Genomic DNA, 72,089 nt, shown 5'->3' with positions numbered 1-72,089 from the left:
AAACGCCCCTTTAAACTGTGCTAGTCTCCTCTGGTATGTCTTCCTGCTTCTGCCTAACTGACTGCTTTTAAACGCCCCTTTAAACTGTGCTAGACTCCTCTGGTAACCATTTTCTCTGTCTCCATTTTGTCTACCTGTAATCATTTTATCTTATATTATCTAAACTTATTCAGCCTTTAACCCCACCCCCTCTCTAATTTGCAAGTGTGTAATTCCTGCTAGCTAAAACTGCCTGTAACAGCTGCCTAGGATCATTTCATCACTTCTCATTCCTACATATGGAGAAGGCTTAAGGCTCATTTTGGGCCGATGGCTCTCTGTTCTAAGTAGCTCTATGTTACAAGTAGCAAGAGTTAGCACACTGGACCAATATCCATGATTCTAATCCTATTTCATCTCATCTCTCTACAGGTATGTCTTCCTGCTTCTGCCTAACTGACTGCTTTTAAACGCCCCTTTAAACTGTGCTAGTCTCCTCTGGTATGTCTTCCTGCTTCTGCCTAACTGACTGCTTTTAAACGCCCCTTTAAACTGTGCTAGACTCCTCTGGTAACCATTTTCTCTGTCTCCATTTTGTCTACCTGTAATCATTTTATCTTATATTATCTAAACTTATTCAGCCTTTAACCCCACCCCCTCTCTAATTTGCAAGTGTGTAATTCCTGCTAGCTAAAACTGCCTGTAACAGCTGCCTAGGATCATTTCATCACTTCTCATTCCTACATATGGAGAAGGCTTAAGGCTCATTTTGGGCCGATGGCTCTCTGTTCTAAGTAGCTCTATGTTACAAGTAGCAAGAGTTAGCACACTGGACCAATATCCATGATTCTAATCCTATTTCATCTCATCTCTCTACAGGTATGTCTTCCTGCTTCTGCCTAACTGACTGCTTTTAAACGCCCCTTTAAACTGTGCTAGTCTCCTCTGGTATGTCTTCCTGCTTCTGCCTAACTGACTGCTTTTAAACGCCCCTTTAAACTGTGCTAGACTCCTCTGGTAACCATTTTCTCTGTCTCCATTTTGTCTACCTGTAATCATTTTATCTTATATTATCTAAACTTATTCAGCCTTTAACCCCACCCCCTCTCTAATTTGCAAGTGTGTAATTCCTGCTAGCTAAAACTGCCTGTAACAGCTGCCTAGGATCATTTCATCACTTCTCATTCCTACATATGGAGAAGGCTTAAGGCTCATTTTGGGCCGATGGCTCTCTGTTCTAAGTAGCTCTATGTTACAAGTAGCAAGAGTTAGCACACTGGACCAATATCCATGATTCTAATCCTATTTCATCTCATCTCTCTACAGGTATGTCTTCCTGCTTCTGCCTAACTGACTGCTTTTAAACGCCCCTTTAAACTGTGCTAGTCTCCTCTGGTATGTCTTCCTGCTTCTGCCTAACTGACTGCTTTTAAACGCCCCTTTAAACTGTGCTAGACTCCTCTGGTAACCATTTTCTCTGTCTCCATTTTGTCTACCTGTAATCATTTTATCTTATATTATCTAAACTTATTCAGCCTTTAACCCCACCCCCTCTCTAATTTGCAAGTGTGTAATTCCTGCTAGCTAAAACTGCCTGTAACAGCTGCCTAGGATCATTTCATCACTTCTCATTCCTACATATGGAGAAGGCTTAAGGCTCATTTTGGGCCGATGGCTCTCTGTTCTAAGTAGCTCTATGTTACAAGTAGCAAGAGTTAGCACACTGGACCAATATCCATGATTCTAATCCTATTTCATCTCATCTCTCTACAGGTATGTCTTCCTGCTTCTGCCTAACTGACTGCTTTTAAACGCCCCTTTAAACTGTGCTAGTCTCCTCTGGTATGTCTTCCTGCTTCTGCCTAACTGACTGCTTTTAAACGCCCCTTTAAACTGTGCTAGACTCCTCTGGTAACCATTTTCTCTGTCTCCATTTTGTCTACCTGTAATCATTTTATCTTATATTATCTAAACTTATTCAGCCTTTAACCCCACCCCCTCTCTAATTTGCAAGTGTGTAATTCCTGCTAGCTAAAACTGCCTGTAACAGCTGCCTAGGATCATTTCATCACTTCTCATTCCTACATATGGAGAAGGCTTAAGGCTCATTTTGGGCCGATGGCTCTCTGTTCTAAGTAGCTCTATGTTACAAGTAGCAAGAGTTAGCACACTGGACCAATATCCATGATTCTAATCCTATTTCATCTCATCTCTCTACAGGTATGTCTTCCTGCTTCTGCCTAACTGACTGCTTTTAAACGCCCCTTTAAACTGTGCTAGTCTCCTCTGGTATGTCTTCCTGCTTCTGCCTAACTGACTGCTTTTAAACGCCCCTTTAAACTGTGCTAGACTCCTCTGGTAACCATTTTCTCTGTCTCCATTTTGTCTACCTGTAATCATTTTATCTTATATTATCTAAACTTATTCAGCCTTTAACCCCACCCCCTCTCTAATTTGCAAGTGTGTAATTCCTGCTAGCTAAAACTGCCTGTAACAGCTGCCTAGGATCATTTCATCACTTCTCATTCCTACATATGGAGAAGGCTTAAGGCTCATTTTGGGCCGATGGCTCTCTGTTCTAAGTAGCTCTATGTTACAAGTAGCAAGAGTTAGCACACTGGACCAATATCCATGATTCTAATCCTATTTCATCTCATCTCTCTACAGGTATGTCTTCCTGCTTCTGCCTAACTGACTGCTTTTAAACGCCCCTTTAAACTGTGCTAGTCTCCTCTGGTATGTCTTCCTGCTTCTGCCTAACTGACTGCTTTTAAACGCCCCTTTAAACTGTGCTAGACTCCTCTGGTAACCATTTTCTCTGTCTCCATTTTGTCTACCTGTAATCATTTTATCTTATATTATCTAAACTTATTCAGCCTTTAACCCCACCCCCTCTCTAATTTGCAAGTGTGTAATTCCTGCTAGCTAAAACTGCCTGTAACAGCTGCCTAGGATCATTTCATCACTTCTCATTCCTACATATGGAGAAGGCTTAAGGCTCATTTTGGGCCGATGGCTCTCTGTTCTAAGTAGCTCTATGTTACAAGTAGCAAGAGTTAGCACACTGGACCAATATCCATGATTCTAATCCTATTTCATCTCATCTCTCTACAGGTATGTCTTCCTGCTTCTGCCTAACTGACTGCTTTTAAACGCCCCTTTAAACTGTGCTAGTCTCCTCTGGTATGTCTTCCTGCTTCTGCCTAACTGACTGCTTTTAAACGCCCCTTTAAACTGTGCTAGACTCCTCTGGTAACCATTTTCTCTGTCTCCATTTTGTCTACCTGTAATCATTTTATCTTATATTATCTAAACTTATTCAGCCTTTAACCCCACCCCCTCTCTAATTTGCAAGTGTGTAATTCCTGCTAGCTAAAACTGCCTGTAACAGCTGCCTAGGATCATTTCATCACTTCTCATTCCTACATATGGAGAAGGCTTAAGGCTCATTTTGGGCCGATGGCTCTCTGTTCTAAGTAGCTCTATGTTACAAGTAGCAAGAGTTAGCACACTGGACCAATATCCATGATTCTAATCCTATTTCATCTCATCTCTCTACAGGTATGTCTTCCTGCTTCTGCCTAACTGACTGCTTTTAAACGCCCCTTTAAACTGTGCTAGTCTCCTCTGGTATGTCTTCCTGCTTCTGCCTAACTGACTGCTTTTAAACGCCCCTTTAAACTGTGCTAGACTCCTCTGGTAACCATTTTCTCTGTCTCCATTTTGTCTACCTGTAATCATTTTATCTTATATTATCTAAACTTATTCAGCCTTTAACCCCACCCCCTCTCTAATTTGCAAGTGTGTAATTCCTGCTAGCTAAAACTGCCTGTAACAGCTGCCTAGGATCATTTCATCACTTCTCATTCCTACATATGGAGAAGGCTTAAGGCTCATTTTGGGCCGATGGCTCTCTGTTCTAAGTAGCTCTATGTTACAAGTAGCAAGAGTTAGCACACTGGACCAATATCCATGATTCTAATCCTATTTCATCTCATCTCTCTACAGGTATGTCTTCCTGCTTCTGCCTAACTGACTGCTTTTAAACGCCCCTTTAAACTGTGCTAGTCTCCTCTGGTATGTCTTCCTGCTTCTGCCTAACTGACTGCTTTTAAACGCCCCTTTAAACTGTGCTAGACTCCTCTGGTAACCATTTTCTCTGTCTCCATTTTGTCTACCTGTAATCATTTTATCTTATATTATCTAAACTTATTCAGCCTTTAACCCCACCCCCTCTCTAATTTGCAAGTGTGTAATTCCTGCTAGCTAAAACTGCCTGTAACAGCTGCCTAGGATCATTTCATCACTTCTCATTCCTACATATGGAGAAGGCTTAAGGCTCATTTTGGGCCGATGGCTCTCTGTTCTAAGTAGCTCTATGTTACAAGTAGCAAGAGTTAGCACACTGGACCAATATCCATGATTCTAATCCTATTTCATCTCATCTCTCTACAGGTATGTCTTCCTGCTTCTGCCTAACTGACTGCTTTTAAACGCCCCTTTAAACTGTGCTAGTCTCCTCTGGTATGTCTTCCTGCTTCTGCCTAACTGACTGCTTTTAAACGCCCCTTTAAACTGTGCTAGACTCCTCTGGTAACCATTTTCTCTGTCTCCATTTTGTCTACCTGTAATCATTTTATCTTATATTATCTAAACTTATTCAGCCTTTAACCCCACCCCCTCTCTAATTTGCAAGTGTGTAATTCCTGCTAGCTAAAACTGCCTGTAACAGCTGCCTAGGATCATTTCATCACTTCTCATTCCTACATATGGAGAAGGCTTAAGGCTCATTTTGGGCCGATGGCTCTCTGTTCTAAGTAGCTCTATGTTACAAGTAGCAAGAGTTAGCACACTGGACCAATATCCATGATTCTAATCCTATTTCATCTCATCTCTCTACAGGTATGTCTTCCTGCTTCTGCCTAACTGACTGCTTTTAAACGCCCCTTTAAACTGTGCTAGTCTCCTCTGGTATGTCTTCCTGCTTCTGCCTAACTGACTGCTTTTAAACGCCCCTTTAAACTGTGCTAGACTCCTCTGGTAACCATTTTCTCTGTCTCCATTTTGTCTACCTGTAATCATTTTATCTTATATTATCTAAACTTATTCAGCCTTTAACCCCACCCCCTCTCTAATTTGCAAGTGTGTAATTCCTGCTAGCTAAAACTGCCTGTAACAGCTGCCTAGGATCATTTCATCACTTCTCATTCCTACATATGGAGAAGGCTTAAGGCTCATTTTGGGCCGATGGCTCTCTGTTCTAAGTAGCTCTATGTTACAAGTAGCAAGAGTTAGCACACTGGACCAATATCCATGATTCTAATCCTATTTCATCTCATCTCTCTACAGGTATGTCTTCCTGCTTCTGCCTAACTGACTGCTTTTAAACGCCCCTTTAAACTGTGCTAGTCTCCTCTGGTATGTCTTCCTGCTTCTGCCTAACTGACTGCTTTTAAACGCCCCTTTAAACTGTGCTAGACTCCTCTGGTAACCATTTTCTCTGTCTCCATTTTGTCTACCTGTAATCATTTTATCTTATATTATCTAAACTTATTCAGCCTTTAACCCCACCCCCTCTCTAATTTGCAAGTGTGTAATTCCTGCTAGCTAAAACTGCCTGTAACAGCTGCCTAGGATCATTTCATCACTTCTCATTCCTACATATGGAGAAGGCTTAAGGCTCATTTTGGGCCGATGGCTCTCTGTTCTAAGTAGCTCTATGTTACAAGTAGCAAGAGTTAGCACACTGGACCAATATCCATGATTCTAATCCTATTTCATCTCATCTCTCTACAGGTATGTCTTCCTGCTTCTGCCTAACTGACTGCTTTTAAACGCCCCTTTAAACTGTGCTAGTCTCCTCTGGTATGTCTTCCTGCTTCTGCCTAACTGACTGCTTTTAAACGCCCCTTTAAACTGTGCTAGACTCCTCTGGTAACCATTTTCTCTGTCTCCATTTTGTCTACCTGTAATCATTTTATCTTATATTATCTAAACTTATTCAGCCTTTAACCCCACCCCCTCTCTAATTTGCAAGTGTGTAATTCCTGCTAGCTAAAACTGCCTGTAACAGCTGCCTAGGATCATTTCATCACTTCTCATTCCTACATATGGAGAAGGCTTAAGGCTCATTTTGGGCCGATGGCTCTCTGTTCTAAGTAGCTCTATGTTACAAGTAGCAAGAGTTAGCACACTGGACCAATATCCATGATTCTAATCCTATTTCATCTCATCTCTCTACAGGTATGTCTTCCTGCTTCTGCCTAACTGACTGCTTTTAAACGCCCCTTTAAACTGTGCTAGTCTCCTCTGGTATGTCTTCCTGCTTCTGCCTAACTGACTGCTTTTAAACGCCCCTTTAAACTGTGCTAGACTCCTCTGGTAACCATTTTCTCTGTCTCCATTTTGTCTACCTGTAATCATTTTATCTTATATTATCTAAACTTATTCAGCCTTTAACCCCACCCCCTCTCTAATTTGCAAGTGTGTAATTCCTGCTAGCTAAAACTGCCTGTAACAGCTGCCTAGGATCATTTCATCACTTCTCATTCCTACATATGGAGAAGGCTTAAGGCTCATTTTGGGCCGATGGCTCTCTGTTCTAAGTAGCTCTATGTTACAAGTAGCAAGAGTTAGCACACTGGACCAATATCCATGATTCTAATCCTATTTCATCTCATCTCTCTACAGGTATGTCTTCCTGCTTCTGCCTAACTGACTGCTTTTAAACGCCCCTTTAAACTGTGCTAGTCTCCTCTGGTATGTCTTCCTGCTTCTGCCTAACTGACTGCTTTTAAACGCCCCTTTAAACTGTGCTAGACTCCTCTGGTAACCATTTTCTCTGTCTCCATTTTGTCTACCTGTAATCATTTTATCTTATATTATCTAAACTTATTCAGCCTTTAACCCCACCCCCTCTCTAATTTGCAAGTGTGTAATTCCTGCTAGCTAAAACTGCCTGTAACAGCTGCCTAGGATCATTTCATCACTTCTCATTCCTACATATGGAGAAGGCTTAAGGCTCATTTTGGGCCGATGGCTCTCTGTTCTAAGTAGCTCTATGTTACAAGTAGCAAGAGTTAGCACACTGGACCAATATCCATGATTCTAATCCTATTTCATCTCATCTCTCTACAGGTATGTCTTCCTGCTTCTGCCTAACTGACTGCTTTTAAACGCCCCTTTAAACTGTGCTAGTCTCCTCTGGTATGTCTTCCTGCTTCTGCCTAACTGACTGCTTTTAAACGCCCCTTTAAACTGTGCTAGACTCCTCTGGTAACCATTTTCTCTGTCTCCATTTTGTCTACCTGTAATCATTTTATCTTATATTATCTAAACTTATTCAGCCTTTAACCCCACCCCCTCTCTAATTTGCAAGTGTGTAATTCCTGCTAGCTAAAACTGCCTGTAACAGCTGCCTAGGATCATTTCATCACTTCTCATTCCTACATATGGAGAAGGCTTAAGGCTCATTTTGGGCCGATGGCTCTCTGTTCTAAGTAGCTCTATGTTACAAGTAGCAAGAGTTAGCACACTGGACCAATATCCATGATTCTAATCCTATTTCATCTCATCTCTCTACAGGTATGTCTTCCTGCTTCTGCCTAACTGACTGCTTTTAAACGCCCCTTTAAACTGTGCTAGTCTCCTCTGGTATGTCTTCCTGCTTCTGCCTAACTGACTGCTTTTAAACGCCCCTTTAAACTGTGCTAGACTCCTCTGGTAACCATTTTCTCTGTCTCCATTTTGTCTACCTGTAATCATTTTATCTTATATTATCTAAACTTATTCAGCCTTTAACCCCACCCCCTCTCTAATTTGCAAGTGTGTAATTCCTGCTAGCTAAAACTGCCTGTAACAGCTGCCTAGGATCATTTCATCACTTCTCATTCCTACATATGGAGAAGGCTTAAGGCTCATTTTGGGCCGATGGCTCTCTGTTCTAAGTAGCTCTATGTTACAAGTAGCAAGAGTTAGCACACTGGACCAATATCCATGATTCTAATCCTATTTCATCTCATCTCTCTACAGGTATGTCTTCCTGCTTCTGCCTAACTGACTGCTTTTAAACGCCCCTTTAAACTGTGCTAGTCTCCTCTGGTATGTCTTCCTGCTTCTGCCTAACTGACTGCTTTTAAACGCCCCTTTAAACTGTGCTAGACTCCTCTGGTAACCATTTTCTCTGTCTCCATTTTGTCTACCTGTAATCATTTTATCTTATATTATCTAAACTTATTCAGCCTTTAACCCCACCCCCTCTCTAATTTGCAAGTGTGTAATTCCTGCTAGCTAAAACTGCCTGTAACAGCTGCCTAGGATCATTTCATCACTTCTCATTCCTACATATGGAGAAGGCTTAAGGCTCATTTTGGGCCGATGGCTCTCTGTTCTAAGTAGCTCTATGTTACAAGTAGCAAGAGTTAGCACACTGGACCAATATCCATGATTCTAATCCTATTTCATCTCATCTCTCTACAGGTATGTCTTCCTGCTTCTGCCTAACTGACTGCTTTTAAACGCCCCTTTAAACTGTGCTAGTCTCCTCTGGTATGTCTTCCTGCTTCTGCCTAACTGACTGCTTTTAAACGCCCCTTTAAACTGTGCTAGACTCCTCTGGTAACCATTTTCTCTGTCTCCATTTTGTCTACCTGTAATCATTTTATCTTATATTATCTAAACTTATTCAGCCTTTAACCCCACCCCCTCTCTAATTTGCAAGTGTGTAATTCCTGCTAGCTAAAACTGCCTGTAACAGCTGCCTAGGATCATTTCATCACTTCTCATTCCTACATATGGAGAAGGCTTAAGGCTCATTTTGGGCCGATGGCTCTCTGTTCTAAGTAGCTCTATGTTACAAGTAGCAAGAGTTAGCACACTGGACCAATATCCATGATTCTAATCCTATTTCATCTCATCTCTCTACAGGTATGTCTTCCTGCTTCTGCCTAACTGACTGCTTTTAAACGCCCCTTTAAACTGTGCTAGTCTCCTCTGGTATGTCTTCCTGCTTCTGCCTAACTGACTGCTTTTAAACGCCCCTTTAAACTGTGCTAGACTCCTCTGGTAACCATTTTCTCTGTCTCCATTTTGTCTACCTGTAATCATTTTATCTTATATTATCTAAACTTATTCAGCCTTTAACCCCACCCCCTCTCTAATTTGCAAGTGTGTAATTCCTGCTAGCTAAAACTGCCTGTAACAGCTGCCTAGGATCATTTCATCACTTCTCATTCCTACATATGGAGAAGGCTTAAGGCTCATTTTGGGCCGATGGCTCTCTGTTCTAAGTAGCTCTATGTTACAAGTAGCAAGAGTTAGCACACTGGACCAATATCCATGATTCTAATCCTATTTCATCTCATCTCTCTACAGGTATGTCTTCCTGCTTCTGCCTAACTGACTGCTTTTAAACGCCCCTTTAAACTGTGCTAGTCTCCTCTGGTATGTCTTCCTGCTTCTGCCTAACTGACTGCTTTTAAACGCCCCTTTAAACTGTGCTAGACTCCTCTGGTAACCATTTTCTCTGTCTCCATTTTGTCTACCTGTAATCATTTTATCTTATATTATCTAAACTTATTCAGCCTTTAACCCCACCCCCTCTCTAATTTGCAAGTGTGTAATTCCTGCTAGCTAAAACTGCCTGTAACAGCTGCCTAGGATCATTTCATCACTTCTCATTCCTACATATGGAGAAGGCTTAAGGCTCATTTTGGGCCGATGGCTCTCTGTTCTAAGTAGCTCTATGTTACAAGTAGCAAGAGTTAGCACACTGGACCAATATCCATGATTCTAATCCTATTTCATCTCATCTCTCTACAGGTATGTCTTCCTGCTTCTGCCTAACTGACTGCTTTTAAACGCCCCTTTAAACTGTGCTAGTCTCCTCTGGTATGTCTTCCTGCTTCTGCCTAACTGACTGCTTTTAAACGCCCCTTTAAACTGTGCTAGACTCCTCTGGTAACCATTTTCTCTGTCTCCATTTTGTCTACCTGTAATCATTTTATCTTATATTATCTAAACTTATTCAGCCTTTAACCCCACCCCCTCTCTAATTTGCAAGTGTGTAATTCCTGCTAGCTAAAACTGCCTGTAACAGCTGCCTAGGATCATTTCATCACTTCTCATTCCTACATATGGAGAAGGCTTAAGGCTCATTTTGGGCCGATGGCTCTCTGTTCTAAGTAGCTCTATGTTACAAGTAGCAAGAGTTAGCACACTGGACCAATATCCATGATTCTAATCCTATTTCATCTCATCTCTCTACAGGTATGTCTTCCTGCTTCTGCCTAACTGACTGCTTTTAAACGCCCCTTTAAACTGTGCTAGTCTCCTCTGGTATGTCTTCCTGCTTCTGCCTAACTGACTGCTTTTAAACGCCCCTTTAAACTGTGCTAGACTCCTCTGGTAACCATTTTCTCTGTCTCCATTTTGTCTACCTGTAATCATTTTATCTTATATTATCTAAACTTATTCAGCCTTTAACCCCACCCCCTCTCTAATTTGCAAGTGTGTAATTCCTGCTAGCTAAAACTGCCTGTAACAGCTGCCTAGGATCATTTCATCACTTCTCATTCCTACATATGGAGAAGGCTTAAGGCTCATTTTGGGCCGATGGCTCTCTGTTCTAAGTAGCTCTATGTTACAAGTAGCAAGAGTTAGCACACTGGACCAATATCCATGATTCTAATCCTATTTCATCTCATCTCTCTACAGGTATGTCTTCCTGCTTCTGCCTAACTGACTGCTTTTAAACGCCCCTTTAAACTGTGCTAGTCTCCTCTGGTATGTCTTCCTGCTTCTGCCTAACTGACTGCTTTTAAACGCCCCTTTAAACTGTGCTAGACTCCTCTGGTAACCATTTTCTCTGTCTCCATTTTGTCTACCTGTAATCATTTTATCTTATATTATCTAAACTTATTCAGCCTTTAACCCCACCCCCTCTCTAATTTGCAAGTGTGTAATTCCTGCTAGCTAAAACTGCCTGTAACAGCTGCCTAGGATCATTTCATCACTTCTCATTCCTACATATGGAGAAGGCTTAAGGCTCATTTTGGGCCGATGGCTCTCTGTTCTAAGTAGCTCTATGTTACAAGTAGCAAGAGTTAGCACACTGGACCAATATCCATGATTCTAATCCTATTTCATCTCATCTCTCTACAGGTATGTCTTCCTGCTTCTGCCTAACTGACTGCTTTTAAACGCCCCTTTAAACTGTGCTAGTCTCCTCTGGTATGTCTTCCTGCTTCTGCCTAACTGACTGCTTTTAAACGCCCCTTTAAACTGTGCTAGACTCCTCTGGTAACCATTTTCTCTGTCTCCATTTTGTCTACCTGTAATCATTTTATCTTATATTATCTAAACTTATTCAGCCTTTAACCCCACCCCCTCTCTAATTTGCAAGTGTGTAATTCCTGCTAGCTAAAACTGCCTGTAACAGCTGCCTAGGATCATTTCATCACTTCTCATTCCTACATATGGAGAAGGCTTAAGGCTCATTTTGGGCCGATGGCTCTCTGTTCTAAGTAGCTCTATGTTACAAGTAGCAAGAGTTAGCACACTGGACCAATATCCATGATTCTAATCCTATTTCATCTCATCTCTCTACAGGTATGTCTTCCTGCTTCTGCCTAACTGACTGCTTTTAAACGCCCCTTTAAACTGTGCTAGTCTCCTCTGGTATGTCTTCCTGCTTCTGCCTAACTGACTGCTTTTAAACGCCCCTTTAAACTGTGCTAGACTCCTCTGGTAACCATTTTCTCTGTCTCCATTTTGTCTACCTGTAATCATTTTATCTTATATTATCTAAACTTATTCAGCCTTTAACCCCACCCCCTCTCTAATTTGCAAGTGTGTAATTCCTGCTAGCTAAAACTGCCTGTAACAGCTGCCTAGGATCATTTCATCACTTCTCATTCCTACATATGGAGAAGGCTTAAGGCTCATTTTGGGCCGATGGCTCTCTGTTCTAAGTAGCTCTATGTTACAAGTAGCAAGAGTTAGCACACTGGACCAATATCCATGATTCTAATCCTATTTCATCTCATCTCTCTACAGGTATGTCTTCCTGCTTCTGCCTAACTGACTGCTTTTAAACGCCCCTTTAAACTGTGCTAGTCTCCTCTGGTATGTCTTCCTGCTTCTGCCTAACTGACTGCTTTTAAACGCCCCTTTAAACTGTGCTAGACTCCTCTGGTAACCATTTTCTCTGTCTCCATTTTGTCTACCTGTAATCATTTTATCTTATATTATCTAAACTTATTCAGCCTTTAACCCCACCCCCTCTCTAATTTGCAAGTGTGTAATTCCTGCTAGCTAAAACTGCCTGTAACAGCTGCCTAGGATCATTTCATCACTTCTCATTCCTACATATGGAGAAGGCTTAAGGCTCATTTTGGGCCGATGGCTCTCTGTTCTAAGTAGCTCTATGTTACAAGTAGCAAGAGTTAGCACACTGGACCAATATCCATGATTCTAATCCTATTTCATCTCATCTCTCTACAGGTATGTCTTCCTGCTTCTGCCTAACTGACTGCTTTTAAACGCCCCTTTAAACTGTGCTAGTCTCCTCTGGTATGTCTTCCTGCTTCTGCCTAACTGACTGCTTTTAAACGCCCCTTTAAACTGTGCTAGACTCCTCTGGTAACCATTTTCTCTGTCTCCATTTTGTCTACCTGTAATCATTTTATCTTATATTATCTAAACTTATTCAGCCTTTAACCCCACCCCCTCTCTAATTTGCAAGTGTGTAATTCCTGCTAGCTAAAACTGCCTGTAACAGCTGCCTAGGATCATTTCATCACTTCTCATTCCTACATATGGAGAAGGCTTAAGGCTCATTTTGGGCCGATGGCTCTCTGTTCTAAGTAGCTCTATGTTACAAGTAGCAAGAGTTAGCACACTGGACCAATATCCATGATTCTAATCCTATTTCATCTCATCTCTCTACAGGTATGTCTTCCTGCTTCTGCCTAACTGACTGCTTTTAAACGCCCCTTTAAACTGTGCTAGTCTCCTCTGGTATGTCTTCCTGCTTCTGCCTAACTGACTGCTTTTAAACGCCCCTTTAAACTGTGCTAGACTCCTCTGGTAACCATTTTCTCTGTCTCCATTTTGTCTACCTGTAATCATTTTATCTTATATTATCTAAACTTATTCAGCCTTTAACCCCACCCCCTCTCTAATTTGCAAGTGTGTAATTCCTGCTAGCTAAAACTGCCTGTAACAGCTGCCTAGGATCATTTCATCACTTCTCATTCCTACATATGGAGAAGGCTTAAGGCTCATTTTGGGCCGATGGCTCTCTGTTCTAAGTAGCTCTATGTTACAAGTAGCAAGAGTTAGCACACTGGACCAATATCCATGATTCTAATCCTATTTCATCTCATCTCTCTACAGGTATGTCTTCCTGCTTCTGCCTAACTGACTGCTTTTAAACGCCCCTTTAAACTGTGCTAGTCTCCTCTGGTATGTCTTCCTGCTTCTGCCTAACTGACTGCTTTTAAACGCCCCTTTAAACTGTGCTAGACTCCTCTGGTAACCATTTTCTCTGTCTCCATTTTGTCTACCTGTAATCATTTTATCTTATATTATCTAAACTTATTCAGCCTTTAACCCCACCCCCTCTCTAATTTGCAAGTGTGTAATTCCTGCTAGCTAAAACTGCCTGTAACAGCTGCCTAGGATCATTTCATCACTTCTCATTCCTACATATGGAGAAGGCTTAAGGCTCATTTTGGGCCGATGGCTCTCTGTTCTAAGTAGCTCTATGTTACAAGTAGCAAGAGTTAGCACACTGGACCAATATCCATGATTCTAATCCTATTTCATCTCATCTCTCTACAGGTATGTCTTCCTGCTTCTGCCTAACTGACTGCTTTTAAACGCCCCTTTAAACTGTGCTAGTCTCCTCTGGTATGTCTTCCTGCTTCTGCCTAACTGACTGCTTTTAAACGCCCCTTTAAACTGTGCTAGACTCCTCTGGTAACCATTTTCTCTGTCTCCATTTTGTCTACCTGTAATCATTTTATCTTATATTATCTAAACTTATTCAGCCTTTAACCCCACCCCCTCTCTAATTTGCAAGTGTGTAATTCCTGCTAGCTAAAACTGCCTGTAACAGCTGCCTAGGATCATTTCATCACTTCTCATTCCTACATATGGAGAAGGCTTAAGGCTCATTTTGGGCCGATGGCTCTCTGTTCTAAGTAGCTCTATGTTACAAGTAGCAAGAGTTAGCACACTGGACCAATATCCATGATTCTAATCCTATTTCATCTCATCTCTCTACAGGTATGTCTTCCTGCTTCTGCCTAACTGACTGCTTTTAAACGCCCCTTTAAACTGTGCTAGTCTCCTCTGGTATGTCTTCCTGCTTCTGCCTAACTGACTGCTTTTAAACGCCCCTTTAAACTGTGCTAGACTCCTCTGGTAACCATTTTCTCTGTCTCCATTTTGTCTACCTGTAATCATTTTATCTTATATTATCTAAACTTATTCAGCCTTTAACCCCACCCCCTCTCTAATTTGCAAGTGTGTAATTCCTGCTAGCTAAAACTGCCTGTAACAGCTGCCTAGGATCATTTCATCACTTCTCATTCCTACATATGGAGAAGGCTTAAGGCTCATTTTGGGCCGATGGCTCTCTGTTCTAAGTAGCTCTATGTTACAAGTAGCAAGAGTTAGCACACTGGAGTTAGAAACTGGAGGTTGAAACTGCAGACCAAATAACAGGTAAACTTAATATCTATACTTCTACACAATGCTTCCTATGCCTTTTCTGCTCTCTCTGTCTTCCCTTCTCCTAAAAATCACTGCATGTCCCTATAACAACAACCCCCACACTATCCATATCTCCCCCTCCCTTCTCTCATCCCCTATGCTGTCCTCTCATGAACTACTCTGTTTCCTTAGAAACACTTCCCCCTCTAACTCTCCTGTGTCTAGTCATACGCGGTCCTACAAATCTCACTCTCACCTTCTGTCTCTCTCACTGCTACTACTGCTTGCTGCTGGTGATGTCTCTCCTAACCCTGGCCCTGCAACAATCGCCACACTTTTACACTCTCACTCTGTCTCCCACTGCAAAAATCCTAGGTCACGTAATACCAACAATCTCATCTCAATTAACACACAGCGCCTAACCCCTCCCTTTTCTTGTGCCCTCTGGAATGCTCGCTCCGTCTGTAACAAGCTTACAACTGTTCACGACCTGTTTGTTTCCAACGCTTTCAACCTCTTAGCTATTACTGAAACCTGGCTATCTTCCTCTGACACTGCTTCCATTGCTGCTCTCACACATGGTGGTCTTTACTTTAGCCACACACCTAGGCCAGATGAGAGACACGGTGGCGGTGTTGGCATCTTACTCTCCCCCTCCTGCTCCTATCAGTACCTATCCCCATTTCCATCTCTCTCCTTTTCTTCCTTTGAAGTGCACTGCATTCGCCTGTTCTCCCCTCTCTCTCTCAGAGTGGCAGTTATCTATCGCCCCCCTGGACCAACTTCCCAATTCCTTGACAACTTTGCTGCCTGGCTTCCTTCCTTTCTCTCCACAAATACACCTGCTCTAATTCTAGGGGACTTCAACATCCCCATTGACAACCCATCTGCCCCTGCTGCCTCTAAACTTCTCTCACTCACTAACTCCTTCAGCCTGTCACAATCCACCCTATTCCCTACCCACCGCGAAGGACACTCAATTGATCTGGTATTCTCCTATCTCTGCTCTCTCTCTAATGTTGCATGTCGCCCATTTCCCATCTCAGACCACCATCTGCTCACCTTTAATCCTAATATAGATACTAAACCTACTTCCCCCTCTCGCCCCCGCACCAGCAGAAATCTGCACACTGTGGATGCTCCCCAACTCTCCAATCTTATTCAACTACGCCTCCCCCACACTTCCACGATATCCTGCCCTGACCTTGCTATAACCCACTATAACAATACTCTCTCTGCTGCACTTGACACTCTCGCTCCACCCCAACCTCGCAAAGCCCCACGTCGTCAGCTCCAACCCTGGCACTCCCAACAAACGCGTCACCTACAAAAATGCTCCCGCACTGCTGAGCGTGCCTGGAGGAAATCCCGCTCTGAACATGATTTCATGCGCTATAAGTTCATTCTCTACTCTTACACCTCTGCCCTTCGCTTAGCTAAGCAAACCTACTTCTCCTTTCTTATATCCACTCACTCCTCAAACCCTAAAAGACTCTTCTCTATTTTCAACTCTCTCCTCTACCAACCTGCACCACCCCCCTCATCTGCATTCAGTGCTCAAGACCTCGCTGACTATTTTCTCAATAAAACACTTGCAATCCGAGGAAACATCCCAACACAAACCTGCAATCTCCCAACTCCGCTCCCAGTCACCCCCTCTGCCACTCTCTGCACCCTCCTCCCAACCACTGAGAGTGAAGTGGCTTCCCTTTTGTCTTCCTCACACCTCACTACCTGCCCACTTGACCCTATTCCTTCACATCTAATTCCTCCTCTGTCTACCACCCTCACTCCGGCTCTTACTCACATATTTAACCTATCCCTTTCTACCGGCTCATTCCCTGCCTCCTTCAAACATGCGAAGGTCACCCCCATCCTCAAAAAACCCTCCCTCGACCCTAACTCCCATGCAAACTACCGCCCCATATCACTGCTCCCACTAGCTTCAAAACTCCTCGAAAAACTAGTTTTCAATCGCCTAACCCACTTCCTGTCGTCCAACTCATTGCTTGACCCCCTGCAATCTGGCTTCCGTCCCCAACACTCAACTGAAACTGCTCTCACCAAGGTTACTAACGATCTCCTTTCTGCTAAAAACAAAGGCTACTACTCTATACTCATCTTACTTGACCTATCTGCTGCCTTTGACACTGTTGACCATCCCCTTCTCCTACAGTCTCTCAGTTCTATTGGTCTCTGTGACACTGCCCTCTCCTGGATTCACTCTTATCTCTCTAACAGATCCTTCTCAGTCTCTTTTGCTGGTGACTCCTCCTCTCTATTGCCCCTGTCTGTTGGAGTACCTCAAGGCTCTGTCCTGGGTCCTCTACTCTTCTCTATTTACACTTCTTCACTGGGTAAACTTGTCAACAGCTATGGCTTCAGCTATCACCTCTATGCTGATGATACCCAGATCTACCTTTCCACCCCTGCACTTTCTCCTTCTGTCAACTCTCACATCAGCGACTGCTTATCTGGCATTTCTTCCTGGATGGCCTCTCACCACCTAAAAATAAATATGTCCAAGACCGAACTACTTCTAATTCCCCCCTCTAGCTCCACTCCCGTCTCTAATTTCTCTATCACTGTTGGCGGCACCACTATCTCCCCATCACCCCAAGTCCGCTGCCTCGGAGTCACGCTTGACTCAAATCTGTCCTTCATTCCCCACATCCAACTGCTCTCTTCATCCTGCCGCAACCACCTACGCAATATCTCCAAAATTCGCCCGTTTCTGAGTGCTGAAACTACCAAACAGCTCATCCACTCCCTGGTAATTTCCCGACTTGACTACTGTAACAACTTACTAACTGGCCTCCCTCTCTCCTGCCTCTCTCCCCTCCAATCCGTCCTAAATGCATCCGCCAGACTAATCCACCTCTCTCGACGCTCTGTTTCTGCTGCGCCTCTCTGTGAGTCCCTTCACTGGCTCCCCATTCACAACAGAGTTAAATTCAAAATTCTCACCCTGACCTACAAAGCCCTCACCAATGCTGCCCCACCCTACCTGTCCTCACTCATCAACAAATATACTCCTGCCCGTCCCCTAAGATCCAACAATGACCTGCTTCTTGCATCCTCTACCATCACCTCCTCTCATTCTAGACTATAGGACTTCTCTCGTGCGGCACCAACCCTCTGGAACGCACTTCCTCGAGATGTCAGACTTGCCCCTAACCTCTCCTCCTTTAAACGTTCCCTAAAGACCTTTCTGTTCAGGGAAGCTTATCACCCGACTTATTAACAAACTAACCAACTAACTAACAGTTGCCCTCTATCTCCTCACTAATATCATTCTCACCTCTGCAGTCCCCACCTCCTGTTTCCAATCCTCCTACCCATCTAGATTGTAAGTTCCCACGGGAACAGGGCCCTCAACTCCCCCTGTATTTGTCTGTAAAATTTTGTGTCTTATCGTATTGTTTCTCCACTGTACTGTTATCCTTGTACCCATGGGCAGCGCTGCGGAATCTGTTGGCGCTTTATAAATAAAGAATAATAATAATAATAATAATAATAATAATAAAAGTAAGAGAACACGGCAGAGGAAATGACAGTCAAAATCCTAGCAGTGAGAGACTTTTGTTTGGTGTGACACAAAGTAAACACAGGGTACTTGTAACAGTATTTGAAACAGAAAATCCACAAGCATTTTACTGGTTTGCGTGATTATGCAGAGAGATAACTTACTCGGTAAATCCTGTCTTGTTAACGGTAATTTGAGGGTTGACCGGAGTCTGGGGTTGAGCAGGCGTTTCAACGCTGAAGCTCTGATTCCTGACATGGATGAGCTGGATGCATGAGGAGTGTTGATCCGTATAGCAGGGAATTGAAGGTGCGTGACGTCACTGCTACTTGCCTGACTGCAGACGGAAGTAATAAGATCCAGAGGGATCGATTTGTATTCGAAAGGGCTAGGAGTCAAACTACTGTTAGCTAGTAGAGACGATTACCAAGCAATCTGGATTGTGAGGGCAACCCTTTTATGATGAGGTGTAGAGGCGGAGCATAGACTGCAGGTGCAAGGTGAGAACAAAGTAAGGAGAACCAGAGAGTAAGGTATGGATAGATACATAACAGAGGGTAAGTGTGTTTCACATATACAAAAACTGATGTGAATAAAAAATTTTCCTACCTATAAAATTCATAACTATATTTCTCATATGTATACAATCAGTTACTTAGATTCAGCTCATAAGACAGCCCTATATACCATAACATTACAACATTATGAATTACTACTGACTCTTAAATTATCAAGTGCTTGGGAGCATCTGAGGGCACCGACCATAATAAAAAAAAAAAAAGAAAAAACCCAGAACACTAACTTGGTGCCATATTCAGTATGGGAGAAGTCCACTGGATTGTATAGACATCAAAAGAGTAAGGTGCATTCGAAATTATAGTGAGTCAAATATATATGGACATAAGAGACATTATAGCTTGTTGTATGGTGTATAGGGAAATACGTAGGAAACATTTTAGGGTAATGTAATAGGGCCAATCGCTGTACACTCTCTGGACCAAAACCATTAATGAATAAAAACAGCAGAACTATTTTAAAACATTCTGAATATGCTATAAAACTTAATAACATTGTGCTGCAAGGTCAAGCCTGAGGAGAGTATCTGAAAGCTAAGCAACACATAAGCCCCTCAGACCTCTGTCTGTGGAACAAAAGCAAGGCTACAGATGGTTAGTACGGTCAAGTTCTCAGATAGTGCACAGCATTATACATAATAGTTTGCTGATAATACATTGCTCGTCAGGATAAATATGCCAGCTTTTATGACTTTATATTAGTGTGTGCACTATAGCATCATATATAACTGAAAAGAATGTTAGAGGATTTATGTACATTCCCCTGGCTGAGTGGAGCTCGCAGTCCAAGTTGAAAGCCCCATATGTCAATGTTTGCAATGTCAGCTTAACAACGTCATTTTAGAGAGGAAGGTCCATCAATGCTGAAATAGACAGAGCAGTCCGGTAAGCTATGATCAGGGTAATTCCGGACACATGCACCAAGGGACCATAAATGGGGCGTAAAACAAAGAGCAGTCAGCCTACCATGGCTTGAAGGGTTTACTTCTGTAAGGCACCCCGGGTTCCGGTAATAACCACTCTGTGCTGAGCCCATCGATATCATCTGCAGAACTGGGTAAGCTGGGGGCACTGGTATCGAGCTCCTCTGCTTGTGTTGGGCCCTGATAGAAAAAGGATTGAGGTCTCTCCACTCTGCCATACGGCTCCAAAGAACACGCTGTCTTGCTGTTTGATTTTTTTTTTTGCTTTAGGAAGCGTCCGCTTTGTACCCGGGAGGCACCTTCCCTGGGCCGAAGCAGACTCTCTCCTCGGCTTGGCTGACTTCTTGTGAGATGGGGTGCCAAGTGTAAGGGGACCTCGTTTACTGGTATTATCGACCTTTGGCTTTTGTAAGGGTCATGATGGCTGTAGTTTCTGTTGTCCCCTGCGAGTCAGCAGTAGCGCTGGGTCTATGTGTTTCTGGGTGTCCACATACTTAGAGTGCTGAGATCGTCGACCTCCATTTTCCTTCTCAGGACTTAGTAGCTTCCCACAGACCAATCTGTAGAGTTGAGATAGGCTGTGCTTGCATTCTGCAAGATAGCGGTCAGGTAAATCGAGTGCTGTCTCTATTTCCATGTTGGCTGCGGCCATTTTAGAATCCTGGAGTCTGGCCTAGTGTGCCGTGTATTCAGCAGATATGTTAGTCACTCAGGAGGTCGTATTAAAAGCACCGTAGTACTGATCTCATATGTAGCCTCCACTGGGAGTTTGTAGCACTCTGGAGCAAAGCTCGTAGATATCTTATGGTTTGTAGGATTACCCGATGTCTCGGGGGAGGGTGCAGGATCAACATTGAAAGGCGGCTTTCTGGTTACCGACCGGTCAAATCTGTGTCCCATAGTTTTTAGCTTAGTATAGTTAGGATCCCCACAATCTGTTCCATCTAAGTTGTAGTAGTATATGGCTGAAAAGTTGAAAATTGAACAGATATTTTTCAGATTATAGGTCGTTCATGAAGAGCCTCAGGAGATGCGACTGATCATGGCCGCTACTTGGACATGCCCCCCTCTCCTGCCTTTTTTAACTACAACTAGTAAAAGTTAAATTTTAAGTGGAAAAATATAAACTTTATGTGTAGAAAGAGCATACTTTTCCCTATTCTCTCAATAGGGTTTTTTTTTTCTTTGATTTAAATGTTGTAATATGCTCTAAGTACACTCCCAGCCAGTTACCTCTTTCTATAATATAGACAACAAGGTCAGCTGGGAGACATTAGCATTTTTGCCTTTTCCAGCAATTCTGGGATCACTTCCCTTTGTTTTGTTAGTAATCCTTTTAGGTCCTCTATTAGGTTATACCATTGGTTTATTGATGATCTGATTTTTATCTGGCATGAGGATAAAAATATGGCTGATAGGTTTGTTGATTACCTGGGATATAATGATTTGAACCTGTGTTTTACGTATGAGTTTGATGTGAGTATGGTTCACTACCTGGATTTGGAACTGAGAGGATGGCCTTCTGGTAAGGTCACCTCAGAGGTTTACAGAAAACCTATATCTGGGAACAGTCTCCTGCATGCCAGAAGCTGCCACCCCAGGCATGTGCCCTACTCAGTGGCCAAGGGGCAATTTGTGCGACTTAAGAGGAATTGTACTCAACCCAGTATTTTTTTTTTTTTTTAAATACTTTTTATTGAAGTTATTATATAACGGTACAAATTATGTCTTCACATAAGCCCTCATCCCGTAAGGGCAAGTAAGAATAGCATACAGTATTGTACAGTAACATAACATCACCACATTATTAGAGATGAAAAGTTAATACGTACACCAGTGTGGCTTGTATAGAACTTAAAACTAGCTTCCGATTTTGAAATTTAAAATATATGGCCCCAATTGAGACCTCATCTCTAAGTAGATCTATATTTTAATATCAAAGTCATGGATACTCTTTATAACTTATACATCAACTTAAGATGATAGAAAAAAAAGAAGAAAGAGCATCAAGAAACTGCACTAACATTCACATAATATCACCAATATAGGAGAAACAAGTATGGTGGCATATGGTCCTATTTTTATCCTACATAATATAGTGCTGTGGGGGTAAATCGTATTCTAATATGAAATCTCACCTCACCTTATGAGCTGATTAAGAGGCCAGCTATTGATAGAGGATGTAACTTAATCTATATAGAGCCATGAGAGAAAAAAAAAAAAAAAAACAAGCAAAAGAAAACAAAAACTCATTCAAACAAATGTGTGTATGACAAACTAGTAATTTTGGGTAATATAAGGATACTCTAGGATTAAACATATAATAACTAGCTTCTGTAGTGTGAATTAAACAAATATCTCCCATCACTAGCATTCCCTGTTTATACTTAGCAAAAGAACCATGTCTGTAAGCAAATCATACATGGCCACATTTACCTCACCTCTAAATAACTGAGCAGTAGGTATATATTCGATGCACGTTTGTATTAGCTATACATCAGCTGGACATTGATAGAACTCTACTCCCCTCTAGTGGAGATAACCTGTCTCATCATCAGCTCACACGTAAAAGTATTGAATGAGCTGTCTGATGGTATAAGGCGTATCTTAAACTAGACAAAACATTGTAGAAAGAAAAAGCTTATTTAGGCTATTGTATATGTTGCTGACTAAGTATTTCATAAAATAGAAAGATACTCCTTATTTGAATATCAAATAACTAGTTGCTAGTAATGGAATTAAACAAATATCTCCTCAACAAACTTTCCCTAAATAAGCTAGCAGAAAAATAATGCCTATAAACATGCGATATCTAGCAATATTAACTACTACACATAGATATCTAAGCAGTTAGCCATATATTAAATGCACATTGATGGTAACTGTATAACAACCCAAAAGAGGACTCCCCTTAACTTCGCTCCAGTCAGGAGCAGTGTTTTGATATAATATACAGTTCAACTAGCAGAAGTCTATGAGATAAGTAAGAAAATAATAAAAAGAAAAAAAAAAAGATAAGGGAATCATCTATCCAACACCCTGCCTGAGGGTAGTGCAGTCTCTGATGATTAAGTTGTGAATGTCAGATTTCAAGTGCATCACCTTGCGCAAAGCCCATGGTATATACTTTGCGTATGCAGGAAATATTCCACAGGATATATAGAGCTGTGGGGCTAACTCCCTGCTAAGCTTCTTGAATTGAATTCTCCTCTGGCAAAGTCTGTCTGGATCGTTACATAAAACACTCCAGTCCAATAAAGACGCTTTAAATCCCTTAGATGTAACGGCCACTTCTTCCTGATAGCTGATTAACTGTGTGGCTTCTGGCCATATCACACTCTCTGTGTAGTCCTCTTGCTCTACATCTAAATAAAACTTATCAAGTTCCCGGGGATCGGCCGCCTCCCCTGGGCCCAAGACCGCAGTATAGCCACACAAGGACATCTCGTCAGCAATCTCTCTCTTGAGAGCCTTAGCTAGATAGCTGGAGAGCAGCAGCCGTTCCTGTATAGCTCTTCCCCCACACACTTTTGTACTCACTGTGCATGGATACATAAGCTGAGAATTAGTGAACCACAAGGCCGTTCGCCCCACATTAATATTGGACCTTGTTGTCGCTACTTCAATCACATAATCCGTGGGCAGACTCTCCTTAGATATATCACCAGAGGGTGTGGGATTAAGTCATATGTTCAGCTGGTCACATAATTTGCGCTCAAAGTCGTTCAGGAGCGCTTGGACATTACAGTATAGTTCCTCCATGTCTTGTAGATGTACGAGTAGGAAAATATCTGTGCAGTTATGTAACAATAAAAAAGAGCACCCGAAGTTGGTATCTGCGTACCTTATAACCCAGAATCCTGGGGAGGGTCTATGCGGCAGCCTTCGCCACGCAGGTCCCCATCCACACGTCCAAAAAGGCCTAGTAAACAGAATCCATGTATGGCGCACTTGGATAACATAGGTCAGGGCGTCAAACCTCTGCTTCTGTAAAGTTGGCAGACCTCATAGATAGTTACAAAGTCCCAATATAGAAGTCATAGCAGGTGAAATCTCCTAAATTTAACGTTAAATAGGAATCTTATTAAGAATATTAGACAGGAGCTTCATATAGACACGTCTGACCGCTCCAAGCATATCAACCCAGTAGTTTTGATAGACATGCGGATAATTTGGAAAACCGCTTGCAAGAGAGAGGATACAGTAGAAATATGATTATAAGAGCTAGAAGGGAAGTGACTAGTATCCCCAGAGAAATGTTGCTTAAGGATAGGGTTGTAAACCCAGTGACAACTAAGAATAAGCTGACATTCATGACAGATTTCTCAGCACAGTATCAGGACATTTGTGGTGTTATACGCCAACATTTTCAGTTACTGGTAGCTGATGACGCTCTTGCAGACACAGTTAAGAAGGGATGCAGATTTTCCTACAGGAGGAATAAATCCATAGGCAGTATTGTTTCACCTTCTCAACTTAAAAGTCCTGTGTCTGCTACAGCGTCATCATCCTGGTTAAGACACAAGGGGGCGTTCAGGTGTGGTTATTCGCAATGCAAAGCTTGCGAACACGTCCATGTGGATTCATCGTTTGGATCATTTGTGACAGGTGAAAGGTTTGATATATCATCTTGCCTTAACTGTAGATCCACTTATTGTGTATTTACTTTGGTGCTCACTGTTTAACCTTCAATATGTAGGGTTAACCACCAGGGATGTGCATCCAAGGATCCAGGAACACTTGTCTACAATCAAGGTGAGCAGGATCAGCACACCCCTGGTGGATCACTTTGTTAGGAAACATGCCAAAGATTGCAGTTCACTCAGGTGGATGGTCATTGAAAGGGTATTACCCCAGAGGAGGGGGGGGGGACATATACCAGATCTTGTACAGCCAGGAGATGTACTGGATATTCAGGCTCCAGACAAAGAGACCGCTGGGTCTGAATTCTGAATAAGATTTTATTAACTATTGGTCTTAGGTGCCTGTCAACCCTCCTTCTTTGTTGATACCTACCAAAAACAACCCCCTATTGTGTTAAATAAGGTGAAGGGCTAATGCCATTCTCCACTGAGTTCTAATTAAGATGGATTCTCTCAATTAATGGATTATTTTGCAGAGCATGTATAATTATTTGAAAGCTTAAGAGCTAGAAGCATTCAGAATATTTGAAATGTTTGAAATAAAACAAACAAATCCGGGAGCTGACATTTGAGGGAATTAGTTGATAAGGTTTTATATGCGTCACTATCTATCCATTATTGGCTTTATGCCATGCACCTCATTAGTGAATAGCGCAGGAATATTTTCCCTGAATATTTTCCCAATATTTTCCCTTTGTTTCATTCTTTTCTGTACCATTTTCATGTGTATTGTTAGGATAATAATTTATTCATCCATGTTTTATCATTCATATGTTATTGCTTAGGTGAAAACGTTATGTATACATTCTAATGACACTTTAAAAACTTTGTTATACTAATGACATACCCCTGTATCTTTAAATTTCAAATGATGTATTCACCAATCAGGACACAGTAAAGTGTTCTTAAGGTTGGTATAGTCCGGTTCTGCTATGGGGTATTATCCCTCTCTAATTTTATAAAATTGGAATAAAAGTTAATTTTTTATCTTATAAAGTTTCTGGCTAAACATCCTCTTTTTTTGGTTATTCTTAGTTGAAAGCTAAATCTAGGAGGTTCATATGCTAATTTCTAAGCCATTGAAGACCACCTCTTAGCTCAGGGCATTTTGACAGTTTTTCACCACTAGAGGGTGTTAGTTCATGTGTCTCATATTGATAACACTGTGCTCATGCGCGTGGGGTTCCTAGGAGCCAGCACTGATTGGCTAAAATGCAAGTCTGTCAAAAGAACTAAAATAAGGGGCAGTTTACAGAGGCTTAGATACAAGATAATCACAGATGTAAAAAGTGTATTTATATAACTGTGTTGGTTATACAAAACTAGGGAATGGGTTATAAAGGGATTATCTATCTTTTAAAACAATAAATATTCTGGTGTAGACTGTCCCTTTAACCATTTTGAGAAAAGAAAATACAGGCCAAATATTCTGAATCCTGTAGCCAGTGGCAGGCCTACCCCCTCGTTAATCTGGGTAAAGCTGCTGGATGGTGCTGTAACTTCTACACACATATATCTTGCTGACTAGTTGGAGATATTTAATTATTTGCCAGTGAACCAGACTTTTTTGGTAATTTAGCTGATTAAGATGCACTTCCTCCAACTGAGAGAGCAATTAGTTATGGAATTAAGCTCCCTGCATCCAGCTCTAGCGACCATGGAAAAAGCAAGTATGAGCCTGGAAGATTTGTATCCATAATGATGGCCATACTAGCAAGACATCTGCAACTAAAGTTAACATCTCATACTCATTGCATACTATACTCCAGACCTGGGTGTCAATGGTGATTATATCCCAAGTGCCAGCAACAGTGTATCCATGACACTGAGGGTATATTCTGTCCTCGTTCCTCTTTAGCATACCATAAGTGGGCCTTTTGGTTCTTATCTACCGTCAAATTCTATGTTTCTATATTTCTATGTAAGTGAAAGTCTCCTGTGGTCCCAAGCAGGGTGGCATGTAAGTCAAAAGAGAAACAGACGCTCTTCTTCTACTATGTCCTGGAGGACAATAATAGGCCACCTTATTTCTGCTTTGAATTATAAAAGTCCATGAAAATAAGGTTTCTAACAAATTATGCCAAACTTGTCGGGCCTCTATGGATTGTCACAATCTGAAAATTGGAGTGGGTTAATCTAAGTGGGACCTTAATATGATATTTTTTAACCTACTCGCCTAATGTGGATTAATACCTGTGTGGGTTCAATACCCTTTCCACTTTATTCTTTCTATCAGTTATGGTTAGGTTGTATATGTGTTGCATTCGTACCTTGAAGTATAGTATTCTTGGAAGTTGCCTTTGATATTTGCATACAATTTGCTCCATTTGTTATATCCTAGGTTACTATATATTTGGCTGTTAAATACAGTTTATATCTTGTTTATTGTGAGTGAGCCACTATATTGAATCTATTATCTTGTAAATGGTTGCCCTGCTCATGCATATTCATTATCAAAAATTCAGTACAGGTTTTAGCTGCCCTACTACCTTCTTTCACTAAGCTTAAATGTATATTAATTTGTAGTTTGAGTTGCTGTCATGATATAAATGCAAATACTCACTTAAAGAGAACCTTTGTATCTGTTGCTCCCGGCACTGAGCAGCAATTGGTTAAAACTTTCATGCCCTCTGGCAGATCTTCATCATTATCTTGTCCATCCTTGGTCTTTTTGCCCAGTGTGCCAGCCCCTCACATTGTGGTTTCTTTTATGTCACCCTCACCTACCTCTTTTTTAATCTGCTACATCTCTTCTCATTCTGACATTAATCGAGCCCCCAGGCTTGAGGCCTACTGCACAACAGTATACAGGCATGAACATGAGCACCACCAATCTATGTGGTGAATGTGAGGTACTGCAAGATAGCAAGACTCCCAGTAAATCTACAGCTGCATCGACTTACACAGGATCTATACATTGCATTGGCTTTCATCCTACTGGGCCACTCCCAGTGGAGGAATCTTCCCCTATAAAACTCTGCCGCTCACTCTAGCAAATTGCTTTGACTTGTGTTATTATCTGGATTTCTGACCTCTGCCTGTTTTCTCTGGATTTCACCCCCTGCTTGCTCTTTTAGTATCAAAGCCTTGATTGGATTGCCTTCTTGTGTATGACCAACGGCCTGTTAAGTAGACTTTGGGTTTTTTCCTGCTTCCTTTGTAGCTAAGCTTGTACAGACTGATCTGCAGTGTATTACATAATATGCTACTCTGGTCTGTCCTTTGCTGTTTGTCTTTACTTCTGAACAGCGGGAGCATCACCCAACACCATAGATGGCAATCACCTGACAGTTGCAAATCAGAACTTAATTAACTCATTTGATTTATACTCAGCCTCTTTTTTTCAGCAGTGTATCTGTTTCTCTAGCTACCTAATCACAATACTACTAAATACTAGATTATATATATACAACTATATTTGGATTCTCATAAACAATAATTCATATGATTTTAGGCTTCTAAGGCTTGCAATCCTAATGCCTTTATGTATAAGCTTTCTGTTTTTGAGGAGGCATGGTTTAAAACATTGTTCTTGACCCATATGTTAAATAGAATTAATTGTTATTCCTATTATTAGATAAGGGAGTAATCTTCAAGGACAATAAAAAAGTCATGATAAGATGCCAATTACAGCCTTTTAGCCTGACATAGTATCATATTACCCTCTAGCAACCACCATGAATTCTGAACATTTTAGGCTCCTAATATATATTGAGTAACAATATGTCTATGTTTGTAATTGTGGGTCTCATCTCATGGCCCTTATTTTAATGAACACTTTAAATTACTGCGGCACTATGGTAAATGCATACTGCCTTCCATTTGATACATGATAGAAGTTTGTATTCTTAGGTCCTAAAGTACTACTTGTCAGTAGTGTTTTCAACTTTCATCCCATCTCCCTTATACTAGTTCAGATGTTTTGCCTTCATATGTGTTAAAATAACTGCATTATATTATGAATATGTTTTCCATCTCTAGTTAAGTTGTATGGTTCTTCCTACTTTTCTATTCGGCCCAAAGGCCCAATTCTGGTGAGATTCTTTAAGTTGCTCGGAAGAACTTCTATTTCACTGGTGGATTTCTATAAGATCACTTTTTACCCTGAAAACAGGGTGTCTTGCTAAGGGGCTTATACTGCATTTTCGTATGGGAAAGCGATGCATACATTATAAAAGTGCACAATGAAAATCGTAATTTAAAAATCATACAAAATACTCAGGAAAAAATTGTATTGTTGAGGAGCATCAAAAATCGTGACAAGATTGTTCAAAAAAAATTGTATTTTATCAAAAATGTAAAATTTGGTTTTAAATTACACAGGAATAAATTGTATTAAATATGCACCGTATAAATCATATAGGTGCAAAAACACGTATAAATTATAAGTACAAAATATAAATATGTAATGTAATTGTTTTATCATAAAGTGCACTGAACATGGGAGACTGTAAGTCTATAAACATTTTTGCCCCACAAATCTCACTGTTTTTCTTGCAAATGAAAAGGTTGTGAGCTTTTATCAAAATACTCAAAATACTCAAAACACTAAGGCCTCTATTACATATGCAGCGTCGCCCGCAAAAGCAGGCAATGCCGGGTTTTGCGCGGGTTTGGTATCCTATATACAGCGCCGCATATAAATGTCGCCCCCGCTATCGCTGACCCCTGCATATTATTTTTAACCCCTAATCTGCCGCTCTGTAGATGATGGACCTCTTCAGCCGCTCTGCCGCTCTGTAGATGATGGACCTCTTCAGCCCCCGCTTGGATGAAGACTTCAGCCGGATGATGGACCTCTTCAGCCCGATGATGGACCTCTTCAGCCCCCGCTTGGATGATGACATCGCCGGATAGGAGGAAGACTTCGGACCATCTTCTGGACGGATCGGTGATACCCAACGTGGTGAAGACAAGGTAGGAAGATCTTCAGGGGCTTAGTGTTAGGTTTATTTAAGGGGGGTTTGGGTTAGATTAGGGGTATGTGGGTGGTGGGTTGTAATGTTGGGGGGGTATTGTATGTTTTTTTTTTACAGGCAAAAGAGTAGAATTCTTTGGGGCATGCCCCGCAAAAAGCCCTTTTAAGGGCTGGTAAGGTAAAAGAGCTTTTCAATTTTTATTTTAGAATAGGGTAGGGCATTTTTTTATTTTGGGGGGCTTTGTTATTTTATTAGGGGGCTTAGACTAGGTGTAATTAGCTTAAAATTTTAATATTTTTATAATGTTTGTAAATTATTATTATTTTTTTGTAACTGTGTTCTTTTTTTATTTTTTGTACTTTAGTTAGTTTATTTAATTGTATTTATTTGTAGGTATTTGTATGTAATTAATTTATTGCTAGTGTAGTGTTAGGTTTAATTGTAACTTAGGTTAGGATTTATTTTACAGGTAATTTTGTTATTATTTTAACTAGGTAGCTATTAAATAGTTATTAACTATTTAATAGCTATTGTACCTGGTTAAAATAAATACAAAGTTGCCTGTAAAATAAATATTAATCCTAAAATAGCTACAATATAATTATTATTTATATTGTAGCTATATTAGGGTTTATTTTACAGGTAAGTATCTAGCTTTAAATAGGAATACTTTAGTTAATAAGATTTAATTTATTTTGTTAGAATAAAATTATATTTAAGTTAGGGGAGTGTTAGGGTTAGGGTTAGACTTAGCTTTAGGGGTTAATACATTTATTATAGTAGCGGCGAGGTCCGGTCGGCAGATTAGGGGTTAATACTTGAAGTTAGGTGTCGGCGATGTTAGGGAGGGCAGATTAGGGGTTAATACTATTTATTATAGGGTTTTTGAGGCGGGAGTGAGGCGGATTAGGGGTTAAAAACTTTATTATAGTAGCGGTGAGGTCCGGTCGGCAGATTAGGGGTTAATAATTGTAGGTAAGGTAGCGGCGACGTTGGGGGGGGCAGATTAGGGGTTAATAAATATTTTGTAGGGGTCGGCGGTGTTAGGGGCAGCAGATTAGGGGTACATAGGGATAATGTAGGTTGCGGCGGTGTGCGGTCGGCGGTCGGCAGATTAGGGGTTAAAAAAAAATAATAGAGTGGTGGCGATGTGGGGGGGCCTCGGTTTAGGGGTACATAGGTAGTTTATGGGTGTTAGTGTACTTTAGAGCACAGTAGTTAAGAGCTTTATGAACCAGCGTTAGCCCAGAAAGCTCTTAACTCCTGTTTTTTTTCTGCGGCTGGAGTTTTGTCGTTAGATTTCTAACGCTCACTTCAGCCAAGACTCTAAATACCAGCGTTAGAAAGATCCCATTGAAAAGATAGGCTACGCAATTGGCGTAGGGGGACCTGCGGTATGGAAAAGTCGCGGCTGGAAAGTGAGCGTTAGACCCTTTCCTGACTGACTCTAAATACCAGCGGTAGGACAAAACCAGCCTTAGGACCCCCTAACGCTGGTTTTGATGGCTAACGCAGAACTCTAAATCTAGGTGTAAATTATTAACCCCTAAACCGCCATAGCCCACAATGCAATTAACCTATTCAAGTATTAACCCCTAAACCGCCAAACCCCACATACCCTATTAAATATATTAACCCCTAATCTGCTGCCACCAACATCGCCACCACTATAATAAAGTTATTAACCCCTAAACCCAAGTCTAACCCTAACCCTAACACCCCCCTAACTTTAATATTATTTAAATAAATCTAAATAAATTTACTATGGGAGGGCGGAGCTAGCTGCCGGAGAGACAGGACGTGTGTGTTCGTAGCTCCGTCTAAAACTACACATAGTTCTGAACAAAGTGCAGTTTGAGCAGTGAATATTATTTATATTTCTTTTTGTTCCCTTTCCCTTATCAAGTGTGTGCACTTGGGACTTTACCAACGGCACTTGTGGGAAATTTACACGCAGCCTCTGCATCGCCCGACACTGAGAGTAGCGGCGGGGGGGCTTGCTCTCCGGAGGGTCGGGGCTCCACTCCGGAGGTTATTCTGCCCTCTCTAGGAGAGGTCTACGGCTGGGGAGATGGCCACATTCCCTACAAGACCTAACAGAAGCGCAGCCAACTGTGTCCATAACCTAGCACTCCCGGGCTCACCCAGCCGCTGCCGATTGCTCCTCACACTCAACCGCACACAGTGTATCGCTCCGCAGGGTTGGGGATCCACTCCGGAGCTCTTGCCTCCCACTTGTTGCCTGCTGAGGGTACGGAGAACTAGGCCTATTACTTGGGAGGAGCTTCAGGCCATGGCCCACGTGGGAAGGAGAATGGTCTACGCTGTGTTTTGAGGCCTCCTGGAGCCTCGCAGATAAACAGTAACCGATTCAGGCAGGTGGAATCGACGTGAACTGTGGAGGAATACCCAGGCTCGGTAGCCTAACCTCACCCTAAGGACAGGAGGATAACTGCTTACACCACAAGGCCCCTGAAAAGGGCGCAAACAGCGGCCATTTTGGGCCTCCGCATTTTCCCCTGGCAGTGATCAGCTGGACTTAGAGGACCCACACAACAATCATGCGACACCCCTGACCTGACTCTGTAAGTACGCACAATACACTGCAGGCCCTTCCCAGCCCTGATCGTTCCACGAAGTCAGGTGAGAGCTCACTTAAGCACACACCAATTGCCAGCTGGGTGATTTAGATCCTCCACACAAAAAAATATTACATACACACTATGGGGCAACGGATGCTCCTACCAGAGTAAGGGGAGCAACTTTACAATTTTTTTTTCCCCTGGCAGCAGGTTGTGACTAGTGCTGCATAGGTCTCCCTGTGTAGCGGAGATTAAATAGACCCTACCAGAGGGAGCTTGGATGAACTTTCTTCACTAGTGGCCTATATACCTAGTGCAGGCCCCTCCAGGGCATTAACTTTCCATCAGCTAGCTTGAGCTAGTGGGTCTGTGGCCCCCTTTCTACAGCGGCCAGTTTAAAACATATTCAGTGGGCCCATGAGGTACTCTAGGGCCCAGCTTTCTGGGACTTTGGGAGGGCCTCCTATAAGAACAGTCAGGCCTGAGTAGCCATTATCTTGCTCTGCATCACAGCTAATAAAGAATTTGCCTAAATAGTGAACTTATCCCTGCTGGAGAGGGTTTCATACTCATTTCCCCTTATCTAATTGATGAGCCTACACCCTCCACATATTCCATCGTATGGCCCTGCTGGGCCCTCTGATTGCTGTGCAGGCCTCCTTAGACTTTGCTCTGGCTCCCTGAGGCCATAGTAAGGGTCCCTGACATAAAGATTTGCCACTGAATGCGAACAGGGCCTGTACAGATTGACCCTTTAAGCTAGCAGGCCTTGGATCCTGATTAAAGCCTGTGTACAGACACTTTGAACTTTCCTATAGAGGTGTTTAGCCTAGCTGCTGCATCAGCTTATGTGTCTCTGTGGTAAATACCCTGAGTGGAGTGTCCTTTTTACTGCATGTGGGCTTCCTGATAACATCTTTTTCTTTTTCCTGCAGGTTTCTCTCTCTATAACTCTGCTCATAGTATTATACATGATATAGTTGCTTAAGGGTTCCTATATGTTATTGTAATACTGTACTGTTTAATCTGCCATACTTTTATTGTCTAGGTTCTGAGCCTACCTCACACTTTGACCCCACGCCGCATTGTAAATACCCTACATCCTGTCATTTACATCTGGTGTAGTGTAATCCGTATTACTGTTGCCCTTTCTGCACCTCCCCCTTTCCGGCCCTGCTAGTCTGGGCTGGTCACCTCCACTTCCCCTTTCCCCTTCCTTCACGGTCGTATCCTCCTCTCCCTGAGGTGCAGAGGGGTCCATAGGGGCTACTTAGCCCATATAAACAGTCACTAACCCTGTATTGTTTCATACGGCATCAAATGTAATATTATAAATGTATGTGGTATAAATTGGTGATGTTTAGCCTCACTCTCACAAATTAAGCTATAAATGTTATAACTGTCAGGTAAACATTTGGTGCGGGTCCTATATGTTTCACTTCCTTCCCAGTGCCCTGGGGGATCAGAGTGGAGTATTCTAGTGGGAACACTGGTTCCCCTAGTCCTCAGCTATTATGCCTCACGCCTCAAAAAGAAACCCTGGGACCCCCGCTGGGTCACAAAAGTCTGTTCTCGATCATTTTTCCCAAGCCCGCAAAGATCCTAGTTCGCAAAGGAGAGAGGAAAGCGACCCTGAGTCACAAGATGAGGGCTCCCAATCGAGCTCCCGCTCCACAGCCCATCTCAATCACTACATCACTGAAAACATACTACAGAAGATGTTGGCTCTGCAGACCAAATCCATTACAGATGAAATCCAACGAAGCTCCGCGGAACTAAAAAAAAACATCGCTGAAATAGGCGACAGAGTAGACACCCTTGAACGTCAACAAGACGACCTGGCCACAGATTACTCTAGCTTGCTCTCGTATGCCGAAACTCTAGCGGATCAAATCACACAACTAGAATTAAAATTGGCAGATCTTGAGGATAGGGCCAGGAGAAACAACGTAAGATTCAGAGGTATACCCGAGTCAGTGTCGGCGGGCGACCTCCAGGAATTCCTTAAAACGCTGTTTGTGGCCCTCATGGGCCCCCTAGAGGGCACCTCTCACACCATGGAACGGGCACACAGAGCCCTTAGACCAAGGTCTGTCTCATCAGATAAACCTAGGGATGTAGTAGTCTGTTTCCACCACTTCACCTTTAAAGACCGCCTGATTCAGGTGGCCTTCAGCAAACCCTCGCTTCCTGAGCCCCTGAAAGACATTCAGCTGCTACCAGATCTCTCTCCATACACCCTGCAACAAAGGAAGCTGTATGCCCCTATCACATCTCAGCTCAGGAGGGCCAACATCAAGTACAGGTGGGGCTTCCCCACTAAATTGATTGTGACTAAGGACAATCAGACTCACACCATCACTTCCCCGTCCTTCAGAAACACCCTTCTTGCTAACTGGGGTCTACAGCCGGATCCGGGAACTCAAGCTCCATCTCATTCCCGCCTCAGGGTCTCGGCCCCTGAATGGACATTAAAAGAACAGAGACCCAAATGACAGAGGCAAAATCCCCCTGACCACTCTCTGAGGCCTCAAGCCTCACCCACTTAGGACCTGCTACCAATGGTATGTGTATATTAAAGGTCTTGACACTACTGAATACATCATTGCATGCTAAGGTCTTGTTATAGATAGTTGATGAAAGTTTACAAGTTCGACATTATCAGAACTGATTGCTACAGTTATACCTTCCATACTCTATCACGATTATGGTTTAGCACTAAAACATTGTTGCTGGTGGAACTGCACTCCCTGGTTCTGCTACCAACAATCAGTGACTGTTTATAGTTCAGATGTTTTGTTGAAGGTTTGAAGTTATGACACATTAAATTGTACACTCTAGTTCGACCGCCAACACTTAGTGTTTGCCTACAGTTAAGATACTTTTGTTGAAGGTCCCATGTTAAGGCACCTGAAGTTGGCGGTACAAGTACACTCATTGTGTCCTAAATAGAATAAGATCTGTTGTTGACATACTGGTATAAATAACTGTGCATTTTATTTTATTTGCTATCAGTTTACAACTGTTTACGCCCTTGACATTTTCAGAAAATAAGATTGCAACTATGTATGTCATATTTATTATGTGTACGGTTTTAGCTTATACATTTTAATTACTTTCTACCCAACATGCCCCACTAGAGAGTGGGGCTACTCACCTCAACCCACACCCTACTAAACAGTGCTAGCTCCCCCTCAGACATAGGAGCCCGTACTAGGGCTCCATTTTGGTGGACTACTTCCACCGTACCTTTCCCCTCTCTCCCCCCCCTACACCCTCCCCATCATCCCTATCCCAAATAGCTCTCTAACCAGGATCACCAGATATTGAATATTAAATGGCACCTCTCCGATATCTTACCCACAACGTTAGAGGCCTAAATTCAGTGGGCAAGAGATGCCTATTAGCTAGATCTCTACGCTTCCACAAGGTGGATGTGGCTTTCATACAAGAGACGCACCTCCTCGCCAACACTCTCCCCACACCCTTCCCCCGAGACTTTCCAGTCTTTGAGACGGCCTCCTACTCTAAAAAAGCTAGAGGGGTGGCCATCCTAGTGCATAAAAGGGTGGCTTTTGAACCCCTCCAGGTGATCAGGGACCCCCAAGCAAGATACATCATAGTGGTTTGCAACCTTGACCATACTACCTATACACTGGTTTCAGTCTACCTCCCGAACACTTCTCAACCTAGTTATCTTAAGAAGATTATGAGTAAAATTGAACAATTCAAACAAGGGAAGGTGATTATGGCAGGCGACATGAACATGGTATGGGACAACGGCATGGACAGAAAAAAACTCACCCCCCAGAGACGAGCGATTGCTCCGGACACTACAAGTGGCAGGTTTAGGGGGCTCATGACAAGTTTTAACTATTTTGACATATGGAGATCAGTGCATCCCCGCGACAGGGATTTCACTCACTTTTCCCACCCCCACTCCACATTTTCCAGACTAGACAATTTTTTCTGCAACCCTGAAACATTAGACTGCATACAGGCCGCAGACATCCACCCCTGCCCGTGGTCAGACCACGACCAGGTAGTAATGGAGCTAGAATCCAGAAACACTACCAACACCAGACCCCCATGGAGGTTACCTCACCACTTATTTGCTGACATCCCCTTTAGGGAAGAACTCAGGTCAGAAATAACAACCACATTACAGATTAATGACACCCCTGATGTCTGAGATGACATAATCTGGGGGGCATTCAAGGCCACTACTAGAGGCCTATTTATACGCAAACAAGCATACCTCAGGAAACAGGCAGGCCTCACCCTTTCTCAGGCCCATAGTAGGTTACGTACACTAGAAACACAACAACGCACATCAGATAATGTGGATTTAAGCCAGGAGGTCAAGGACCTTAAAAAACATATATGCCAAATAGAGTTCAAGAAAACACAGAATAACCTGTTTCGGCTGAAACAGCTTATGTACTCAAAGGGAAACACAGCAGACACCATTCTTGCCAACAAAATTAGACAGCGCAGAGGCGCTACACGCATTCACAAACTCAGGCACGGTAAGCAGGTTTTTAGGTTGCCGTCCTTAATAGGCCAAAAGTTCTGCGATTACTATACCGCCCTATATAATATCCAGGACCAGACGGGTCCCACACAGTCACCCTCTACACAGATAGGGCCATTCTTACAGTCTTTGAAACTCCTTACCTTACATGAGGCACAAAAGGGATGTATAGATGTCCCAATTACTTGCCAAGAAGTGAGACAAGTCATTAAAAATGTAAAATCTCTCAAGGCCCCGGGCCCTGATGGTTTCACTGCCATATTCTACAAAACATACTGCAAAGAAATTTTACCCATCCTCACTAGATTCTTTAATCTAGCAATGGAGGAGGGAACCTTCAGAAAGGAATTCTTGGAGGCCACCATCATCGCCATCACAAAGCCCAATAAGGACCCAACGCTGTGCCTTAATTACAGACCCATATCTTTAATTAACACAGACATCAAAGTCTACGCGAAAATCCTGTCTAACAGGTTGGCAAGGTTATTACCCTCCCTAATCAACCCAGACCAAGTGGCCTTCATCCCAGGTCGTGAGGGCCCGGACAACACAAGGCGATTGATAAACATCCTATGCGAGGCCCAGAGATTAAACAAGCCCTTAGCCGTGCTCTCGCTTGACGCGGAAAAGGCCTTCGACCGGGTCTGCTGGGAATATCTATGGAAAGTATTGGAGGCCTTCCAGCTCCCAACACAAGTTATACTTGCAGTGAGAGTGCTATACTCAGCTCCCACGGCCTCGGTTAGAGGCCTCGGGTTGAGTTCACCATCCTTTCCCATCTCGAACGGCACACGGCAAGGCTGCCCTCTCTCCCCCATACTTTTCGCTTTGGCTATTGAACCTCTTGCTGCCACCATACGAGAAGATAAAGAACTAGTAGGAATCACACTACACGGCACGATGCATAAGGTGGCGCTATTTGCGGATGATACCACAATCTTTACCTCCAAACCAATACAAACCATACCCAGGCTCCTCTCCTTGCTGGAGACCTTCAGTGGCCTCTCCTATTATAAATTAAACCAAACAAAAACAGAAATATACTTACAGGGATTCTCAGCGGACGTCTCCAAACATATACCAAACAGGCACAAATTTGTAGTTAATAACTCCCACATCTCTCATTTAGGGGTGAAAATCTCCAACTCCCTTCCACAAATGCTTGAAGACAACTATAAGCCTCTCCTCTCGGAGCTCAGATCTTTGAGCCGGAGATGGAACTTTAAAATGGTCTCATGGCTGGGTCGCATAGCTGCCCTCAAAATGAGCTACCTCCCGAAACTCACATATGCATTTAGATGCCTTCCGCTCAGAGTCCCCCGCTCCCTCATCCTACAATTCCAAGGTGCATGTACCAAATATATTTGGCAGAGCAAACCTCCTCGTGTCACCCATAGATGTCTTCAATATGCCAGAATGGACGGGGGGGGTGGCCTCCCCATCCATATCCAGGTATTACGAGGCGGCGATGCTCACGCATATTTCCCAGTGGGGCGTAGTCGGCTCCAAAAGCAAATGGAGAAGCCTGGAACAGGCGTCTCTCCCATTCGATTTGACTCTAAGAGACTTGATTTGGACTCCTCCTCACTGTAGGAGACTTCTCAATATAACAAACCCGGTGATAAAAGAATGTCTCGCAGTCTGGGACCAAATACGCCACTACAAACATATAGCTCCACACCCCTCTCCCATAACCGCCCTATCGGGGCTCCTTTCGGGCCTGCCTGACTCGCACCCAGTCACTTGGGCAAGGTTGGGTTTTAGTAAGGTAGCGGACCTGTGGTCCCCGACCTCTCAAGGAACTTACGTGGAACTATCTCACACTGACAACCCTAATTCAATCCCATCGTACATGGCTTTTGAATATATTAGAGTAATAAGTCTACTCTCTAGATGGGGGTTCAAACCTTCCTCCTCCCGACAGCTGACTGTATGGGAGGCCAGATGGCAACAGGGCCGACGACTTGGTAAACCGTTATCATTGCATTATACCCTCATGGAAGGAGCATCCCCTATAGATAAAGCCTCTCATATTCTCAAATGGCAACAGAAGCTGAACATATCCAAGCCATTAGAAGTATGGCAACGTACACTCTTACTCACAAAAAAGGTGCTACATTGTGTCACTATCTACGAAACCTATATTAAGCTCCTCATGCACTGGTATTACGTTCCGACCAGGCTAGTCGCACTCTTCCCTGCAGCCTCTTCAGCTTGCTGGAGGGAGTGCTCTCACAGAGGTGACATGCTCCATATTTGGTGGCATTGCCCCAAACTTCATTCACTTTGGACACACAGTTTCGCAGTATTGGCAAGTATGGGAATAAAAATCCCCAAATCTCCTGAGGCAGCCCTTTTTCACTTAGGTACACACAAACTACCCAAACATCAGGGCACACTATGCATTTACTTGTTTTCTGCTATTAAGCTATCCATAGCTAGGGCCTGGAAGAGGGTAAACCCCCCCGCCTGGGCAGATGTGGTTTCTCTGATGGCTTATATGTATTCTATGAAAAAAATGTATACTATACTATGGGTAAACTAGACTCTTTCTAGCTAATTTGGTCAGACTGGAAGGACAGGTTTGATACCCAGTGGCTCCCGAGTTTTGAGGCCTAAATAGAGATTTCTGTAAGGAGAATGGAGTCAGGGATCCTGATTACACTCCCCCTCCTCCTTCATAACTTAGATGACCCTCACTTACACTTGAGTGAAATTAACATCCCTGTTATTTCCCCCAGATCCACTCTCCCCCCCCCCCCCTCTTGATCATAATATGGTTCTTGGATCCAGTTGGCTCCACTATGTGTGTCAAGGAGAACTGGATTCCACATAGCTCAGTTATTTATGCTGTATCATTAATATCGGTTGTGATTTTATACTGTAACCATGCATGAATATGTAACCTATCTCTATAGTACGCTCAGATCGTACTGTTGTTTGTATCTCTATATTGTTACAAAATAAAAAAAATGTTATTCAAAAAAAAAAAATTTTTTTTACTATTATTAACTCAATTATTCCTATTTAAAACTAAATTCTTACCCTAATAATTACATTGTAGCTATTTTAGGTTTTTTTTTATTTTACAGGCAACTTTGAATTTATTTTAACTAGGTACAATAGTTATTAAATAGTTATTAACTATTTAATAGCTACCTAGTTAAAATAAATACAAATTTACCTGTAAAATAAATCCTCACCTAAGTTACAATTACACCTAACACTACACTATCATTAAATAAATTGAATTAATTAACTACAATTACCTAAAATTAAATACAATTAAATAAAATAAACTACAAAAAACCCCACAAAATTACTGAAAATAAAAATTTTTTACAAGAAGTTTAAACTAATTACACCTAATCTAAGCCCCCTAATAAAATAAAAAAGCCCCCTAAAATAATAAAATTCCCTACCCTATACTAAATTACAAATAACCCTTAAAAGGGCTTTTTTGTGGGGCATTGCCCCAAAGTAATCAACTCTTTTACCTGTAAAAAAAATACAATACCCCCCAACATTAAAACCCACCACCCACACACCCAACCCTACTCTAAAACCCACCCAATCCTCCCTTAAAAAAAACTAACACTAACCCCTTGAAGATCACCCTACCTTGAGCCGTCTTCACCCAGCCGGGCACAAGTGGACCTCCGATCTGTGCAGAAGTCTTCATCCGATCTGGGCAGAACAGGACCTCCAGATGGGCAGAAGTCTTCACCCAGCCGGCATCTTCTATCTTCATCCATCTGGAGCGGAGCTGGTCCATCTTCAATCCAGCCGACGCGGAGCATCCTTCCAGAACGACGACTACCGACAAATGAATATTCCTTTAAATGACAACATCCAAGATGGTGTCCCTTGAATTTCGATTGGCTGATAGGACTCTATCAGCCAATCGGAATTAAGGTAGGAAAATTCCTATTGGCTGATGCAATCAGCCAATCGGATTGCAGTTCAATCCGATTGGCTGATCCAATCAGCCAATAGGATTGACCTTGCATTCTATTGGCTGTTCCAATCAGCCATTAGAATGCGAGCTCAATCCGATTGGCTGATTGCATCAGCCAATAGGATTTTACCTACCTTAATTCCGATTGGCTGATAGAATCCTATCAGCCAATCGGAATTCAAGGGACGCCATCTTGGATGACATCATTTAAAGGAATATTCATTAGTCGGGTAGTCGTTGTGCTGGAAGGAAGCTCCGCGCAGGCTGGATTGAAGATGGACCCGCTCCGGATGGATGAAGATAGAAGATGCCGGCTGGATGAAGACTTCTGCCCATCTGGAGGTCCTCTTCTGCCCGGATCAGATGAAGACTTCTGCCCGGATCGGAGGTCCACTTGTGCCCGGATGGGTGAAGACGGCTCAAGGTAGGATGATCTTCAAGGGGTTAGTGTTCTGATTTTATTTTTAGGGGGGATTGGGTGGGTTTTAGAGTAGGGTTGGGTGTGTGGGTGGTGGGTTTTAATGTTGGGGGGGATTGTATTTTTTTTTACAGGTAAAAGAGCTGATTACTTTGGGGCAATGCCCCGCAAAAAGCCCTTTTAAGGGCTATTTGTAATTTAGTATAGGGTAGGGAATTTTATTATTTTGGGGGGATTTTTATGTTATTAGGGGCCTTAGATTAGGTGTAATTAGTTTAAACTTCTTGTAATTTTTTTATTTTCTGTAATTTAGTTGTTTTTTTTTTGTAGTTTATTTTATTTAATTGTATTTAATTTTAGGTTACTGTAGTTAATTAATTTAATTTATTTAATGATATTATAGTGTTAGGTGTAATTGTAACTTAGGTTAGGATTTATTTTATGGGTAAATTTGTATTTATTTTAACTAGGTAGCTATTAAATAGTTAATAACTATTTAATAACTATTCTACCTAGTTAAAATAAATACAAAGTTGCCTGTAAAATAAAAATAAATCCTAAAATAGCTACAATGTAATTATTAATTATTTTGTAGCTATCTTAGGGTTTATTTTATAGGGTAGCATTTAGTTTTAAATAGGAATAATTGAGTTAATAATAGTAAATTTATTTAGATTTATTTAAATAATATTTAAGTTAGGGGAGTGTTAGGGTTAGACTTAGTTTTAGGGGTTAATAACTTTATTATAGTGGTGGTGACGTTGGCGGCGGCAGATTAGGGGTTAATACATTTAATAGGCTATGTGGGCTATGGCGGTTTAGGGGTAATACTTGAATAGGTTAATGGCATTGTGGGCTATGGCGGTTTAGGGGTTAATAATTTAGTTATTACTTGTGGTGTGGGTTTTATGGTGGATATAGGGGTTAATAGTTTAAATAGGCATATTGCGTTGTGGGTGGTTGTCGGTCTAGGGGTTAATACATTTATTATTAGTAGTGAGAGGGGGGATTGCGGATATAGGGGTATACGTGTCGGGCTTATTTTTGGGAGGCGTGTTAGACTGCTACTGGAGATTTAAAATTATCTTTACTTTTCTTAGGCGCCGGCAGTTTCTAAAGTGCCGTAAGTCACTGGCGACTCCAGAAATTTTAATTTACGCTTATTTCTGGACATCGCTAGTTTATCCGACTTACGCCACTTAGGAAATGCCGGAGCCATATATGTAATACCCCGATGTGCAAGGTGAAATTACTAGCGGCCCAGGTTTCCACGCTAGTGCCGAAACCTGCACCGTATATTTGATCACACCCTAAATATTCTGAAAGAAAAACCGACTGATAGCAGCAATTTGATGAAAAGAGTGTAATTTGATGTGTATTAGGCATAATATTGTAGTTTAAACATATGCTGGGTACTCTTTGCAAACTTTACATTGAAGAGAGCTCTTATTATTTCTATGGGAGACATCTCGCCACTCACAGGAACAGCCCCTTTTTTAACAGAATGCCATGAGGGCTGTCCCGGCTAGAATTTTTTAGATCTGGTTTCCAAGAGTGGCCTTTTGATATTTATTATGATCTTTACTATACCAGAGGTAAGATCATATGCTGAGGGGGCAAATGTAGGGCACTGAAGGCTTTTGTTTCCTATTTGTGGAATTCTTAATGGTTTATTTATGTCACAGCCGTGCCTGGATTTGAACCTGGAACTCCTGATTCCCAGCCTGTTTTTCTTTTCCTGTGCCACCAGAGGTAGCTGTTTATGTTTGCAGCATTTTGGAGACCTGTTACCTGCAGTGGATTACTCTCTGGTTCCACCTGCCTGCCAGCTGCATGTAGTTTTCTAATCAGCTCTGCTATAAAGGGCTGCTTCACTAATCATTTGGTGCCTTGACATTGTGATTGAATTCCTTTGTTTTTTCCTCTGTTCTGTTTCCTGAATTCCTGTTTTGTTGTTGGATCCATGGCATCTGAACTCGGCTTGCTGATTGACCATTCTTCTGGATTCCCCTTTTTGCTTTATGAAAGATTGGACTGCTTTCCTGGCTACTGACCCTTGGCTTGTATTCTGACAATTCTTTTGTATCCTGTATGCTTACTTGGCTACTGTGTCTATCACCAAGCTGTGAGAACTGTAAGCTAAACTGGCTGCTGAGTCTAAGCAACTATACTGTGACATCTGTTTATCCTGAAGTCAAGTACCTCTGCTATGAGTACCTGTATACTTCCTTGGCTGTTGGTACTAAACTCCACTGCTGTAAGAACTGTATGTTCATCTGCTTGCTGAGTCTTAGCAACTATACTATGACATTTGTTTTTCCTGAAGCCAAGTAACTCTGCTGTGAGACTGAACACCTCTTCTGTGAGTACCTGTATACTTCCTTGGCTGTTGGTACTAATCTCCACTGCTGTAAGAACTGTATGTTTCTCCGCTTGCTGAGTCTAATCAACTCTACTGTGACATTGGTGTTCCTGAAACCAAGTTGCCTTACTGAGATACTGGCGTATTCTCAGCCCGTTCCTGAAACCAAGTTGCCTTACCGAGATACTGGCATATGCTCGGCCCCTTCCTGAACCCAAGTTGCCTTACCGAGATACTGGCGTATGCTCGGCCCCTTCCTGAACCCAAGTTGCCATACCGAGATACTGGCGTATGCTCGGCCCCTTCCTGAACCCAAGTTGCCTTACCGAGATACTGACGTATGCTCGGCCCCTTCCTGAACCCCAGTTGCCTTACCGAGATACTGGCGTATGCTCGGCCCCTTCCTGAACCCCAGTTGCCTTACCGAGATACTGGCGTATGCTCGGCCCCTTCCTGAACCCCAGTTGCCTTACCGAGATACTGGCGTATGCTCGGCCCCTTCCTGAAACCAAGTTGCCTTACCGAGATACTGGCGTATGCTCGGCCCGTTCCTGAAACCAAGTTTCCTTCTGAGATACTGGTGTATGCTCGGCCCGTTCTTGAAACCAAGTTGCCTTACCAAAGACTTTTGTTTGTTTATTATCAGTTTGGAATATAACCTTGATCTGCTTTACCTCTTGTTTTACTTGCATTACCTTAGTAAACTTTCTTTAAGAAAAGACCCTTCTTTGTTCTGTGTTTCCATTCTGGGATACTGAGTCCTACTCACCTCTTCACATCCTCTCAGCTTAACTCAGCCATCACCTTGCACATGCTCCATACCCCTGAACTTACTCAGCCGAGCATGACAATTTATTAAAAAAACTGAGGTTTATAACATTGAATACTATTATAATCATATAAGATATATACCTATATGTGATATTTAATTTTATGTATGTGATAAATGTTTTTCTTTTATTGTCTGTCATGTAATATTTCAAAACCTCAATATATATATATATATATATATATATAAGTCCTGACTGACTAACTGAATGACTGACTGACTCATCAACGCCCAGCTCAAACCGTTTAACCTAGGAATGTGAAATTGGGAAGGTAAGTTGTTTTTATGACGTAGGCACCCACTAAGTAAAGATTTTTGGAGATTATGTCCCTAAGGGGGTAAAAAAGACGGTGCATTTTTTTATCTATATCTCAAAAAACGATTATGTTACAGACGTGAAAATTGATATTTAGATTCTCCATGAAAAATAAAGAAACGTGTTTTATCATTTCCCCAAAATCCAATTAAGGGGCGTCAAATGGGGGGGGGGGGGGGGGCTGATTTATGAGGCTACCTATACCTCAAAAACAAAAGAAGTTACAGACGTAAAAATTAGTATTTAGATTCTCCTTGAAAAATAAACACGTGTTTTACCATTTCCCAAAAATACACTTAAGGGAGTCAAAAGTGGGGGGCTGATTCATGAGGATACCTATATCTCAAAAAAAAAAGATGTTGCAGACGTGAACATTGGTATTTAGATTCTCTTTGAAAAAAAAAAGAAACACTTGTTTTACCATTTCACGAAGATTCACTTAAGGGGAGGCTCATTTTTGAGGATACATATATCTTAAAAAAAAAAGATGTTATAGACGTGAAAATTGGTTTTTAGATTCTCCTTGAAAAATAAAGAAACACGTGTTTTACCATTTACCAAAAATCCATTTTAGGGCAGTCAAAATGGGGGGGGGGGGGAGGGTGATTTATGATGATACCTATATCTCAAAAACCAAATATTTTACAGACATGAAAATTGCTATTTAGATTATCCTTTAAAAATAAATAAACATGTATTTTAACTTTTCCCGAAATAAACTTAAGGGGGGGTCAAAACGGGGGGGATTTATGAGGATACCTATATCTCAAAAACCAAAGATGTCACAGATGTGAAAATAAGTATTTACATTCTCATTTAAAAATAAAGATACGTGTTTAACCATTTCCCAAACATCCACTTAACCCCTTAAGGACGCACGTCGTACCCTGTATGACATTAGGGGTTTAAAGCGGCTGGAAGCGATCCTGCTCGCTTCCAGCCGCTTTCCAGTTATTGCAGTGATGCTTCAATATCGAGGCATCCTGCAATAACACCCTTTGGCCATCCGATGCAGAGAGAGACAATCTGTAGCCCTCTCTGCACCGGACATCGATGGCCGGTATCGTTGGTGGGTGGGAGTTTACGTGAGAGGCGGGTGGGAGCCATTGATGGACCCTATGACGTTTAGGGGGGTGGGATCGTGGGCGGGATCGTCGGGGGCAGGCTCGTGCACGGGAGGGCGGGGGCAGGCTCGTGCACGGGGTGGAAGCGTGTGGGAACGGCTACACTACAGAATTTTGTTTTTAAAAAGTGGGATTGAGTGGGGTAAAATTTTATTAAAAAAAGCATCTAAGGGATCTGGGAGGGGATGGGGGGTTGGTCTTTGGCTGGGGGGAAGCTACACTACAGAAAAAAAATAAATAAAAAAAAAAAAAGCAGTTATTTTAGTTAACTGGGTACTGGCAGACAGCTACCAGTACCCAAGATGGCTACCAATAAGGTAGAGGGGGAGGGTTAGAGAGCTGTTTGGGGGGGGAGATCAGGGAGGTTGGGGGCTAAGGGGGGATCCTACACATCAGCAAATATAAATATGCTAAAAAAAAATAATTTAAAAATACCTTTTATTTTAGTACTGGCAGACTTTTACTGGCAGACTTTTACTGGCAGAGACGCTTTTACAACCATGTGTGCCATAATTGCACAAGCTGTTTGTAAATAATTTCAGTGAGAAACCTAAAATTGTGAAAAATTTAACATTTTTTTTTTCATTTGATCGCATTTGGCGGTAAAATGGGGGCATGAAATATACCAAGATGAGCCTAGATCAATACTTGGGGTTGTCTACTACACTACACTAAAGCTAAAATTAACCCTAGAAGCTCCCTACTTGCTCCCTAATTAATTCCTTTGCTGCTGGGCATAATACACGTGTGGCGCGCAGTGGCATTTAGCAGCCTTCTAATTACCAAAAGCAACGCCAAAGCCATATATGTCTGCTATTTCTGAACAAAGGGGATCCCAGAGAAGCGTTTACAACCATTTATGCCATAATTGCACAAGTTGTTTGCAAATAATTTTAGTGAAAAACCTAAAGTTTGTGAAATAATTTGTGAAAAAGTGAACTTTTTTTTTTTATTTGATCTCATTTGGCGGTGAAATGGTGGCATGAAATATACCAAAATGGGCCTAGATCAATACTGTATGATGAAAATAGGGGTATCTTTAGAAAGTCCATTTAATGGCGAGACAAACGGTATATAATATGTGTGGGTACAGTAAATGAGTAAGAGGAAAATTACAGCTAAACACAAACACCGCAGAAATGTAAAAAGAGCCCTGGTCCTTAAGGGAAAGAAACTGAAAAAGGGCCTTGTCCTTATGGGGTTAAGGGGGTAAACCTAAAAAATAATGTTATATAATTCTGCACATAGTGCAGAATTATATAACATTATTTTAGTGCTATTGTTATAAAACCTTTTTTTCCATTTGAATTTTTTAAAAATATGCCCATTTTACAGACCCGCTCTCTGTTGAGCGGGTCTGTTTTTTTTACACAGCGCATCGGGCCAGCTGTATAGTCACAGCCTGGCCCGACCGCGCCATAACATTAAGTGCAGCTCGCTCCTGCTCTGTCTGACAGCAGGAGCAAGCTGCACTTAATGTTATGGAGCGGTCGGGCCGGGCCGGGCTGTGACTATACAGCTGGCCCGATGCGTTGTGTAAAAAAAACAGACCCGCTCAGCAGAGAGCAGAGAGTGGGTCTGTAAAACGAAAAAAGGTTTTATAACAATAGCACTAAAATAATGTTATATAATTCTGCACTATGTGCAGAATTATATAACATTATTTTTTAGGTTTACATGAACCCCAAAATTTTTCTTTCATGATTCAGATAGAGAATACATTTTTAAACAACGTTCCAGTTTACTTATATTATGTAATTTGTTTCCTTCTCTTGTTATCCTTTGCTTAAGGATTTATCAAGGAAAGCCAAGGAGTAGCAAAGAACCTTGGTTCTAGCAGCTGATTGGTGGCTGCATATATATACTGATTATCATTGGCTCACCCATGTTCAGTCAGCAACTAGTATTGCATTTCTGCTCATTCAACAAAGCATACAAAGAGAACAAATACAATTTGATAATAGGAATTGTGACAAACAGGGTTATCCAACCCTGCGCCAGTCACTTGTTTGGCACAGAAAGGGTTATCAGACCCCTTCTACTGTCACTAATATGTCACAATCTAGCCACACCAGGCAAGCTTGTGATTTAGTTCAGTGGGTGCAAGGGTTAACAACACTCTCCAGTCTGTACTAGATGTAAAAGAAATGCCCCAAACTCCCCTTTAATGCCACCCGCACTAAACTAACTATAATATCTAGCTGCCACCACTTAAGATTATATGATATGGGAAATCTTAAGGAAACCCCAGATTTACACATGTACTCTTAGAATACAATTTAGCAGAAGATACCCTAAAATATACAGTTCTAATATTCCAGTCTCTTTCAGTAACGTGGTTCAATTATTAGACAAAGGCCAAAGCTTAATAAAGGAATTATTTATTATGCCAAAAATATTATGCACAATGCATTATTAATAAAAAGTTGTTACAAATACAATTACACACAGCAAACAGTTTTTAAAATAAAAAAGGAGAAAAACAGATTGAATACTTTACTAGTCTCAAGATCTGTGACTGGGGACTGGCATGAAGCGATGGGTTCTTACTCTGTAGAACAGCTCCCCTTGTAAGAATGACAATCTTATAGTTAAAAACAAAATTCTTATACCTATTTTCCAGAGATCAAGTTGCCTGACCACACCCTCCTGGGCGGGCTAAGAAACCCCCCTGTTTTTTTATGACCTTCAATAAACTCTAAGTCTTTGCCTAAAATTATAGAACACATTATAATTTCTGCTAGGTAAATCTATTTTCATATAGACTGATAGGGAATCTCTACCTTACATTGTGAGAAACGGTTTGATACCAGATATGACAGGATTGTCATACTTCCCTTCATTTTATGCCATAATATGTCTTAAACACATCTCTACATTGTACCATGTCCTTTTATTGACCTTATCAGTTTATGGGACTGAGGCACTGTGTTGTATCTCTGGAGCTGACAGATATATGACTCAATGCATACACAATAACATTTGGAGAAAGGGCTCTTAGAAACTATTTATGAGGGGTTCTGGCACATCAAAGAAAACACAAACACACAGTTCTTCTTGAAAAACAAATCTTTTTTAGCTCACAGGCTAAACAGAATTAACCTCTTAGCAGCTAAATCCTGAGGTATTCGTCACAGGAATATATTAGAAAGTTGCTAAAAATGGCATGCTCTATCTGAATCATGAAAGAAAAAAATTGGGTTTCATATGCCTTTAAGGGTGGTCAAAAGGGGGGAGGGTGATTTATGAGGATACCTATCTCTCAAATTCAAAGATGTTACAGATGTGAAAATTGGTATTTACTTTCTCCTTTAAACCCTTATGGACCACAGCACTTTTCCATTTTCTGACCATTAGGGACCAAGGCTATTTTTACATTTCTGCAGTGTTTGTGTTTAGCTGTAATTTTCCTCTTACTCATTTACTGTACCCACACATATTATATAATGATTTTCTCGCCATTAAATGGACTTTGTAAAGATACCATTATTTTCATCATATCTTATAATTTACTATAAAACAATTATAGAATATGATGAAAAAAATAAAAAAAAACACACTTTTTTTAACTTTGACCCCCAAAATCTGTTATACATCTACAACCAACAAAAAACACCCATGCTTAATAGTTTCTAAATTTTGTCCTGAGTTTAGAAATACCCAATGTTTAAATGTAGCACTTTGATATTTCCAAACCATTTTTTTTAAAAATTAGCGATAATTACATTGGAACTCTGATATCTGTCAGGAATCCCTGAATATCCCTTGACATGCATATATTTATTTTTTAGTAGAAAACCCAAAGTATTGATCTAGGCCCATTTTGGTATATTTCATACCACCATTTCATCGCCAAATGCGATCAAATAAAAAAATCGCTTACTTTTTCACAAACTTTTTCACAAACTTTAGGTTTTTCCTTGACATTATTTAAAAACAACTTGTGCAATTATGGCACAAATGGTTGTAAATGCTTCTCTGGGATCCCCTTTGTTCAGAAATAGAAGACATGCTGTGGCATTTAATTTTGGTATTTAGAACCCCTTGTACGTCATCGGTCGTTAAGGGGTTAAAAATAATGGAACACTTTTTTAACATTTCCTAAAAATACAGTTAAGGGGGGTCAAAACGGGGTGGTGATTTATGATGATACCTATATCTAAAAAAAAAAGATATTACAGATGTGAAAATTGGTATTTAAATTCTCCTTTAAAATAAAGAAATACATGTTTTACCATTTCCTGAAAATCCACTTAAGGGAGATCAAAAGGGGGGGGGGGGTGATTTATGAGGATACCTATATCTCAAAAAACAAAGATGTTACAGAAATGAAAATTGGTATTCAGATAACAAGAAACACAGAGAATTAAGGAAAACTCAAGAAGTTAATGTCAGCGAGTGTGCAACGCAAACGGGCTTACATGTGAGGGCACATGTCAATGCGAGTGGTTGCGTTTTTCACTATTTTTTACAAGTCACAAAATCAACTTTCTAATTTACTCCTATTATCATTTTTTTTGGTTCTCATGGTATCTTTATTTGAAAAGCAGGAACTTAAACTTAGGACGATTTTCGTTTCAGCACCTGGGTAGCGCTTGCTGATTGGTGGCTAAATGTAGCCACCAATCAGCAAGCGCTATCCAGGGTCTGAAACAAAAATGGGCCAGCTCCTATGCTTAAATTCCTGCTTATTAAAATAAACAAGAAAAATTGATAATAGGAGTGAATTGGAAATTTACTTAAAATTGCATGCTCTATCTGAATCATGAAAGAAAAATTTGGGTTTAGTATCCATTTAAATCTATAGATTGGGCGGGAATTGAAAAAAAGGAATTTGTCTAAAAATGCTTCAACATAGTAAAGCAATTTTCAACTATAGAATAGCCCTTATAGTGCAAATTACAAGATATAGAGAATTAAAAAAAACTGTTTATTATGTCCACTTTCTTCTAAATATAGATAAAGCTACATGTAATAGTTTTAATAAGCAGTGATTTTCTTCAGGGAACAAATACGTGCCTCATAGATTAGACGTAATTGCACAGAGATTTCATTCTAAAGCTTAAATAAAAGCTGGCACTTTCCTGCTTCTTTTAATTACTTTTGGCAATTTCTGGGCAAAGAGTAAACATTTGTTGGTATGTGGAACTGTGGATGTACATAGACAATTGATGTATACAAATTGAAATGTATTGGTTCTGTGTCTAATCTTATAAATCTAATGTGCAACAAAGCTATTGTAAGTATTATACAAGAAAAAAAAAGAGACAGTTTAATTAAAAAAAGTTACCCAGTCTGCATTCAAACATTTAAAGTACATGTAAGTATATTTCATTTTCTAACTAGTAATTGCCTATGGGTCAATCTTTTTTATAGTTTGACATGCAAAATAATGGTTCTATTGTTAATACTTTTTTTCCTAATTTACTGCAATAAACCTGAATATCAGAACTTAATCTGTCTAGATTTCATATTTTTAAATTGTATAAACACTTGCAAACCTTTATGCAACACATTTTTTTACAGGCCTTTTGAAAAATAGCAGAAAAAAATAGTCAATAGTATAGAGAACTTCATCCACATATTACATTATTACTGAACACAGCAATGTTTAGATTGCAAGCTGTTAGAATCTCTTAAGAAGCTCAATTCATATGTGGAGAATTATCCTTTCCTATCCTTTTGTGTCAAAATATAATTATTATTTTTTAACATAAAATTAATTACAATCTTGAAAAAATGTATTCTTATATGCATTTATTTTTGAACATATTTCATAATTGTCTCACCATTTTAACTTTAAATAAATGTGGAATAAATATGCAAATATGTAGTTATTTTAAAAATTCATGTCAGAACAATGTGTAGGCTACAAAACACACACTAAAAAATTCAAACCATAAAAATAATAATGTTTTACACATCTATCTATCTATCTAGTTTCTATTTTTCTGTCTTTTCCTCTTTGTGTCCATACATCTGTCTATCTATCTATCTATCTATCTATCTATCTATCTATCTATTTATCTATTTATCTATCTATCTATCTTTCATCTATCTATCTATCTATCTATCTATCTATTTTTCTGTCTTTTCCTCTGTGTGTCCATCCATCTGTCTATCTATCTATTTATCTATCTATCTATCTATCTATCTATCTATCTATCTATCATCTATCTATCTATCTTTCATCTATCTATCTATCTAGCTATCATCTCTCTCTCTCTCTCTCTCTCTCTCTCTCTCTCTCTCTCTCTATATATATATATATATATATATATATATATATATATATATCATCTATCTGTATATATATATATATATATATATATATATATATATATATATATATATATGTGTATATATTAACTTAAGTCTCTACTTTATCAGACAATGTTTAATATTAAAAAAATAGCATCAACAAAAAAAGTATTAAAGTATTAGAAGGGTCAGAACTGAAATGTGCATTTTTTCAATATGCTTCCATTAGCAAATCTGCTTCTAGTAAAGGTTGTAACTGTTTTTCAGCAGCATAGGCACATATTGTGTACCTGTGCACCAGGCACAATACACACCACAACCTCCAGCTCTCTGAGCTTCAATGCTGTAATACTGGCACCCACAGTATATGTGCGTATTCCACTGAAAAACAGTAATAATCTAGAAGTATTTTTTTGTGAATGGAATTCTGCTATTTAAAATGAAAGTATACCAAGGCACATTTTGACCTTTCTATCCCTTTGAGCTCTTCAGGATTTAGTTGTGGATTCTATATGTTAACATATACATTTTAACACTTTTTGCAGGTTACATATTTGCAATGAAATACAACAGCAGTGTTCATGAATTTATTTTTAATGCATTTCCTCCATTTTTTGAACTAGAGATTGCATTGTTTATGATATTTCTTCTTATCTATATTTTTATAATCACTGGTAATTTGACAATAATAATATTAGTATACTGGGATTCAAAACTTCATTCACCCATGTATTTTTTCCTGGGAAATATATCTTTTTTGGAAATGAGTATATCAACAGTTGTAATACCAAAACTTCTATCCACCCTTTTGTCCAATACAAAATCGATATCCTACGCTGGCTGTTTTATGCAATTTTACTTTTATTTTCTCTTGGGGACTATAGATTTCATTGTTTTGGCAGCTATGTCCATCGATAGATATGTAGCTATTTGCAGTCCCTTACATTATGTAACCATCATGAGCTGGAACAGATGCTTTTATCTGGTTGTTGGGTCCTGGATGGCAGGAATATTTTACGTTACACCTCCAATAGCTGTCAAATCTATGCTACCGTTCTGTGATAAAAGCACAATTAATCATTTCTTTTGCGACTCTACACCTATATTGAAACTTGCCTGTGTTAACACTGAACTATTTGAGATCATTGACTTCTTCATGTTTTCTTTTGTTATTCTAGGAACTTTCATTTTAATTATTGTGACATACATTATAATTGCCATAACTATACTTAAAATTCCTTCAGTCACTGGGCGCCAAAAAGCTTTTTCCACGTGTGCATCACATCTGTTTCTAGTATGTCTAGGTTATGGTGGCACTATATTTCTGTATGTGATCCCAAAACAAAAGGCTTTAATAAGTATCAATAAAATGGTTAGCATGATAACAGTATTTGTGACCCCTATCTTAAGTCCCTTTGTTTTCACTCTTCGTAATGAAAGCGTTAAAATAGCATTAGACAATTTTTTTAGTCACTGGCATTTTAAGATTAATAATCCTTAATTGAAAACTAATAATAACTGAGTTGTCAAATAAATCATTATTATTTGTTTTCTAACATATTCCTATAACTGAATAATTGTCTCAACATATGTAAACAATTAAGAAATGCATTAAAATACTTTAAATTAATTTAACAAGGTATACACATCTTAAAAGGCAAAGTGAAATTTATATTCCTGGTCTCATTTGCTGTGGTACAGATATAAAGGAGGTTGTGGTAAAGATAACCATTCACTGTTTAGACTTCTGCAGGCTCAGGTATACACATCTTGAAAGGCCCAGTGGAATCTATATTCCTGGTCTCATTTGCTGTGGGACATAAAAAAATGAGCTTGTGGTAGAGCTAACCATTCACTGCTAAGACTTTTGCAGGTTCAGGTAAATTTGATAATAAGAATTTTTTTTATTTATTCTTACATTATAACAATATATACACATCTTGAAAGGACTAGTGCAATCTATATTCCTGGTCTCATTTGCTGTGGGACAGATATAAAGGAGCTTGTAGTAACGATAACCATTCCCTGTTTAGACTTTTGCAGGCTCAGGTAAATTTGATAATAAAAAGTGTTTTATTTATTATTACATCATAACAAGGTATACATACACATCTTGAAAGGCTCAGTGGAATCTATATTTCTGGTCTCATTTGCTCTATGACATATGTAAACAATTAAGAAATGCATTAAAATACTTTAAATTAATTTAACAAGGTATACACATCTTGAAAGGCCAAGTAAAATCTATATTCCTGGTCTCAATTGCTGTGGGACAGATATAAAGGAGGTTGTGGTAAAGATAACCATTCACTGTTTAGACTTTTGCAGGCTCAGGTATACACATCTTGAAAGGCCCACCCAGTGGAATCTATATTCCTTGTCTCATTTGCTGTGGGACATAAAATAATGAGTTTGTGGTAGAGCTGAACATTCACTGTTTAGACTTTTGCAGGCTCAGGTAAATTTGATAATAAGAAGTGTTTTATTTATTATTACATTGTTTCTTTTCCTTCTTCTATAACTGACCCTGTTGACAATTGCACCACTGGTCGAGGCTGAGCAGTATTCTGGAGACACTTAGCAATGCTGCAATGGTTCATCAATATATAGTTAATACCATTGTGTATTGACTGTTTTATTTTGTAGTTTTACCTCAAAGATATATTGTACTTATAGACCTCACACATTTTCTGTTAAATTTACTTTAGAGAAAATATAAAATGATAAGATAAATGGGAAAGAGTGATTAAACATTTGGTCTTTACTTTCTTTTATTGGAGGGGAGAAAGAATGATGTTTGTGAATAATAGTAGTGTACCAAGTTCTAAACAATTGAAGAGCAGCAGAATAAAATGAGTGATAATCATCAGCAGTACGTTTTTCCATAAATACGAATTTCCCCAAAAATATATTTATAAAAAATTATGGTGCATATAATATTTAATCCTAAATAATCACGTGAAGATATTCTTCTTTTCTACTAAGATATGCATAAAAATGTGTTTATGAACAGGCATATATTTGAAGTGGTCTCATCTATGGGGGGTAGTTATCAAGCCGTCAACCTCAAATACGCTGGAATTCCGCAGCGTATTTGTGGCGAGGCTGATTCGCCTTAGTTATCAAAGGCTAGATACCGGCAAAAGTAGAATTTAGTGACGTAAGCTTCGATCCGCCAGACTCAGTGCGACACAGATCGATTCTTACGTCACTCCAGATGTTCCGCACACAAGTGCGGCACAATTTGACTACTTTTGCTAGTTATCAAAAAACTAGCAGGTACGCTCGGCACTTTTCCGGCCCAGCGTACCTGGTTTTCAATCCGCCGCCCTGGAGGTGGTGGATCCCATAGGAATCAATGGGAATCTGACCAATAGCGAAAGTTCATGTTTGCTGCTGCCAGACATCCCATTCATTCTTATGGGAAACGTCTGCACCTAACACCCTAACATGTACCCCGAGTCTAAACACCCCTAATCTGTCCCCCCCTACACCGCCGCAACTAAATAAAGTTATTCCCACCTAAACCGCCGCTCCCGGAGCCCACCGCCACTCTAAAAAACGTATTACCCCCTAAACCGCCACTCCCGGAGCCCACCGCAAGCTATAATAAACATGTTAACCCCTAAACCGCCGCTCCCTTACCCCGCCGCAACTATAATATATGTATTAACCCCTAAACCGCCGCTCCCAGACCCCGCCGCCACCTACATGATACCTATTAACCCCTATCCTGCCCCCCCTACACCGTCGCCACCTATAATACATTTATTAACCCCTATCCTGCCCCCCCTATACCGTTGCCACGTATAATAAAGTTATTAACCCCTATCCTGCCGATCCCGGACCTCGCCGCAACTAAATAAATAGTTTAACCCCTAAACCGCCGCACCCGGACCCCGCTGCAACCTATATTAAACTTATTAACCCCTATCCTGCCCCCCCTACACCGTCGCCACCTATAATACATTTTTTAACCCCTATCCTGCCCCCACCTACACCGCCGCCACTGTAATAAAATTATTAACCCCTAAACCTAAGTCTAACACTAAACCTAACACCCCCCTAACTTAAATATTAATTAAATAAATCTAAATAATATTTCTATTATTAAATAAATTAATCCTATTTAAAACTAAATACTTACCTATAAAATAAACCCTAATATAGCTACAATATAAATAATAATTATATTGTAGCTATCTTAGGATTTTTTTTTTATTTTACAGGCAAATTTCAATTTATTTTAACTAGGTACAATAGTTATTAAATAGTTATTAACTATTTAATAGCTACCTAGCTAAAATAAAGAGAAATTTACCTGTAAAATAAATCCTAACCTAAGTTACAATTACACCTAACACTACACTATACTTTAATAAATTATTCCTTTTTAAACTAAATACCTGTAAAATAAACCCTAAGATAGCTACAATGTAATTAATAATTACATTGTAGCTATTTTAGGAAATATATTTATTTTACAGGTAACTTTGTATTTATTTTAGCTAGTTAGAATAGTTATTAAATAGTTATTAACTATTTAATAACTACCTAGCTAAAATAAATACAAAGTTACCTGTAAAATAAATCCTAACCTGTTACAATTAAACCTAACACTACACTATCATTAAATTAATTAAATAAATTACCTACAAATAACTACAATTAAATACAATTACATAAACTAACTAAAGTACAAAAAATAAAAAAAGCTAAGTTACAAAAAAATAAAAAAAATAAGTTACAAACATTTAAAAAATATTACAACAATTTTAAGCTAATTACACCTAATCTAAGCCCCCTAATAAAATAACAAAGCAACCCAAAATAAAAAAAATGCCCTACCCTATTCTAAATTAAAAAAGTCCAAAGCTCTTTTACCTTACCAGCCCTTAAAAGGGTCTTTTGCGGGGCATGCCCCAAAGAAAACAGCTCTTTTGCCTGTAAAAGAAAAATACAACCCCCCCAATGTTAAAACCCACCACCCACATACCCCTAATCTAACCCAAACCCCCCTTAAATAAACCTAACACTACCCCCCTGAAGATCATCCTAACTTGAGTCGTCTTCACTCAGCCGAGCCACCGATAGAACCGAAGAGGAGATCCGGAGCAGCAGAAGTGATCCTCCAAGGGGCGCTGAAGAAGTCTTCCATCCGATGAAGTGATCCTCCAAGCGGCGCTGAAGAAGTCTTCCATCCGGGCGATGTCATCTTCCAAGCGGCGCTGAAGAAGTCTTCCATCCGGGCGATGTCATCTTCCAAGCGGGGTCTTCAATCTTCTTTCTTCAGGATCCATCTTCATCCCTCCGACGCGGAACATCCTTCTTCCCCGACGGACTAACGACGAATGAGGGCTCCTTTAAGGGACGTCATCCAAGATGGCGTCCCTTCAATTCTGATTGGCTGATAGGATTCTATCAGCCAATCGGAATTAAGGTAGGAAAAATCTGATTGGCTGATTGAATCAGCCAATCAGATTGAGCTCGCATTCTATTGGCTGATCGGAACAGCCAATAGAATGCAAGCTCAATCTGATTGGCTGATTGGATCAGCCAATCGGATTGAACTTCAATCTGATTGGCTGATTCAATCAGCCAATCAGATTTTTCCTTCCTTAATTCCAATTGGCTGATAGAATCCTATCAGCCAATCGGAATTGAAGGGACGCCATCTTGGATGAAGTCCCTTAAAGGAGCCTTCATTCGTCGTTAGTCCGTCGGGGAAGAAGGATGTTCCGCATCGGCGGGATGAAGATGGATCCTGAAGAAAGAAGATTGAAGACCCCGCTTGGAAGATGACATCGCCCGGATGGAAGACTTCTTCAGCGCCGCTTGGAGGATCACTTCATCGGATGGAAGACTTCTTCAGCGCCGCTTGGAGGATCACTTCATCGGATGGAAGACTTCTTCAGAGCCCCTTGGAGGATCACTTCTGCCGCTCCGGATCTCCTCTTCAGTTCCATCGGTGGCTCGGCTGAGTGAAGACGACTCAAGGTTGGATGATCTTCAGGGGGGTAGTGTTAGGTTTATTTAAGGGGGGTTTGGGTTAGATTAGGGGTATGTGGGTGGTGGGTTTTAACGTTGGGGGGGTTGTATTTTTCTTTTACAGGCAAAAGAGCTGTTTTCTTTGGGGCATGCCCTGCAAAAGGCCCTTTTAAGGGCTGGTAAGGTAAAAGAGCTTTGAACTTTTTAAATTTAGAATAGGGTAGGGCATTTTTTTATTTTGGGGGGCTTTGTTATTTTATTAGGGGGCTTAGATTAGGTGTAATTAGCTTAAAATTGTTGTAATATTTTTTAAATGTTTGTAACTTATTTTTTTTATTTTTTGTAACTTAGCTTTTTTTATTTTTTGTACTTTAGTTAGTTTATGTAATTGTATTTAATTGTAGTTATTTGTAGGTAATTAATTTAATTAATTTAATGATAGTGTAGTGTTAGGTTTAATTGTAACTTAGGTTATGATTTATTTTACAGGTAATTCTGTATTTCTTTTAGCTAGGTAGTTATTAAATAGTTAATAACTATTTAATAACTATTCTAACTAGCTAAAATAAATACAAAGTTACCTGTAAAATAAATATAAATCCTAAAATAGCTACAATGTAATTATTAATTACATTGTAGCTATCTTAGGGTTTAATTTACAGGTAAGTATTTAGTTTTAAATAGGAATAATTTATTATTATAGTATAGTGTAGTGTTAGGTGTAATTGTATCTTAGGTTAGGATTTATTTTACAGGTAAATTTCTCTTTATTTTAGCTAGGTAGCTATTAAATAGTTAATAACTATTTAATAGCTATTGTACCTAGTTAAAATAAATTGAAAGTTGCCTGTAAAATAAAAATAAATTCTAAGATAGCTACAATATAATTATTAGTTATATTGTAGCTATATTAGGGTTTATTTTATAGGTAAGTATTTAGTTTTAAATAGGATTAATTTATTTAATAATATAAATATTATTTAGATTTATTTAATTAATATTTAAGTTAGGGGGGTGTTAGGTTTAGTGTTAGACTTAGGTTTAGGGGTTAATAAATTTATTACAGTGTCGACGGTGTAGGGGGGGCAGGATAGGGGTTAATACATTTATTATAGGTGGCGACGGTGTAGGGGGGGCAGGATAGGGGTTAATAAGTTTAATATAGGTTGCGGCGGGGTCCGGGAGCTGCGGTTTAGGGGTTAAACTATTTATTTAGTTGCGGCAGGGTCCAGGGGCGGCGGTTTAGGGGTTAAACTATTTATTTAGTTGCGGCAGGGTCCGGGATCAGCAGGATAGGGGTTAATAACTTTATTATAGAGGGCGGCGGTATAGGGGGGGCAGGATAGGGGTTAATAGGTATAATGTAGGTGGTGGTGGGCTCCGGGAGCGGCGGTTTAGGGGTTAATACATTTATAAGAGTTGCGGTGGGGTCTAGGAGCGGCGGTTTAGGTGGTAATAACTTTATTTAGTTGTGGGAGGCTCCGGGGGCGCCGGCATAGGGGGTAGAACAGTGTAGTTAGTGTGAGTGCTTAGTGACAGGGGTATCAATAAAGCTGTGAAAAAGACGAAGAGCAGCGAGATCGGATGAGTGATAACTCTCACAGTCCGCTTCTCATAGCCCCGTACTTGGTGCGTGGCTTTTTGACAGCTTTATTGATAACTTAGGCGAACTTTTGCAGGTCCGCAGCGGCGATGGTAGGCGAGCTTAGGCGGGCGTATTGGACCGGCGAAGGCAGGTAAAGTAGACGGCTTGATAACTAGAGGCCTATGTCTTTAAAGTCTACAATAGCCTTTGTTGAGACCTACCTTTTTAATATTTGCTGATTATACTTTTATGCAACCCAACCGATCCATCTTGCAATTTGTCTGTGACCTTCTGCTGTTATAGTAACAATGTATAACAATTGTATCCTTTTGGAATTAAACTTGTTAATTCAACCTTTGCTTGTTTGCTCCCTGAGATCACATAAAGCTTAGGACAAATTAGCTTTCACCCCAGCCCCTCTCTGTACTTTGCTATTGATCTAGTTCCGGCCTGTTATTTAGTTTGCCTTCTTATTAGTGAACTTCCCTACAACCTTGCTTCTGTCTGTTACAACTCTTACACTACTGCCTGAGCCAATGCAGATCCACAACTGCTCTGAAATGCTTTCAATGTCAGAGCCATGCAGATCCAAGTTATCTGAAAGAATTCTACTACCAGCTCATTTAGGCAAGAAGACAACTACTGCAAATCTGCAAATCATTCCTGTATGCTGAGCTAAAAACCTTTCCTTTGCTTTATTTATCTTTTTTGATTCTCAAGTAATATTTTACCATTTACTGATTCACTGTGTTCACAAACCATTCCATATCCTGCCATACTGCTGTTCTTGCTATAAGCTGTCTTCTATCACTCTCATGCCAGGCCTCTGAGCTTATATGTATCTCATAGTTGTCTCCATCTCTAAAACCCTTCTTCTGGTATACCGTCAATGAATACTAAGGGCCAGATTCAAGTGGAGTGGTATTTAACGCTACCTTTAGAGAATTAACTGCACTAGAAGTTAGTTTTTTGCACGCTTTGGGTTGCACTCGTATTACAAGTTGAAAGTAAACAGTTTTCACTTGCGCACTATCCTGATGCAGGTAGAATATCACACGTGCTATAACCTATTCCCCCATATAGGTAAATAGAGCAAAAAATGGGGGGAAAAACTAAAACCATACTCGCACGCAAACACAATCGCATATTCTCAAATGTGCTAACCCAACATGAAAATATGAATATTTCACACTCCAATGTTCTTTACATAGAAGAATTATTATTATCAGTAATTTGTAGAGCACCAACAGGTTCCGCAGCACTAAGAAGAATATGTTCTATTTATTCATAAATGCATATTTTCAGATATATCTGATGGATTTTTGCACAAATATATATGTATACATATATTTATATACTATTAAGATATGTATAGGAATATGTATTTATAAATAGTTAGAACATACTCTGCTATGTGCAGTACATTGAAAAGTCAAATATTTACAGTAAATACACACTATAACACTATCACCTAGATTACGAGTTTCGCGTTACAGTTTTAACGCTGAAAAAATGGCCATTTCAGCGTAAAAAGAGTAATGCAGCAATTACGAGTCTTGTCGGTATAGCTATACCGCAAGCATTTTTCTAGCAGGTAAAATGGATCATTTGGAATGGTTTAGAGGGGAGAAATTGTTTTTTGTTGAACTGTCCCTTTAAGGGCATCTAGGGGCTTTACATCCCTGCTTGGTATTTAAATGGTTACCTGGAGTTTTAAAAGGCCAGCACTACTGTGACTTGCACAAGTGACACTGCAATGGCCATTCATTGTCCCTTTGTACATTATGGTCCTAGTGATATCTCAGCAGTAGAATTAATATAATTACAATATACACAGGATTCTAGTAGTGAACCCTTAAGAGGTCTGATTTTCTAGCTACTCCATTGGTAATTTCACCTTTACTGCCCTCAAGTATTTTCACAACTGATAGACCACTAGTACTTACCCCCTGAAAGTTATCTGGTCACTAATGATAGCCCCCTCACATTTATAAGGTTAGATATTTGGTTGTGGGTCTGATTGTATGTGGGTACTGGCACTTGACTGTCTATTGCCATTTGTGACTGCATGCCAAGGTCTTGTGGACTATGTGCCCTTGTCCTAGAGTTTGTGTGTATTATTATTATTATTATCGGTTATTTGTAGAGTGTGTAAAATATGTGTGCTAGTTTGTCAGTGAGTATATTCGAAAGTAAATACATGTGTGTGAGAGTGTGCATATTTATGTCACAATATATATATGTGTATCTATGCGCTATATATGTGTATGTGTGAAACCCAAAAGTTTTCCTTGGTGGGTTTGGGAGGAGGAATGCATTGAGGGGAGCTAGCTGTTTATTGTAAGCTGCACATATATGCCCCTTTTCTTTGGTTCACATGATGTATTCAGCTAACTCCTTCAATAAAGAATACCAAGTGAATAATGGGAATTTGATAATAGACATAAAATGGAAAATTGTTTACAACTACATGCTCTAAGTAATAACAGAAAAATGTTGGGTTTTAGTATTTCTGGAGGAAAATGTTTAGTGCCCCCCCAGTTTTTACTGTGTTATCTTATGTGCCCCATACCACCTCATGGCAAGATATATATGCCCCAAGGGGTGGTAACCTTGAAGACTAAAGTATGAGAAAAATGTTCACTGCAACATTGGTGTCGGGACTGAATAAAGAAATCCATGATAACTTGTTTTCCGCCCATTCTGATTGACAAGAGATAAATCAATCCCAGCACTAATGAGCTTAGCGAGCTCAATACAAAAGAACATAGAGGAAGTATAGAAAAAGAAAGCATAAAGGGTAATGCCAGTGTTTGCCCCTGGGAAACCCCAATGGAAATAGTTTAGAGTGACAAATAAGGGGGAACCCAGAAAAGCCAAATGTTATAACTGTGACAAACCGGGTCATTTTGAAAGAGACTGTACAGCTCCAAAATGGAGGAAGACAGGAGAACAATTGATGCATAAAAAACAAGAGGGGGGTGTATGGGTAGCGCTAGTTAAAGCTTAGAGCAGACAATGACGAAAATATGTTCAATGTCAATCCAAGTTTAGTTTAGATAAAAAATTGAAAATTGAAATTCGAGCGAGGACTAACCCTATGTGTACAGGGATAAATTGAGAACATGCAGGGGTCATAAAAAGCGTGATAAAAAGTCAACTTTCCCTGATAATTGGACACTATAGACGCTATAATGGTGACGAAGTGTATGTGGCACAATACGATCGTGTAAATTGATGTTAGTAGATGTCTAATAGAAATTCTAATATGAATATAATACAATCAATGTAAAATGTATACAGAAAACAAATTTAATAATAAATAAGGAATGGTTATCAAAGGTGCCGGCACCGATAGACAGGGGTACTAAAATAATGAACAAATATAATGAACAAATCTAAACAGTTCTAGATAAAATACTGTACAGTATAAACAATTTTATAAAAAATACTTCTATATAAAATACTTCTATAAATAAGTTAGTGGGAAAAAATGTTGCAACTTAGCAGTTAGCAATAATAGCTATGTGCTTAGAGAGTTCACATCAGATCAGATGGTTACAAAGTTACCGTCTCTTTGGTAATGGGAATACCCGTCACTTGTGAGACGTAGGTTCCGTGTTATATGGATGTTTCATTCAACGTTCCGGTCTAAGCAAACCAACAAGCTGTGTTCCGGGATAGACGCATCCAATGCGTACTTGTGACTGAATGTAAAAACCGCTGTGTTGAATGATTCAGTGTCCTCAAATGTAGATCCTAGTATTTTCAGAGAGGTGACGGGTAGGTCCTGGGACCGAGGTATTAGCTGGCAGCTGTAGTCTCCTTACTAGCTGTACCTGCAGGTCCTGCTACCGGTTCCGGGGTGAGAGGTTAGAGGGCTAAAACCCCTTGTGAATAAGATGCAAGTTCCAGCTCTTAATGTAATTAGTAATTGATCAGACCATATGTAGTATATGTGCACATGGTATATAGATCATGGGTGGGGAAATTAAGCATATGTATTCGGCTCAGAACAATTGATGGGCTGGGCTTCCAGTGCTACCAATAATTTCTGAGGGCAGAGGGGGTGATGCCTTTATTTGCCTGACCCTCTCTGACATGCCATACCATTCTGTGGAGTTTTTGGTGGACAATGGAGCAGACCGCAGCATTCTTAAAAGAGCTATAGCTGTTATGAAATGCCAGGCAAATCAGCGAGCAATAGATCCTATCACTATGGGTAATTATAGGGTAGATGAAGCAGCCAAGAAGGCAGCTCTCATGATACTCCAACAGTTTTCTGACTCAGAGAAAGTGGATAAGCTGGTTGCAAACTGGAAAATGAGGTTTGGACACATGGGGATGGTAGATAGTGTGCACCTCCAGTGCTATATCTTGTTTTAGCTATTCTCTCTCATCTCCCTTGCAAGTGAATGATTGCAAGTGTTAATTACAAGTGTTAATAAATTATAATTGCAAGTGTTAATACATTTTGGTTTGCACCAGGTTTCTCACAATTTGCAACTGAATGGTGCAAGAAATGTATGATCTGTGCTGAATACAATCACCTGGCAAAGTAGAAAGAGCAAATGATGTTTTAAAAACAATAAAATAGCTAAGATCTGTGAGCAGACAAAACTTACTTGGGTACAAGCCCTACCTTTAGTCCTCTTTGCAGTGACACACCCAAAAGGGAAAGCATGGCCTTTTGCCATTTGAAATTTAGTTTGGTAGACCACCACTAACAGGTCTTTTCTTTCCACAAGAATTACACCGGTAGTACACTTCTCTAACTGAGTATGTTGTCCAGCTGCATGAGCAACTGACTAATGTGCATGGAAAAGTTTTCTGTTTATTACCAGATCCAGAAGAAATAACTGGAACTCACCATCTGCACCCTGAAGACTGGGTGGTGATAAGAAGATACTTGCCCCGGATTTGATGGCCCATACTAGGTGTTACTGATCACACCCACCTCAGTCAAAGTGGAAGGGAAACCAAACTGGATACACACCTCACACTGTAAGATTGTAAACGTCCAGACCGGTGATAAAAACCTGTGTCAAAAGGGTGAGGCAACAGTTGACATGCATATACTATCCTACTTTTCTCTTTGTCCTTTTCTTTGTGTTTTATACCTTTATGAACCAGTGAAGGGCGACAAATGGACAAATTCCATCTGGCTTTTACACAAACAGACCACCAAGCAGCTGAAGGCCACAGACTGTTGGATATGCTCTCATGTTCCTGCCAATCATAGAGGAATCCCTTTAATAGGTGTACCAATATCAATGAATGATTTAAATGTGACAGATTACAGCTATGATGTTCAAATAGATATAGATCACTCTGTTCATAATGCTCTCTCAGATCAAGGTACATACTTAGAACTTGCTGGTATAATTTCTACACCTACAATGTGTCTAGGGCCGATGTATGTTAATCACATAGCAAACATGAGAGGTTGCATAGTCAGTGTGCCCAAGGTATACGTGGGGGAAACAGATTGTAGAAATGTTACCTTAACATTTAATATGGAACCTAACAAAGCACCATGTGATACAGTAAATGCTGATTGTAACAGTTTATGTTTTTGTTCAACGTTAAAAGCTTTGTGTGCCCCCAGGTGTGCCTGTCCTGAACAGACAGATGATGATGAATGGAGCTGTCAAACTCAGTTATATAACAATATGGTATGGTTTCAACTATGGCTGGGAAAACATGGTAAGTTGATTCCAAAGGTCTTGAAACAAGACCTTTGGTAATAAAGCCTACTCATGGCTTCCCATGGGAGCATGGGGTAATTGTACCATAGGAAGAGTTGTACCAGCCATTAGAACACGCTCAAATATTTCAGTGTTTGAAAAATCCATAGGGGAAACAAGGTATAAGCGAGAATTATTCTCATCTCCAAATAAAGCCTGCGTGTGGTTCCCTGCCTGGACAGGTTGGGGAATTAAGCTAGAAAATAGAATTAATAAATATGCTAGTATTATGGATGGGATTATTAATGAAACTACAAGTTCTATACATGCCCTTAATGAAAAGTTAGCCCAAGTTAGAAAAGTGGCTCTGCAGAATCGTATGGCTCTTAATTACCTACTTGCCATTGAGGGGGGACATGTAAGATTATTGTCTCCGAATGTCGTACCAGGGTGGAGGATTCCGATGACCCCATAGAGGCACACATGAACAAAGTTACAACAAAAATCTAGAGATATATCTAAAGAGGGATGGAACCCATTCTCCTGGATGGGAATCGTTGGAACCTGGTTTAACAATATGCTTACAAATAGTGATGTCGCGAACCTAAAATTTTCAGTTTGCGAACGGCGAACGCGAACTTCCGCAAATGTTTGCGAACCGGGCGAACCGCCATAGACTTCAATAGGTAGGCGAATTTTAAAACCCACAGGGACTCTTTCTGGCCACAATAGTGATGGAAAAGTTGTTTCAAGGGGACTAACACCTGGACTGTGGCATGCCAGAGGGGGATCCATGGCAAAACTCCCATGGAAAATTACATAGTTGATGCAGAGTCTGGTTTTAATCCATAAAGGGCATAAATCACCTAACATTCCTAAATAGTTTGGAATAACGTGCTTTAAAACATCAGGTATGATGTTGTATCGATCAGGTAGTGTAAGGGTTACGCCTGCTTCACAGTGACAGACCAAACTCCCCATTTAACGCACCACAAACAACCGCAAACAGTCCATTTGCACAACCGCAAACTCCCCATTTGCACAAGGTTGGACCTGAGCTCTGCAATGACGGCATTCTGGTTGTGGCAATAGCATGCATTGATTGGCGTGCTGTCTGGCTGACCCCGGGTGCCGATGCATGCTGTCTGACTGTGCCACTAACTCCTTGCGATGACCTCCCCCAGCTTCCAACTCGTCTCCTCTCTGTCTCCCCATCTGAACTTTCCCCCTGTTCTTCTTCTCTTCTAGAGGGCACCCACATGACATCCACGGACGCATCGTCATCATCAACCGCTTCACTTGTATCTGACAACTCAGCAAAGGAAGCAGCAGCGGGTACAACATCATCATCATCACACCGTATGTCCATGTGTGTAATGCTGCCTGACTGAGACATATCCCTGTTATCTACATCCTCTGGCAATAATGGTTGCGCATCACTCATTTCTTCCAACTGATGTGTAAATAACTCCTCTGAAAGATCAAGTGAAGCGGCTGTGGTGCTAGTGTTGGTGGTGGCGGCAGGCGGGCGAGTGGTAACTTGAGAGGTGCCCGAAGCTAAGCTGGAGGAGGATGGTGCGTCAAGGTTCCGAGCGGAAGCTGTAGAAGATTGGGTGTCCTGTGTTAGCCAGTCAACTATGTCCTCAGAACTTTTCGAGTTCAGGGTACGTGGCCTCTGAACACTGGGCATTATTCTAGGGCCAAAGAGAATCACAGCACCACAACCACGACGGCCCCTGCGGGGTGGCCTGCCTCTGCCTGTCATTTTTTTTTCGATTAGTGGTACTATGCGTGCAAGCTACTGTGACAACAGATATGAGTGGCACTGTGCACTGGCAGAAGTTGGCAGAGTAGACGCTGTAGGCCTGACACACACGCTTGCAGAAAACTAACTGCTATTCAATCTATTACAGTCAAAATTGTATTTTTTTGTAAATGTACACTACTGTTACACCAGATATGAGTTGCACTGGTGTGACACTGTGCCCTGGTAGGCCCTGAAATGCACACGTGTGAAGGAAACTGACTGCTATTATTTCACAGTCAAATTTCTAGTTTTTTTTATAATGTACACTACTGTTACACCAGATATGAGTTGCACTGGGGTGACACTGTGCCCTTGCAGGCACTGAAACGCACACGTGTGAAGGAAACTGACTGCTATTATTTCACAGTCAAAAAAGTGTTGTTTTTTTAAATGTACACTACTGTTACACCAGATATGAGTGGTGGCACTGGGCAAGTGGGCACAGTATACGCTGTGAGCCTGACACACACGCTGGCAGGCAGGCAACTGCAATTAGATTACACAGAAAAAAAAAAAAGCAGACTGATGTTCTAGCCCTAAAAAGGGCTTTTTGGGGTGCTGTCCTTACAGCAGAGATCAGATGAGTCCTTCAGGACTGTAGTGGACACTGAATACACTAGCCTAGCTATCGATTTCCCTATTAAATCAGCAGCAGCTACACTGTCCCTCCTCTCACTAAGAATGCAGCTTCCGAATGAATCTAAAATGGATGCTGTCCAGGAGGTGGCAGGGTCTGGGAGGGAGGGTCTGCTGCTGATTGGCTGGAACGTGTCTGCTGACTGTGAGGTACAGGGTCAAAGTTTACTCAATGATAATGAATAGGGGCGGACCGAACATTGCATATGTTCGCCGTGAACTATTCGCCACATCACTACTTACAAATCTTTTAAAACCCATAGTGGTAGTGATAGGAGTAATTCTGATGTACCTAATTGTTTGGAAATTTTTAATGATTTGTGTTTCTCGTTGCAGCAAAAATATGAATAAACCTATTGTTTAGAGTGATGATACAATAGCCACAGAGAGGACTGTCTGATAACCTAGCTCAGCTACCTGTCTCCCCTGCAGACCCTCCAGTCATTTAAGGAGACAGGTGGAAGATCTCATCTCTGCGAGGGGGTCCCACAATTGCACCTCATCAGCTTTTGGCCTTCTACAGGATTTGGACCTAGGCCTCTGACGGGATGCAGTTCTGGCTGCTGTTGTTATCTGATTAGATAGAGATTGCATATTTTATGTTTGTGTGTTACAAATAAAGATGTGTGAATTCTTAGAGGTAATGGTCCCTATGTAGCCAGTCTGGAATGGATGCTCAGCAGCCCACTGTAAATGCAGCTTATCTGTGTACTCATTGATATACAGTCTGTCTAAGGGTTCATTTCCAGGTAGGAAGGCTGTAAGTTAGTCAAATGAGAAACAAAGTAATAAAGGCGTGATAATAAACGCAATGTAATAGATAAATCCGTGTGATAATAAAATTATCAAAAGGGTGAGAAATGTTAGAGAAAAATACTTAATCCTGCAGTTTTTCCTTATGTTTTATAATGAACTGACGTTTGTAATTTGAAAAGCAATACACTTTGTCAATTCAGCTATTTTTGCTGTGCATGCAAAATAGAACTTTTAGCTAAATAGGAACACCCAAGTCTGTATAGACAAGATAAGAAGACCACTGAGTTGCCTACATGTAAAGACCCTCGATTGGCTAGAAGCACAGCACATGGGTTATAAAAGAGACACTATTCTTATCTGAGGTTGCACGCCAAGCTTGTATTGCTGTAATTTTAGTGACATGCTGTCATTATGCTGTAATCTTGCTTAATTGTACAATAATACCTTTTTTTTAAATTTGGACCAGTTGTTTACTTTGTGTTTTTTTTTTCTTCAACAGTATATAACAAGTTATTTGCTAAGACTCACCAGAAACAGCAGTTATGAAGCAGCGGTCACAAAGACCGGGCAGGCGGACACACATCGCCACAATACAACCCGATCTGCTGCTGCTGTGGGGGTATCATCCTGTGATTTCTATGGCACTATAGAATATATGACAGGAACTTAAGGCTTTGCTCCATCAGACATCCGGCACATAGCATCCTCTTCATACGGTCCCCGCCGTAAACTGGAACTTCACTGCAAGTGATGCCATCCAAGATGGCGTCCATTGCATTCCTATTGGCTAAAAGATTTCAATCAGTCAATAGGATGAGAGCTCAATCCTATTGGCTGATTGTAACAGCCAATAGGATTTTAGCAGCTCTAATCCTATTGGCTGATTTAAATCTTTCAGCCAACAGAAATGCAAGGGACGCCATCTTGGATGACGTCACTTGCATAAAAGTTCCAGTGTACGGCGGAGACCGTATGAAAAGGATGCTCCGCGCCGGATGTCTTCAGGATGGACCCTCTCCATGCCGGATGGATGAAGATAGAAGATGCTGTCTGGATGAAGAATTCTGGCCGCCTGGATGAGGACTTCGTCGGCTGGATGAAGATGGAAGAGGCCACCCAGATGAAGATTTCTTGCCGCCTGGATCAGGACTTCGCTGGCTGGCTGGTTCCTTCAAGCAGGACTTCAAGAACTGTAAGTTGAACGTCGGGGGGTTAGTGTTAGGTTTTTTAAGGGTTTTTTGGGTGGCTTTTATTTTTAGTCAAGGGTCTGGGCATGTAAAAGAGCTAAAGGCCCTTTTAAGGGTAATGCTCATACAAATGCCCTTTTCAGGGCAATGGGGAGCTTAGTTTTTTTTTAGATAGTTATTTTATTTGGGGAGGTTGGTTGTGAGGGTGGTGGGTTTTACTTTTGGGAGAGTGTTTGTATTTTTTTTACAGGTAAAAGAGCTGTTATCTTTGGGGCAATGCCCCACAAAAGGCCCTTTTAAGGGCCATTGTAGTTTATTGTAGGCTAGGTTTTTTTTTAGGTGTAATTCTTTTCTATTTTTGATCATTTGTTTCTTATTTTTAGTAATTTAGTGGGGGGGTTTTGTAATTTAGTTTTTTTTTGTAATTAGATACTTTTTGTAATTTTTAGAGTAGTGTTAGGATGTTTTTAATGTGTAGTTTAGTTTAATTTAATTGGTAGTTAGTTTAATTGTAGTTTAATAATTATCTTAGTTTAATTGTTAGTTTAAAATTAATTTATTTAATTTGACAGATAAGTTTTAATTTAATTTAAGATAGGGAAATTGTAATTTTAATATAAAGTTAGGGGGCGTTAGGTTTAGGGGTTAATAGTTTTTTAAGTATATTTCGTTGTGGGGGGCTTGCGGTTTAGAGGTTAGTAGGTTTATTATAGAGGCTGTGAGGACGGACGGCTGATTAGGGGTTAATTATATTTAAATAGTGTTTGTGATGCGGGAGGGTGGCGGTTTAGGGGTTAATAGGTTTATTATAGTGGCAAAGATGTCAGGAGCGGCGGAATAGGGGTTACTACATTTTAATAGTGGTGGCGATATCCGGAGCGGCAGCTTAGGGGTTAATACATTTATTATGGTGTTTGTGATGCGGGAGGGCCTCGGTTTAGGGGTTAATAGGTAGTTTATGGGCGTTAGTGTACTTTTTAAAACTTTAGTTATGAGTTTTATGGTACAGCTTTGTAACATAAAACTCATAACTACTGACTTTAGATGGCGGTACGGATCTTGTGGTTATAGAGTGTACCGCTCACTTTTTGGCCTCCCAGGCAAACTCGTAATACCGGCGCTATGGGAGTTCCATTGAAAAAAGTCCCATTGAAAAAGGACTTTTTTTAAAGTGCAGTACTGACGTTGCGTGACAGGCTAAAAGGTGTGCGGTACACCTATACCGACAAGACTTGTAATAGCAACGTTAGGGAAAATGAAGCATTATGGGCCATACCGTTGCTTTTTCACTCATAACGCCAAACTCATAATCTAGCTGTAAGTGTTCTCCTGATTTAATAAATGTTTTCTCTTTATAGGTTTGTGCCAGATAATGGTAAACTGAGCTGTTTGGAAGGGGTGCGTAAGGTTTTATGACGCTCCCATTTCAAGTGAGCTCTATCTTTTTTGCAGTACTTTATAAATAAGTTTATACCTCTGAGCACTGTACACCTGTTATCACTTACCTATACAGGTGTACATCAACCAGGGATGTTTTATTGTTTCTGGTGCCAGTTGTGTTTTTTTTATTTTATATATATATATATATATATATATATATATATATATATATATATATATATATATATATATACAGTATACAACAGAAGTTAGTACATCCCAGTGCAATATCACTTAAATGTCAAATGATTCAAAATTGTATACCAGTAGGGTATTTGCTCTTATGTAAAATTAAAAACTAACAGATTAGATTTACTATATTAAGAATACCGCCCCCAAAGCAGGGAATCAATACAACAAAAGTCAGTGTATCTTTTATTATTGAGATTCAAATCTTTTATTTTTTTCGATACTTTGCATGTTCACCTTTATTTTTGATGACAGAATCAATCCTCTTGGCATGGAGGAAACTAGTGTTATACAAATTTCTGGAGAGATGTTCTGCCGTTCTTCAGAGATAATATTTTTCAGCTGCTCTTTGCTGGAGGGGTTGTGTTGCTCTACCATTCTCTTTAAAATACCCCAAATGGGTTATATTGGATTCAAGTCGGGTGACATACTTGGCCAGGTCATAGTTTTCACTTGTTTCTCCTTTAGAAACTCCTTTGTGATTTTGGCAGTGTGCTTTGGATCTTTTTCATGCTGGAATATTCGTCCTCTGCAAAATGTCTGGAGACTGGGAGTCATCTTGTCAGCCAGTATTTTGGTATATTGCAGACATTCATGGTGCCATCTATAAATATCATCTCCCCAACAACTTTTGCAGTCATGCAGCCCCATATTGTCACACTCCCACCTCCATGGTTCACTGTTGGGACTATGCATTCACTGTAATAATCCTGACCAGGTTCCCACCAAACATGCTGCACCCCATCGGAGCCACAAAATTGTATCTTGGTCTTGGCCATCTTACCAAATAATGTGCTACCGGTATTCATCAGGCATTTCATGTTGTTTAGCAAAGTAAAATCTTGGAGTTTTGTGCCGAAGAGCAAGCAAGGTTTTTTCCCTTGGATCCTGTCCATAAAAGTTGACATTATGCAATATCCTTAGCACTGTCTGAGCTGTCACAGAAACTACAATTTATTTTGATAATCCCTGAGCCAAATCTGAAGCACTTGACTGTTGCCTGTTTTTCAGAGCTAGATTGTGCAAGTAGCGCACTGTCTGTGGCATCATTTTAGGAGGACAGCCACTGTGGCTCTGATTTTTGGCACTGTGTATTGATCTATACCTCCTGATTACTGCTGCAACTGCATTTTGACTGATTTTTAGT

General features: G+C 40.5%; 1 protein-coding gene across 1 annotated transcript; it reads left to right on the top strand.

The window, feature by feature from the left end:
- The first annotated feature begins 36,303 nt into the window (after window positions 1–36,303).
- Window positions 36,304–53,168, top strand: LOC128647005 (olfactory receptor 6M1-like). The gene is made up of 2 exons (XM_053699815.1): window positions 36,304–36,394; window positions 52,213–53,168. Exons 1-2 carry the CDS (start codon window positions 36,304–36,306, stop codon window positions 53,166–53,168), a joined length of 1,047 nt encoding a protein of 348 aa, XP_053555790.1.
- Window positions 53,169–72,089: the final 18,921 nt, after the last annotated feature.

This window comes from Bombina bombina, chromosome 2 (genome assembly GCF_027579735.1).
Source record: "Bombina bombina isolate aBomBom1 chromosome 2, aBomBom1.pri, whole genome shotgun sequence".
In the NCBI taxonomy this organism is placed as follows: Eukaryota; Metazoa; Chordata; class Amphibia; order Anura; family Bombinatoridae; genus Bombina; species Bombina bombina.
This window is presented reverse-complemented; position numbering and strand designations above follow the sequence as displayed.

Coding starts and splice junctions, on each gene's coding strand:
- LOC128647005 (XM_053699815.1), top strand. CDS start 36,304: ATGTACTCAAAGGGAAACACAGCAGACACCATTCTTGCCAACAAAATT. Junction 36,395..52,212: donor CATTCACAAACTCAGGCACG/GTAAGCAGGTTT, acceptor CACTTTTTGCAG/GTTACATATTTGCAATGAAA.